The sequence below is a fragment of the Haemaphysalis longicornis genome, unplaced genomic scaffold, assembly GCF_048455015.1.
Source record: "Haemaphysalis longicornis isolate Haplotype H1 unplaced genomic scaffold, Haemaphysalis longicornis Haplotype H1 scaffold_8, whole genome shotgun sequence".
NCBI lineage: Eukaryota > Metazoa > Arthropoda > Arachnida > Ixodida > Ixodidae > Haemaphysalis > Haemaphysalis longicornis.
The window spans coordinates 169,252,974-169,325,062 of NW_027526445.1; the positions used below are offsets into that span (position 1 = coordinate 169,252,974).

General features: G+C 46.6%; 1 protein-coding gene across 1 annotated transcript; it reads right to left on the reverse strand.

The window, feature by feature from the left end:
• Positions 1-31,884: 31,884 nt before the first annotated feature.
• LOC144148572 (uncharacterized) lies at positions 31,885-55,959 on the reverse strand. The gene is made up of 4 exons (XM_077680087.1): positions 55,888-55,959; positions 53,896-54,108; positions 48,644-48,854; positions 31,885-32,080 (listed from the first exon to the last, which is right to left on the reverse strand). Exons 2-4 carry the CDS (start codon positions 53,975-53,977, stop codon positions 31,885-31,887), a joined length of 489 nt encoding a protein of 162 aa, XP_077536213.1. The 5' UTR covers positions 53,978-54,108; positions 55,888-55,959.
• Positions 55,960-72,089: the final 16,130 nt, after the last annotated feature.

The following is a 72,089-nucleotide window of genomic DNA, read 5'->3' on the forward strand; positions in this document are numbered from 1 at the left end:
GAGCTCCTGCAGTTCCACTGGAGAACACAGGACAGTTGTATAGGCCTCCAGTGCTAGTCATCGCGGGAGATGATCCGCAAGCACCAAAGCCAAATGCTGTAGCTGGTCGGACACGAACATCAGGAGCTGCTGTGGTGTCATCGGCGCGTCCATTGTGTACACCAAGAAAAGGGTGGTGTGGCAGCTGAACTCGTGAAAGACGATGGATGGTCCAGTTCAGTCGGTGGGCGCTGCTGGTTTTGTCGCTGAGATGGTATACCCAGGCAGCACAGGACTGTTCGGCCTAAAACAGGCCGGTGTACTTTGGCCGGTGATTTTCTGTCCGACCGTTTTCCGACAGCCATGTTCGGCCCGTGTCCAAATGTGGGCCTTTTGGCCGTATACGGCCGTACTCCCATGGCTGTCCAACGGCCAGTGTCCGCCGGCCAGTCGACCGGCTTACGTTCATACGGCCCCAGCCGTAGCACTCCGGCCATTCCAAAGCCACCCGTGTACGGCCGATGTACGGCCGCCGGAGGACAGCCGAGATGCGGTCGTCGGACTCCAGCCGGACTAAAGCTGCGTAAATACGGCCGTGCTACGTTCAGCCACAGTACGTTAACTGTACTGAGGCCGGTCACTGCATGTCGCGCAAGCAAATGACTCATTCGCGCAGTGCAGCAGCAGCACAAACCCAGCATTTTGGGTCCAATGCAGCCACATCAAAGTGAGCTCGCGCGCAACCACCAGCCGTCAAGCTTTCAGCCTGACTTAGTACAGCTTGAATAGATGTATTGTCCAGGTCCTGATATCCTCTGTGGGGGCGGCTTACCTGTAATAAACGGGGAAAGAGAACGGGGGGGGGGGGGGGGGGGGACGGAGGGCGCATACTTTATTGGGTTGAATTTCAGAGAGATAAATTCCGCCGCTTTTAGCCAATTTTTTTTAGGGCAATACTCGGGAACACTTTCATGCTATGACTACATAAACTATTTTTATAACAGTTGCTTGACCAATTTTGATGTATATAAAACCGGCGTGAATGCCTTTACGAAGCGTTTTGGTTCTCAACAAAACACTCAGGAGCATTTAATATAACTCCTTCACAAAAAAGTATGTCCAGTTTTTGCCAATTTTTCTTGCAAACACATTTTCTACTCGATCAACTTTTCGGATGATCTTGCGCAGGGCTGATCCTAAGAAGGAGCGATCAGGTAATTTCATTTTCAATCTATTTTAATGTTGTTTTCATGAGTTACGTCCACACCACTTAATGTGCCAAAATGTTCTAATGTTCCAAAATGTTCTAATGTCATACTACGTTCAAAAAATTCTAGACGCGTTGCGAATGACGCCCTGCTTCACGTGGCTGCAGTTGTATCCCTCTGTGTTCACGCAAGGAAAGGCGTAAAATTAGAGTTACATAATTTGTTTCAAACCAATAACATAGCAATGGTAGTATGCATACAGAAAACCTTGCATACTGCAACAAATACGGCAATAAATATTTTATTGGTCAAGGTTGAATGCGTAGGGTTCTCAACCCGTCGGAGGCAAACTTGCGCCTCCGGAAGTTTATTTATTTATTTATTTTTATTCATTTATTTATTCATTGTTTTATTTATTTTTTTATTTGATGCGTGCTTGCCTTTACTTGCATTACAGAAGGGAGATACATGACACTAAGCATTAAATATGAGACAAAATAACAAAATAATTCTACGAAGCGCGCTGAAAATCGTCAATATAAAGAGTCAATGGAATCATACGTGGAAGATAATTACACTGCAGTATTGATGTAAAATAAAATGAATCGCGCAAGGCGTCACCTTTAAAGGAAAGTTAATAATTTGCTTTAAGCTAGCGGTCCCACTTTGCGATATGTAGAATGGCGAATGGACATACTTCTCCCCTTCTACTCCAGTTTTCTAATGATAGATATTACGAAAAAAGTTCAACCTGTGGTTTCGTCTGTGATCTTCCACGTCCTGCCATTTCAGTTTACTTTTACTTTCTCTCATGGCGTGCGAATTACGTAATACGAATCGCACTGACATATTCTGTATGTTTTCGAGCGTATCAACCAGCTCTATGGTGTAGGGATCCACGAAAACGCATGCGTACTCCAAGATTGAGCGCACATGAGTGAAATACGGTTGTTCTTTTCAGTTAGGTGTAGGTTCACTGAAATTTCGTCTCAGAAAGACAAAAACATATGCAGCCGTAACTTTTATGGTGTGAACCTGCCTACTTAACCTCTAACCACTCCCTAAATAAACTCCTAGGTATTTGAATGAATGAATGAATGACTCTATTTTTCGTAAAGTTTACCAAAACAGTACGACGGACGATTTGGGAAAAAGTTGCTCGCAGGCAACTTGACCAGCCCAAAAGCCCGGTAGACTCACAGGGCAGCAGGACAGCGAGACGAGAAAAAAAAAAGAAAAAAGAGAAGAGAAGTTAAAAAAATACAAACAAATACCACCAGTACAATGTAATCAAAAGAAATTGACATCCTTGTCATCACAGAAATAAAATACAAACAAGAATCACCAGTATAATGTAGTTAAAAAGTTACACTTTTGTCACCACATAGTGCCAGGAAAAACGCGGGAAAAGTAGGATTACAAATATTCCTCGGCCGTTGTTACAGCAGCATAATTTACGGTATACGTTGTGGTGTGGGTCGTACTCCGACGATCCTCCGCACGCGCGCCTGCCGTGTAGACGGCGCCGGCGTGAGAGGTAGGCAAGACACAAAGGCAACCGACGCCAACCTCCAAGGGGGATTTATTCCCAAAACCTCCCTTAGCTGGCTCCGTCTTCTCGGATCCCGCGTTGCTCGAGTGGCCCGAGTCGTTCGACTCCGCCGCTACCGGTGGACGATGGTCGGTCCAGGCTCGAAGGGGAAGGCGCCAGGTAGCTCCGCCGCCGCCGTCTCGTCGTGTCGTCAGTGTCGTCCTCGCTGGGAGCGGCCGCCCGCCGCCGCCGAGCGCCGCAGTTGAAGTCCCCCTCTCCGCCGAAGCCACTCCGCGCGCGCCGGTGGCGCCATCTCGCGACGCGCAAGCGAACCCCTCTATTCTTGCCGTGGCCGTGCCGAGGCCACGTTCTTGCCGTCTTGTTGCGCAATCCCGCGCAAGCCGCACGGCCGTTCGAGCGCTGCCGCGTACCGAGTCGGGATCGCGGGCAGCCACAATCCCCACACTCCTCCTCCCTAAATACTCGACGCCACCCGCATTGAAACGGCGCCGCAAAGCACAACCTCAAGTTAGAAAATACGGCAACAAACGTCATCTACATGCCAGTTCACCCCCAATGTTCGCCATATGATGCCGTAACGGCGAAGCTCGGCCTGATGAGCGTGCCACGCGTTGCACTGGTCCGAGTCTCTCACGGTTGGGAAGCACATCAGGTTAGCAGGTCCAGAAGAAGCCGGCAGCCGCAGCCGAAGACTGCGGAGGTCGCTTGCTGACGCGACCTCTGCTCCCAGTGCAAGGCGTTCTCCCCAATGGCGGGTTGCCCCGCAGGGCGCTCGCCCGTGGGGGGGGGGGGCGGAGTAGCAACTGGCGACAGCTCAACACGCTGCGCTCGGTGCCACCTTCACTGGCCGGCCCCGCCGGGTGGTTCAGCTGGTCTGTCCTCACTGTCTATGGCGGTGGCGACTGGCAACTGGCGTGACTCCCGTTGCCGTCCGTGTGCCGAGGGCTCCGCTCTCACCCCTCAATGCGAGCGATTCCGATTACTGAGGAAGGGAGCAGCGGATTTCCGCCAACTCCTGTCACTGGCGAGACAGGCTACTCGAATGCAGCTCGTCTGACATAACACGGGTGGTGGCTTCGAAATACCCGTTCAAGTTTTCTTTGCCCGGGTGCTTTACTCGGCAAAGCTGCGTTAGCGTCAAGCAGGCAGGGCTCTTACTACTCACTTGCAGCGATATGAGCTTCCGGCGCCAACCGCCCAATTTGTGGCTTACAGGCGCGCACTCCCACACGCATTCTCAAACACCCTAGGTCGCAACATTACCAGCTGCACTAGACCCAGCGCCCGTCGCAATCTGAGCGGCTTACGGGCGGCCGCGCACACACGCACACACTCACTCCCACAGTAACGCTCGTACACGCACACGAACTATTCCCGATCGCAGCATACAGGCTGCCGTAACGCCAGCGCCCACCGCGTTACAAGCGGCTTACGGGCGCGGCTCTCCGGTGATAGTCGCCTGAGGTCCGTCTCTTACAAACACTGACGATCGCCTCCCATAAAAAAATGAGCCCCCTGCCGAGCCACGCGAAGCTCTTACTGCCTGAATGCAATCTCGGGCGGTACCTTCTCCACCTTTCCGACAACGAGACGCAAGCACCCACTAGCGTGGCGACGGTTTCGTCTCCCTTCGCACCACCCGTAGCAAAAGGAAAAGACTGACCTTGAACGTCGCATCGGCCAAGTCGAAGAAGCTGTAGTCACGGGTTTACGGTGCGCAGTTGCGTACTCCCAACCGCTGCATCCTTGTAGGCAGAGTCCGCCACACCATTCGGTGCTTAGGGTCAATTCATCGCTGCGGCCGGGCGTGTGCGCGGGCACGGCGCGGCGGGGGAGCCGACCCGCCGCCATGTTGACAGTAGGCCAACGTGCCTCTAGCCTCCTCCGGTCGCTCCGCTCGTTGCCGTTGCTTGCCATCTTGCCTGTATGCTCCTCAACTGCGTTTGCAGTCGAGGCCCCACGTTGGCCGCCAATTTGTGGTGTGGGTCGTACTCCGACGATCCTCCGCACGCGCGCCTGCCGTGTAGACGGCGCCGGCGTGAGAGGCAGGCAAGAGACAAAGGCAACCGACGCCAACCTCCAAGGGGGGTTTACTCCCAAAACCTCCCTTAGCTGGCTCCGTCTTCTCGGATTCCGCGTTGCTCGAGCGGCCCGAGTCCTTCGACTCCGCCGCTACCGGTGGACGATGGTCGGTCCAGGCTCGAAGGGGACGGCGCCAGGTCGCTCCGCCGCCGTCGTCTCGTCGTGTCGTCCTCGCTGGGAGCGGCCGCCCGCCGCCGCCGAGCGCCGCAGTTGAAGTCCCCCTCTCTGCCGAAGCCACTCCGCGCGTGCCGGTGGCGCCATCTCGCGACGCGCAAGCGAACCCCTCTATTCTTGCCGTGGCCGCGCCGAGGCCACGTTCTTGCCGTCTTGTTGCGCAATCCCGCGCAAGCCGCGCGGCCGTTCGAGCGCTGCCGCGTACCGAGTCGGGATCGCGGGCAGCCACAATCCCCACAAGGTATTCAACTGGAATGAAGATTTTCTTGTAAAGGTGCCGTTAACACACGGTTTAACATCCAAAAACTTTTCTGAATCAGCACACCAGGATCTTGTTAAATTCGCATAAAGTTGCAGGTATACGGAATCATGTTCATTCGCTATAGTCCGGTAAACTACACAGTATTTTTGAACAAAGCTATAGGGCCACTATAATATCAATGCAAAAACCGATTCATTCTGTTCATAGTATGAAATGTACTACGCAGAAGGTGATATGGAACACCATCATTTGCTTTTTTGCAGTCCAAGAATATACAGTCAACCACTTTAACTTATCTATTGCAAGAGCCAAATCGTGCGTGAACTCAACAATCTGCGCTGAGAAAGAAAACCCTGACAAAATCCGTGTTTGCTAGCATGCTGGCGATTATGTTTAAACAAATGAGTCATATCCCAAGAGTAGCTAAGCTCACCTTCAAACATCGGAAATAAATTAACAGCTAGGCTTCGTCAGTGACAAGGCTCTGTTGTTATCACAAATTTAAAATAATTTTTTTTCTAAATAAGCAGTCGTAAAATCCCATGCAGTAACATAGTGCAGGGCATGAAGTTGATCCTACCAATGCACGAGCGAGTCTCTTCTACGTTTATCACCAACAACATAGTGCAACATTGCTTGTCGCAGTTTTTGTGAGCAGAATAACTTTCGCTTTTGCTCGCACTTGCCTTTCTTTGGTGGGGAGTCCTTGACATGGTGGTGGTTTAGCTCCTGCGTGGTGGCCGCTTGCTCGACGCCCTTGAAGGTCAGTTATTTTGGTGAACAATCTCCATCTCGGATGGGACATCTCTACCGGGTTGATGTCTCCAGTGCTCTTATTTCTTGAGGGGGCGAATAGCCTCGAGTTGATGCGTCGACGAAGCCGGCGGCTGAGGCGTGGTAGCGGCGATGACTGGCGAGGCTTAGCTCACCCGTCGGTGTGGCACAGTCTTCTTGTGGCAATAAATGACATTTCGATGGCCTAAAAGGTTCCCTGCTAATGTCCAGTGAGTCCTTGCACCTTGCCCGTTCACCGAGAACACTCATTACTGTTTGACAAACGATGTTCGTTCATTTAAAACGTAGAAACACGGAGCGGATGAAAAACGCGTCCCTGTCGTTCGGCTCCCTAACGGCTTTTTCTCCCCCCAGGAAAAAACCGGTCGGTTTCCTTCCAAACACGTCTGTGCATGAATTCTTGGCGCCCAGGCGCTTGCCGTTGTTCGGCTGTAGGCCGTTTGCGGAAAAGATGACGTATAACCAGATACCTTACGTGGGCCGGTCTCCTCTTGAACACCGGTTGCCAAATATTCTGTGGCCATTCGCTTGCCGTAATTCGGCCGAGGACAGCTAACCGAATGAAAAACGCATATTCTGGGGCCGTACGTCGGCCGGTATCCTTCATAACACTGGTTGTCAGAAGAAAACGAATATATTACCGCCGGACGCGCGGTTCACCGTTTAAACAACGAATGCACGGCAGCCGTGCTCCGGCCGGTCTCCTTTCGAACACCAACTGCCGCAAGAATACGCATATTCTGTGGCCGGTCGCTTGCCGTGCTTCGGCCGATTACCGCTTCCCGAAGAAAAAACGGATGCCCTAAGGCCGTACTTCGGCCGTTCTCTTTCTCAACATCGGAAGCCGTAAGAGAACTGAATATCTGGCAGCCAGTTAGCTGCCATTGTGCGTCCGGACACGGGCGGACGGAAAAATACCGAAGCGCTGGTTGCCGAATGTTGGCCGTTCATTGTATGATCAGTGGCTGCCAGAACCTGGATGCTGGCCGGACATGCCAGAAAGCGGCCATAGACGGGCCGGTCTCAGGACACACTTTCTGTGCCGCCTGGGTAGGCACGTATTCTCCTGATGCACTGAATTTCGGCCTCCAATTTTGCCAGGAGTTGATGGAACGCGTCCGGTGTTTGTCTCTTCGATCAGGGTCGCGCCTATATGGGTGCGTGAAGCGCTGCTCTTCAAACGAGGGTATTTCACTGTAACTCGGTTTAAATCTGGGTCAGGTTCGTCAATTTTGTACGGTTTTTCTTCTGTAAGGTCTGTCGAGAGCGCTGCGTAACGATTTCATACTTCAATTGTGGTAAGATTCTGTTTGTGACGTGATGTAGCGAGTTGTAAAGTCTAGCGTTGTCACGTCTGCTCTGAAGCCTTCTGCTTGGCGGCGCACGGTGGAAAGTTAATCTGACGACTGTTTGTGTTGCAAAGTCCACAAGTGAACCGCGCTATCGTTGTTTCTGCCACTTCCGCAGAAGTATGTTGGCATGACACCTTCACATGTCCGGGGTGGACGCATTTCCAAGAGTACACAGCAGATGCCCAGTACTGGGGAACGTGAAGGACACATCCATACTAGTGAGTGCGAGGAGTTGGATCGGAGGGTCCACTTAGTGTTAAAGAAAAGAGCGCCCTTTTCCAAGGTAACGGGCAGGAGCCACGCGATGCGTAGGGCACTTCAGGTGTTGTAAAAAGGTGGCCTGGTCTTCTCCAGTATCCACGCCAGAAACAACGTACCGTAGAAGATCTGCGCCTGAAGAGAGGTAGGCCTGCACCGGTACAGTCACATCTTTAGATACCTCCCTTGTTTGCAGAGATGGCAGAAGGCTATCATCTTCCGTACTACGCACCTAGGAGGAAATGGAGTTCGTGGAGCGGTTTAAGGCAAAGCCCTTGAATTCACTTGCACGAAGGTAGGCATCCAATGTACACTAAATTATGCGATTATAGAGCCTGGACATGTCCAAGTTGAACTTGGGCGTGATTATCGTCTTGTATGATGAGTGGGATGACATGGACTTCGGCAACGAGTATTGATGCGAGATCGTTTCTCTCCAGTGAGACGGCGATGATTTTGCCATACTGAGATGGAGGGTCTGATAGCCCTCTGGAAGCGGTTGAGGTCCCATGTGCTGAGCTGCTAACTCGCTATCGCTTTCTGGTTTTGTCGCCGTATTCTTGCCCCGTTGCTAATCCCGTGGGCCCTGCAGTCACCGATGGGAGCGGACGTGTCCCTCATGGACACCTGCTACAATGCCAATTAACGCAGCGTTACTTTGCAGTGACCGCAGCATATTTGGTACCAAAGTGTGCGCTAAGTTACGAGGCATCAACCGATACAAGTTGTGAGCAAGTGGTGCGAGCTGTTCTCGATTTTCGGACACTTTTCTCTCGTGCAACGTGGACGTTTCTTTAAGTCTAACGTAGGATTAGCGCGAGTACGGCTCTCGGGAGTGGCGGACCCGGGAGCTAGGCCTAACCCCACGATGATTATGACCAAGATGGTGACCGCACTGGACGTGGGCATGTCAACGAAAGACGACACGATGCCAGCGCTGAGCATCGGCACCTTCGGCGGGCGTAGGTGCATAGAATTTCGGGGAGAAGAAATTACACCCGATGACGCCGAGGGCTGGACGGCCTCCGGCAGGCGTGTCAAGTAGATCACCACCGGCAACGACTATGGTGAGTCCACTGCCGGCACTCGTCAGTCTCGACCAAGAGATAGGGCCATCTTCGCAAAGCGTGTGGCTGCCTGGGTTACCAAAGCGGCACGAATGCCGTCGACTATGCAGAACGAGGATATCAAGATTGTCATGCAGCCACGCGGCCACCTCAACATAGTGAGAACGGAGGTCTCAATAATTATGTCGGTCGTCGGGACAACGGCTCGTGTAACGAAGGAGGAAGCCAAGGCAGACGACAACTGTACGAACGCGGCGCATTACATCATTGTGGTCAGCACCGCGGATGAACGGCGCGCCCTGAAACACTTTAAAATCAAAGCCGCCTGAGTTTCGGGGCAACACTTTCGAAGTCAGCGCCTACCGCACGGCACCTGACGGCACGGTCAAGGGGGTCATCCGTGCAATCGCGGTTGAGGGCACCCTCGCGCGGAGAATAACGAGAAGATTGGGAACCCGTGCAACCCCCTTGCGGTGTAAGCGTACAGAATTCAAAACACAACGATGGCGGCAGTCCTCTTCGCAGGGCAGAACGTACCCAGCTACGTCAAGTGCGGCTCTACTTGCACGATGCGGGCTCTACCGCAAACATTTTGAGGTGTGTAGACAATGCGGCAAGGTCCGGAATAGAAGTGATGTCTGCCCGAACCCCCACACTAGAGTATGCTTTGCCTGCGGCGCCGTGAACCCCAGCACCTATCATGAACGAGACTGCGAACCCCAGTGCAAACTCTGCAGGGGGCAACACCCGACTGCCATGAGGGAATGCAAGAACAGATACAAGATACCGTACTTAGTAAGGAAGCGTCAATGGAAGCGCAAGATGGAGGCCTTACAACAGCAGCAACAACCAGACCCGGAAAGCTTCCCACCGCTGCGCAGGCCGTCGGTCGACGGTCCCCGCTGGGGGTTGGCAGAACGCAATAGCAGTCGCCAGAGAGACAGAAGCAAGAGAAGCAGGAGCGCCAGCCGCCGCCGACAATCATCGCAGTCACGACAACGCGTCGCCTGGGCTGATGCAGTCAAAACGCCCATGGCCACTCTGAGGCAATAACTGACGCATACCGCCCCGACTAAACCCCACGATGAGAATGAAGTAGTGACGGCTCTGAGGGCTGAAAACGGGAAGTTGAAACAGAGGATAGCCGAACAAGACGCGACCATCACAGGCATCAACGAGGAGGTCACGACGCTACTAGCAATGCAGCAACAACTGACGCAACAACTTCTGCCGCAACAACAGCTGCCGCAACAACTGCCACAGCCCGCACTAGAGAAGAAAAAAGAGGAGATGACCGAGGACGAACCAGATCCCGAGACGAATCCCCGCGCCCCCAGAACAATGGAGCCAGCTCCCAAGAGACGGGCCATTGAGGAAGCCAAAGACCGTAAGCTGGCCGTGTGAATGGGCAAACAAACCGACCGACTCGACCGGATGGAGGCATCCGCCCAAGTCACCAACGACTGCCTTACCACACTCGAGGAAACGGTCCAGCAGATGACAACGACCATGCAGAACATCCAGACCATGATTGCGCCGATGCAAACGCAGCTACAGGCGCAACTACACAGATACTAAGCATGGAGGCCCAGATCACCACCAAATTGCACCAGTCATGGACAGGACAATCCGTACAGCAGTTACCCCACTTCCAATGAGAGACCTCTTGGTCTGGCACTGGAACTGCAACGGCTTTCCAAACAAGAGAGCGGTACTACAATAACACTTACAGCAACTCACCCGGAAGCCAGATGTCATAATGCTTCAAAAAACACACAGCGAAGCGACACTGAAACTCCCGGGCTACCACACGTACTTCGGCCCACCGAGTGCACGAGTGACGTCTAAAAGGCAATGGCAGGGGAGGTTGCATCTTCGTCCGCACGGGGATCACCTTCGTCGAGCATGCCCTGATCGGCAACAGCGCAATCGAACACTGCACATTGGAAGTAATCAAAGGCAGCAAGAGGAAATGAAGCATATTTATGGTGAACGTTTACAGCAATCCGGAGCACGGACAGCAGAAGTTTCGGACACTCCTTCACAAGGCAGGCAGGACCACGGGGAACAGCACGCTCATGGTATGCAGGGCCTTCAACCCCCCGACCCAAGAATGGGGCTACCACAGAATGGCAGTCAAGGGAATAGAGCTCATGCAAGACGCCACGGACGTGGGGTTGCACCTCATCACGGACCCAACCTTCCCCACCAGGGTCGGCACATCGGTTACATGGGACACCACTCCGGACCTCACCTTCATCAAGACCAGGGCGAACTCGCGCGACGCTTTATGGCGGAACACGGGAAATGACCTCGGCAGCGACCACTACATCTTGGAAGTAGCCGTAGCACTCTCGGGCCACGGCAGCACCGGCACACGAACGCAACGCACCACGGACTGGGACGCGTTTCGGCGGGCCCTCCCCGACGAGTAACCCGATATTAGAGACATCGAGCAATAGATGGGCACCGTCGTGACATCGGCAGCGGACACAACCAAAGATCGAGACGAACGAGGGAATACATATGATAGACAACCGGCTGGCTCACCTACTGTAGGCCGAACTTTCTATAAAAGGACTATGGTAGAAGCAGCGCACAAACAGACGTCTGCGGAAGAAAATCGCCGAGCTCTACAAACAGATAGAGGCCCATTGCAGAGTGCTCTGAATAAAACAGAGGAACGAGGTCTGCAACGAAGCCGATGCACATATGCACAAGGGCAAGACGTGGAACATGCTGCGGCATCTCCTTGATGAAACGTGTACCAAAGGTTGCCAACAGAACAACCTTGCCAACACCCTTCCCAAGGCCGTCTGTGACCTCGCGGAAGACAAAGTGAGGAAACTAATAGACTCCAAGTACCTACCGACCACCCCTACCAAGGCCCACCCGGGCTACTACAGCAAAGACAATGCGACACTAAAAAGAGACATTGAAACATGGGAAGTAGCAGTGGCCCTGCAGAACGTCAACAGCACATCCGTCGCCTGTCCCGACAGGGTGACTAACAAGGCACTTAAGAATCTCAACGACATGGTCATCCAAGCCCTCACGCACTTCTTTAACAAATGTTGGCACCGGACAGCTTCCCAAACAGTGGAAGATAGCCAAGATGATTCTCCTTCCGAAGCCTGGCAAACCACCCGACATAGAGAACCTCTGACCGAGCTCACTCACTTCGTGTCTGGGAGAGGTCCTCGAGCACGTCCTCATGACTAAGTGGCAGCGCTACTTGCAAGACCCTGAACTCTACCCGAACTCCCTAACCGGGTTACGGAACAAGCTTGGAACACAGGACGCTATGGTCCTATTGAAGCACTAAATCATCGACGACGCAACGGACACCAGGTATAACAGAACTATACTCGGCCTCGACCTCCAGAGCGGACTCGACCTCTAGAGGGCGAGTCCACCACTGCGCAGTCCCAGCCTATATCTCCCGGCTCAACATGGGTAGTCAGACATACGATTACATCATAGACTTACCCGCGGGTCGGACCAACAAAATTTGCGCGGGCGACCTGCAACGCCTAGAAAAGCAGCTCGGTAGCGTCGGCACCCCCATGGGTCGGTGATCTCCCCGCTATCCTTTAACCTCGTGGTGATCGGCGTGGTCAACCGACTTGCGGGAGTAGCGGACGTCAGACACACCATCTACGCCGACGACGTCACGCTATGGGTCACAGGAGGAAGCGACAGTCACTTAAAAACAAGGCTGCAGGAAGCAGTTAACGCCATCGAGGAGCAACTGCGCGGGTCCGCACTCGTCTGCTCCCCATACAAGTCAGAACTGCTCGTGCTCCCGCCGAATGGAGCGGGCAGGAAAAGGAGGCCTATGGAAACCACATACGAACGCCCCGGGATAACGATCCGTACGGAAGGAGCACAATCGATAAGGGAAGTTAAGAAGATACGTGAGCTCGGACTGCTTATTGAGAGCAATCGCGTCAACGGCGCGATTGACTATAAGTTTGTACCGAATGCGGCCGCAGCAATGAGCCTCATCAGAAGGGTATCTCACAGTCGAGCGGGAATGAAAGAGGAAAGCCTCACTCACCTCGTCCAATCCTTCGAAATCAGCCACATAGCGTATGTGGCCGCCTTCCACAACTGGCGACCGTGCGAGTGCACCAAAATTGATGTCACCACACGCAATACATAAATGACAGTGCTTGGGCTCCTATGAAGCACGAATACCGAGAGGCTCATGACCCTAGCCGAAGCGCAGCGAACGGAACTCGAGTGGCTCTCCGAGACGAGGACTGGGCGGCACATATTACGACACCTGGGCTTTACGCCCACGGCGGACAGGACACAGAGCGGAGTCCCGCTACCGGACAATATCAGCCGACAGCTCAGTGTCTGCCCCATAACGAGTAATATGAACCCCGAGAACAAGAAGCGACGACAAGGAGGAGCCAAAGCCCTCATAAACCTCCATGCTAGAGACCACTGCGCCATCTACGTAGACGCGGCAATGTATCAAGACCATAACGGCGCTTACACAGCGGCGGTAGTAGAGGCATCAACGGGAGTTACAAGGACTGCGGAGAGCATCCATGCCCGGAAAGCGCACCACGCGAAAGAGGTGGCATCGCCCATGCCGTCGCTGTGCCCAGCTGAACGACGGTGTTGTGCGACTCTCGAAAAGCGGTACAGAATTACGCCAAGAGGAGAGCATGGAGTGGGACCGCATGCATCTTACGCAAAGCTGAAGACAGCGGGCGCACCAGCCCTGTGGTGATCAAATGGTTCCAGGTCCACATGGGCAACACCTTATTGGGACGGGGAAACGCGAACCACCCCGAGACGGCCAACACAGTCGCGCGAGAACTTCCCAAACGCGTGACAGCATGCCAGGGCGACCCGGGGTACGGGACGCTCGACATCACCAAAGACACGATGACCAGCTTCAACGACGTAGTGAAGTAGTACAGACTGAACAGACGAACTATGCCGCCCCTCACTCGGGACCCACCCGAGCTGAGGCAGCATTATATAGACAATTGCAGACGGGATCTCTGCTCACCCCGGTGCTGGCCAAACAGATTTGGCCCAGTGTGTACGACAGTGATGTGTGTAGACTGTGCACAAAGGAACCAGGCACGGCAGCACACATCCTTTAGGACTGTTGTGTAAACCCGCGAGAGGCCACCGAGAAACCGACGATCCCACCGCAGCTGGAAGCTGCGACGAGGAGCTATGACTACGACACACAGCTCAAGGCCATCCAGCAGGTCACGCCAGCCCTTGGAAGCAGCGACCGGGCGAAGGTGCGGGGGAAGGGGGCGCTAGCCTTCTGGACCCTTGGACGGAGCGCGTGCGCTCAAGGGATGCCCGGGAGGACGCCCACGTCGCGTCACGATGACAACACCCCCTCCGCATGTGGAGGAAGCCTCACCGAACTGCAGGCGATTCAATAATGTTGTTCTCTCTCTCTCTCGCTCTCTCTCTCTCTCGCTAATACCATAAAACTGCACGGTGCCGAGCTTCCAACCGAGTCGGCTTCAGGTTTTGATTCGTTGTTGTGTCAAGAAAATATAACCTACTTGAAATGCCTCCACCTGTCTGTGTTCTCAAGGCCTCTTTCTACTGCCACAATTTCCATGAAAACACGAGCCTAGGGCACGGGTCTTCACATTATATCACTGCTTTTGTCAACAGCGGATGCTTACTATACCAGTCCACTATTTAATCAGTACTACCAGCCGTCTACTGCCAGCACTTGATGGGGTAGAACGGAAGCAAGTAGGAAACGCTACCGTCATCATCATCAGCAGCAGAGGACCTTATTAAGGTCCACAGTAGGATGGAGGCCTCTCCCCTCGACCTCCAACAACTCCTGTCATAAGCTGCTCGAGTGCACAGTTCACCCCGAATTTCTTGATTTCATCCCTCCATCGAAATAGTGGCCTTCCACTTGTTCTATACCCACGTCTTGGTATCTACTCGGTTACCTCAATCGTCCACCGGCTGTCGGTTCCTTTAACTACATGGCCAGCAAAGTATTTTGATGTTTCTTTGTTTGAGCTATGAGATCTTCACCTCTAGTTTGCTCTCTCATCCGGGTAGTTCGTTTCCTGTCCCTGAGTGTTACTCGTAACAATTTTTGTTGCACGGCTTCTTCAGTACTCGTAAGTTAGCTTTTGAGTTGTTTTGAAACATTCCAAGTTTCAGCTTCATCTGTCATAACTGGCCTTATGCACTAGTTGTAGCTCTTTATTCGATGTGACAGGTGTAGCTCTCTTTTCTCTATTTGGAGTGCCTGCAGAGTGCTTCCCAACCCATACTTATTCTGCATTGAATTTGTCTCTCATGGTTGGGGTCAGCATGAACCATCTGCCCGAGGTAGTTGTATTCTGTTATTTCTAGAATTTATTTTTCTCAGGGGAAGAGTAATTTTTTTGAAATAATTATCCCTCATTACTTCAGATGTATGTCTATCTATTTTTAGCTCCATGGCCGTGCTTTCCGATTGTTGCTCCTAAAGAATTGTTTCCAGGTGTTCTATGTTCTGACTCAGCAATACGAAGTCGTTCGCAATCCTCGAATGGCTCGCGTATTCCCCGTTTATCTTTAATCCTGTTTTCCCAGTCAACCTTTCTAAACACCCCCTCCAGACATGCGGTGAACAGTTTTGGTGAGATGGTAGCTCCCCGTCTTACTCGATTTGGGATCGGGAATCTACAGTTTTGCTTCTGGAGGGTTATTATGCCGGCGTGTTCTTTATATATAATTCCTAGAAGTCCTAAATTGCAACCATAGCCATAGAGAAATACCCCCCACCCCGCAAACCGCAGACCAAAAAGGCACGGAGTTAAAAAATCCCGCAATCAAAAGTTTATTTCTAGTGAAATTCCGAGAGTATTTTTGTACCATCTGTGTTCAAAATAAAGGGGTGTAGGGAGGTTTGGGTATCACCAAACGCCTCAGTCCTGCGCTGCGTTCCGATAACCTAAAACGCGCCGATGTACGCAGGTTCGGAAGTTCGGGGAGGAAGAATTTAAAATTCCTAGAGCAAACACTGCAGGTAGGGACATAGAAAAATTCAGGAGGCCTATATGCAACGGTTCATTTTATTTACATGACAGAGTCATAATTGCACATCAACACAAATCACGACAAGTAAAGTTTTCTCAAGCACCTCGAAGGTTAGTCACGGGATCCCGAATTCTTTTTTAAGATGGCGGACTCTAGAGAAGTTAGAGTTGAGGTCACAGTCTCCCAGCGACGTGTCAAACTGAATGTTCAATACGAGCCAAGAGAACCGGCTGATGATTTTCGGGTTCTTCCATTGGCGTATTATTCGTGCCTGCGTGAAGAGGTATGCAGTAAATGAATTTCTAAATAACATTTTATGTATTTGAACCAACAAAGCTATACCCGCGTTACGAATCAAAACACGGTTTCAGCTTGGTATGATAACCTTTGAGCCGCAGTGGACGATTCCGTAATACTTTTGAACACCTGGAGATCATTAACGTACTATAAAATTCCGACAACAGGCATTTTTTGTTTTCAGCCTGATAAGCGAAGGTGTCGCAGCGGCGAAATTAGACTCGGCCTCCATTGCATCAGTAGCAGAACATTTTACCGACTGAGCTAACATTGTGGGTTAGAGTACATTCCTTAGAGTACAGCATAGAGTACATTCCTTAGAGTACATTAGAGTACAGCAACAGTTATTAATACCTAAGTAAAGACGCATCGCTGGCTGACTCTATTTTAGTTTTGTTATGCACAAAAAACTTATCCTAATATTTTGACTGTTTCTAACGTTTGTGGACCTGTAAGTACTCATGGGCGGTAAGTTACAAGGTCGCAAGGAAAGCTCTAATTGTTATCTAGGCTATGGTTTATTCATGTGAGCTCGTGGGAATCTGTAGGTTCCTAAATTATTTATTAATTTCCCTTTGAATCAGAGTTGCTTTCTAAGCATACGCTTGAGCAGTTTTTAACAGCTATGCACGCCACCCCCAAACCTGACATTTCCCATCGAAGACGAGTGTACGAATGATGCCCACTTCTCGAAATAGACATTTCTATCATAGTGAAAGCACCGGAAAGTGCTAAAGTACGCCACGCATGCAATGATGCTGTGCACCAGAGCAGTGACGAGCAAACTAATTGAGCAATGAAATTGGGTGGTGTCTTCGACAGATGAATGCCTCGTCAGCCCAACCATTCCCATAACTTCTTGAAGCGGAAAAGGTGGTTAAACGAAAGCCGTCGGCCTAACCAAGTACACGACAACAACTTCGGAACTAGACGGGACCCGGTCAGAACACTCAGTTCAGGCGACATAGTGATCGCTCTCACGTGAAAAATACCGCACGAACGTGGACCTGCTGTTGCATCTATTGACACTACAGTCCCGATTTAGTTTCTCTATGGACTTCGTTGATCTCAGTTACCCCACAAATTATTCCCTTTGGTTTTCACCCACCATGATGGCTGCGTAGCTGATGCATCGCGGTACACATCATGGGGTTAAAACATTCCATGGAAGAGGTGGCTGTGTATGTCAGAGAAACGAAAAGGACCAATAGATGCTTCTTAAGCATAAAGGCTCACGCTCTGCCAGTAGTGAAAATGAATCTGTAGCACTCGAGTACGCTCTCTCCGCTATCCCAGCTTTTCATTCAGTGCAATAAACTCCGGCTTCAACCCTTTCCAATATTTGTAGCTCTTAGGGTCAAAGGCATCTTTGCGGCACATTCTGCTTACCTTGGCTGTTACACTTTGTTTGCCCTCCACGGCAAAAACCCGCTTTTTGTCAGTCAGGGAAATGAATCCAAAGAGCCCCTCCGAAGTGTCGTAAGTAACGTTGGATTCACATACCTAGAGGAAATAAAGAACAATAACCCCACGTTTTCATAACACGATAGGTTAGTAAAGTTCTTCATTGTGCGTGCCATCTTATGGCCCACACGTACGAGGATACGCACTACAGGCGATTTGCGCACGCCGATTTTCGTAAATCATGGACTTCGATCTCTTTTAATTAATCTTTCTAGGTATTGTGCGCCATACAAAAATATTTGGTGTGATCTACCGTAAAAAGTGACAAATTTAGAAAAGCAGGACAAACTTGCAACCCAATAAGAAAATGGTCAAAAACAACTCTAAAATCCGTGTTCTAGCCTTTGTAAGATTTACCCCACCGCGGAAGGCCAGTGGATAAAGCGTTGTACTGCTGAACACGACAACGCGGACACTATCCTGGCCACGGTGTCTGCTTCAATGCTGGAAGCGAAAAGCGAAAAACGCCCGTACGTCGTGATCTGGCCGCACGTTGAAGATCGCCAGGTAGTCAAATTTAACTCGTTGTGCTCCAGTAAGGTGCTCTTTATAGCCCAGGTGTGCCTTAGTCCTGTAAAACCCAACAATAAACCAATCAAATAAATCGACCGGGACGCTTAATATCAATATTCCCATTGAACCTGTTTCATTGAAGATGCACTGCTTGCTTCAAAGTTTTTCTTGTTTCCCCCTCAAGGGCTATGAGGCGCACCGTTCCGGAGGGCTCAGGATTAAGGTTGATAACCTGGGGATCTTAACCGTGTACCGAAATCTCGAATTAGGGTCGTTTTCCCTTTTCGCCTATATTTTAAAAGCAGCCACCACGACCGGGATGGAATCATCGTCCTTGGATTCAGAACAACAATGCCTTACCCGCTGAACCAGAACGGCGGGAGCAGGTGCAGCGTTAGTAACAGTAAGAACACCTGGGTTAAGGTGGCTATTTTTTAGCTCTTGCACACGTAGGCAAGGAAGCAAGCTTTCACTTGTGGTTGAAAACGTGCACGGGTGTCAAAATTTACCGGGAGCTATTTCGGAAATGAAAGACAATTTCTCTACTTATTGGTAACTAAGATCTAGCTGTGTATAAGGCGCAGATGTTTCGATATGTAAAACTTCGGTTAGCAAAAAAAATCAAGTTCTGAGCTATCAGGCGATAGAAAAATTGGCTTCGGTTTTTGAAATTGCGTCCCCAAATCTTTTGATAGCGGGTACGTATATTTCTACAGGTTCACCCATTTTTCAGAACCTCAGCGAAATATTATTGACGGCTGAGTCCTAACAGTAAAATATTGCACTTTGCTCATATCTATTTATTCTCCACTAAATATTCTGACCGCGCGATGTTATCAGCTCTGCGTTCAGAAAACGACACATTGCTATTGGTAAAACGGCCAGCTACTGAGTGCAGGCAACAATGGACAAATTTGGCAAGAGCGTCGGTATGTTTATTGCGAGTCCAAGAATTTCGACATTAAATAAATATGTCTAGGTGTTTTGGGCGAGGTTGGCAAAATGGCCGTAGATGAGCTTGTGTGTATCACTGTAAAAGTCTAAATGCAGGCATGCAATGTAAATATTTGGAGAGTAGAAAGCAAATATAAAGTGCTTGGTGGGTTCGCATTTTATTCTAGAATTCGTTAATGGGAATTTTCGAAACTGCCGTATGATTCAACATATGGTTCTGAAAATTGCTTACATGAAACGACATGAGTATTCGAAAAGCAATTCGTCTAGATAATGGCTAATTGTACCAGTAGCAGATACCAATAGCCGTTGTGCCAGGTTTCTGACAAAGCATGATGAAAACGAAGTTTAGGTCTCTATTTTAGCATTCGGTGCGCATATTTGGCGGCGTTTTTCACACTCCCTTTACCTGTGCATCCTGAGGAATTAGAATTCAAAACTGTGAGAGACCGGGCAAAGGGGTTAAAATAAATAGAATTAAAACTGTTCACTATAAACGCCAGTACCTGATGACCACTAAACAACATCTTGTACCCATGTGCACTCAACATAGATTGAAATACGAACAGTGAAGCGAACCGGTTTCAGTACATATTCCACATCCTGACAACGCGCTGTGTTCACCCAGTTGGAACAAGCTATAAAAGTGCCTGTTCAATCTCTCTATGGAAAACGGCGTCCTTCCGTGTGGGAGCATGTCCATTTTGCTCTGGGCCACATATGGCACCGGGTCCCACTCCCTTTAGCAAACGTCGTCATGGCGGACAGCATGTAGTGAATGCAGTGCGTTCCGTTGTATAAAATCCAACTTATCTTTGTAGTACAGCCACTGTTCCAGTGAACGCGTATTTTCAACTCCATAAGTTCAATATAATAGCTTATTGCGGCCCAAGAAATACGTGGTTCAATTAGTCGTTTTTGCATGAAAACTTGACGACCGTGCAGGACCGTTTTCACAGGCTGTTATGTGGAGCAGGGTTCTATGAACCTGCTTTATAACCCATAACCGACTGTAAAAACCCTGAGCCTATGAATAAACCACCAGTCTTTCGTGTCACGAATATCCACATGCGTATTCAGTCATGCCGATCTAGCTGTTGCTTTAAAGGTGAACATTAAGCAGTGTGCGATCCTTTTGGCGCGAGCTTTTTACGTCCTGTAACTAAAAGTATTTTTATTTTTTTTTGTAACAGCCGAGCTGGTTAAGCTTTTACTTCCGTTGTGGGGGAGCGGTGCCACAAAACTCAGTCCAACCGAATGTGCGAACTTGGCCGCGTGAAGAGAGCACGGCATCGTCCAGGCTTGCGCGTGAGATTGCGGCACGTGAGCAGGCTGCCATAAATACCAAGAAAAAATGGCTGCTGCTAAGCACAGCAAAAGCTTGGCTTAGATGGGTTATTCTTGGTTTCACTTGGTTAACCTTTGATTTTCTGTATTTGTTATAGTATTCGTCTGAAGCCTGGCTTTGTCTATAGTTGTGGTCCCGTTCCCGGCGTTTACCGAACCTAACCGCTCGCTCTTCTTCGGTCTTGATCTTGAGGTTTAACGCGCCCACGCTGCACAGGCGTTGAGGGGCACTGTAGTGTAGTTCTCCAGATAAATTTCGACCCCCTGGGGATATTTAATTAACGCGTGCCGAAATCACGAACAAAGTGGGGTTTTGTTATTGACCTCCAAAAAAGAAGTTGCCGCCGCGGCCTTCTCTTCCTGGGTCTCCGACAAGAATTGACAGCGCAGAAAAACGAAGGATGAAGGGTGAGACACGGGTGGTGCCGCTGCCGGGATGCGGATCCAGCGGCACATGCGTGGGCCATTCTCTGCAAGGCAACGAGGCTGGGGGGGTTCTAGGCTGTCTATCAGCTGAGCGGCCACTACCGCCGCAGCTTCGGCTGCTCACTTGTGCATAATTCACTCAAAAGGGGTCCGAGTGCGCACCGCTGAATGCGGACCCGGCAAGGCAGGTGATGCACTGCAAGGCGTGCGTCACAGCTGCGGTAAAACGAAGGTCAACTTGCAGCGGACTGTAAAAGTGCTGGACGAGATAAGTAAAGCTTTGTTTGAAAATACAGTGTGTACGTTTGCGTGCGGTTTGGAATGAGCGCCCGGCGTCGTTTAGCTCTGCCGTGGTGAATACTCTGCTCAGTGTTCATGGCGTTATCGCTCTCGTTCTGTTCCCCTCACTTGTTGACCTGCCTTCGTGCCTGAAGTGGAAAGCACAGGCGCCTAGTTCGCGCTACACACGCGGAGTTCACGAACCGGTTGCTGCGTGTTCCAGCGCGTGCCTCTCAGGTTCACTTTGGTATAGATGTGAATGGCTGCGGAAAAAACAATCTGGACCTGCCAGTTACGGGAGACTTTCACGGATAGTCCGGAAATCTTTGTGAGGGGCAGCAGCCTGGCTTTCGACATAAAAAGAGGGGCTCCGAGCCGTGCTGTTTCCACAGGCTTGCATCCCTAGTGCAAGGTGTGGCATTTTTTTATATTTGAATATGTGTACGAATCCAGCTTTTGGCAACAATACTATTTGGTACTGTAAGATGGCTTAGTAATTACACATGCTTGTTTGCCGATTTCAAAAAACACGCTGGCAAGTATGCCCTGTGGCAACTTAATTAACAAATTCATGAAGAAAACGGACTTCCTTGTTCACATTGTTACTGGACACACGACGGGCAATGCCCCATAGGGTCATGGCTTACCACAAGATGACGAGGACGATAAAGAAGTGGCTGTGTACTTGTACCGGCATGTACATTCTTTAAGTACATCCATCGCATCTCTTTGTAAATAGATTTCTTCCCATCAACCTTCGGTCGCAGCATCAATTCTGCCTCCACGTTACATTTTGCTGGAGTGTGCGAAACGGTAATCCCCATCTTGGCCACTGCATCGTGCCGTCTCGGCCTGGACTCAATTGCCCATGGTACGTGGGCCATGTCGGCAAGTCCCAGCCCCGCAGCGACCACAGCTCGACGATATCCCCCGACCCGTGCTCCAGGCCGTCAGACGTTCTTCAAGGCCTGTCAAGACCAGCCGTGATGAGAAGGACCGCAGATGTGTCCCCAGCCCTGTCGTCCGACGTGGCTCGAACAACATTCGATGCATTGTTACCGCTGAAGAAATCGCTGTTGCGGGGCCAGGTATCACCCAGCACGTCATTTCCATCCGTGGCGGCAAGCGATACCACACTCTATATTTCCATCGTACTGCCCATCACCGTGGCTTTGACCAGGATGGTCGCCGCAGACAGGGGGCTGATGTCACGGGAGACATGACGGGCGATGCCCCATGCAGTCATAGCTTAACACAAGATGACGAGGACCATGAAAGAGTTGGTGTGTCCTTGCGCGCCCTATCTTGTGGCCGCCATGTACATTGTCTAAGTACGTCCATCGCACACTTTTGTAAACACATCTGCTCCCATCAACAATTATTCGCCTCATCAATTCTTCCACCACGTAAAAATATTAATAGCCGAGCTGTTCTGAGGCTGGCCCTAACCACCGTCTTTGCTGCTATCGTGTCGCAATCTCTCCGGAGAAGGTTTATCCGCAGCGCCAGAACCGGTTTACAGTATAGAAAAAATCCATACCGACTGCGAAAAGTTCCTCGAGCCATCATAATTTCATGCTTAGCAGCTTATTTTTTATCCGAAAGAATTCCTCCCCAGCAATTGATTTCTGTATGTAGGTGAAGCCCACTTTGAGGAGATCGGGATCAGTGGAAGCTTGGTATTTGTCAGCTTTCTCTTCCATAGTGTGTGTTGCGCAGTGCTGTAAGGCCATCCACAGAGGGAGTAACATTACAGAAAACGGCTGAAAACCTTTATCACATGTATCCCTACCGAAATCATATGACAATCACCAGCCTATACGATTCTAACATTATGCAACAAATTTTCGCTACTGACTTGTCTTGACAAAGTGGGCTTGTGCTGACTTTATTTTTCACTGTGCTATACATTTGGTAAATTAATTCAGCCAACGTTCACCACCACGCTCTCTTAGAGGAAAAGGGCACGGATTGGACACAAAGAGCTATGGAAGCTGTTTACGCCACGCGTGTGGGCTCTAAACTGAGGCTGTGGTACATATGGGCATGCATACGTATGTACGTGGCAAAATATGTGTAAGGAGATATCGAATGCTTGCAGATATCACAATAAGCAAATTATGGCTAGAGTGTGGACTCCTAATACTACATGAATACACGCGAGGGTTTGCAGCAACGGCGGTGGATATTTCCTCAAACAAAAGTCAGTAAAACAGCTGTCATATGCGTGTGCCACCAAGTAATCAATCTAGCCGTTGACGAATTCCGCAGTTACAGAGATTTTAAAACAAAGTGCGTACTCCTACGCATGAGACGTATATTAAATCGCAACGGTAACGGCAACAGCAGTTGAATGATACTACCACGTCAGGGCTGGTAAGGATAGCTCCATCGCATTCTCGATTTACTATGGCCAATGTTAGCAGCCAAGTGAAATCCTCCTTCAGAGTGTAAACGAATGCTCCCATTTGCAGTGACACCCCAACTATGGCGAAATTGTTCTCATACTGGATGTCGTTCGTAAGGAGGCCCTTGAAGTGCTCCTGTGCAAGAGAAAAAATACGCCAAATAGTTATTTCGAATGACACACTAAACGCATGGCAAGAATATCGTTAAGCGAAATTGTACAAAAATGATATTTCAGTTTACGGAATAGTAACAGTTAGAGCATCAATGGCCAATTTAACAGTTAAGCAACTGTAACTATAGATTCACCAGTGTCGCGTGGGTAAGGAAATCGTTCAGCAAGCCAAGTGAGTGCGAAGCTGCTTCCCTCATTGCTCAATAACTACGATATAAACGTAGCCTTGGCGCACATATTCGATGGTGCTTACATTGTTCTTGCGTGCGTAATTTAGAGAGCATGTCGGAAACAATGTGCAGCGTCGACACGCCGCCACCGAGCGACTTAAGAATAGAGGCCAACCAAGGGCGTGTGGGGAGGCAGCTCTCAAGCAGAGCCTCGAGGGCCTGTCTGGAAGCAGCCCGACCCCCGAGCCTGCAGCCCAGAGCCTACAGAAGCATCGGCTGCGGTGGCGCTGGGGCCGAAGTTCCTAGAAGGACGCCAGACATCGAGAACTCCTACAATATACCTCAGGAACTGCAGTCGGAAAGTTGAGTCGCGGGGTTAAAGCTGGCCATGTAGAAATAGGAGGCAGTTTAAATAAGCACAAGATAACTCGCTTCTCGCCTTGGGAACTAAATGTTTGCGGCCATAGATGAGTATTACCACCTTGGAACTGTTACCGTAGCAATTCCAACCACGAAAATGAATTAGGGCGTAGAATTGTTATGGGCAGGCGGGGTGGAATTCGGCAAGACCTACTGAATAATGACCAGAAAGATTATTCGGTCACCTACAAGCAGACACAATACATCCGTATTGCCATTGAGTTATCGGCGTGTCGCATTCATTTAATAAAAACTCCCATCTCCCCTCGCGGGAACCCCTGCGTAGATGCGACGCATAGGCTGAGCGGCGAAGGGACCGCGTTTTATAGCGCGCATAACGTTGAGGGGACTGCGTAAGCCGGTCCTAGTCGATGACGACGTTGGCGTACTTGTAAAGTGGCGTGGACTCTAGGTGTTTGAGCCAAGCGTGGATGTTGCTTTGCCAGAGAACGGCACACCGGTTATTTGCGCACCGCGCCCGAAGGAGAGGAAACCACGGAAGAGAGAATACTGCACATGCGCCGGCCCCAGCGCGTCTGCCGCGGCTATGACGCAACACAATCCAACACAATCCACTTTAATCCAATCTAACCCAAATCTGATGCAATCCACTTCAACCCAATCAAATCCCTAATCCAATCGAATCCAATCCAATGCCCCTCGCGAGAGAATGTTCGCTATCGGAGAGGAGAGGGGGTGAGCGGCGGAGAGCGCAGCTGACGGTGCGAGGAGAATAGGGGAGGGGCAGACAACGTCGGCGACGATGACGACGACGACACCGGAGGGACAAGGCGAGTGAATGAGGTGCTCTGCCTCTAAAAATGAGTTCAGCTCAACAACCAGCGGGAGGAATTTTTTAGGATAACCTCATTCTTAGGGACAGGAAGCGATCGCCAGCGAGCATACAGGAAGCGAGCATACAAGCTGGGATGGGCAGGCAGCGCAGCTCGAATCAAGACAAAGTACACTAAGGTTAGAAATTAAATTCAGAAAACTTAGGACCCCTGGGCCAACGGGGTAACATAATGGCTACTGCTACACGGTACTACAACTTTCGGAAACAAGAAACTCAGTGAAAGAAGGAATTTGGAAGAATCGGGTGTAATATTACCCATTACGATGCGAAAAACTTCAGGGGAGGCTTTTCTCCTCCAGTGGACCCAAACTCACTGATGATGATTATGATAATGGTCATGATAAAAGTAGTCCTGACCCCTTCCTGCATTCTTCAAATTAAAAAATTTCCAAATAAAGCGTGGGTCAAAATCGTTTACCTTTGATCACACGTAAATAAACTTGTGAGGTTTGGCCGAGGACGCGACCAGAACTTACAACCTTGGCCGCTTTGAGTGCATGTACCGAAAAAAAAATCCTTTGAATTTTTTTCTGCATGCCCCCATGATGTAAATTCAGAGATGTTACCCGCCACGGAGGTGCAATGTTAACATTTACGTCAGCAAGACACGATGTGTTCCAGAAATGAGCAAGGCCACAACAAGCGTCAAACAGGGACTGCTGCTCTACTTTAGCCGATGGTCGGTGACAACCCGCAGCTATGTACAATAAAACCCCTACTGAGCTAACCGCAACGTACACGGTTTGTCGAAATTTTCTAGACCCATCCTAAGTTTAGTGGACCACAAAGAATTCGAAGAAAAAAGCTTGAACTTTAAATGTGTCAAAAATATTTTATGGCAGTAAGAAATAAAGGTATCTTATAATACGTTTCGATAATATGATAAGCGTGTACGATAATACGTTTCGTCCACGCTTAGTACGTAACCTTTTACATTGAATTTTTGTGGCCTGCGCATTTCCTGCTTGGACATGAAAATTTTGATAAATACTGCACCTTCTCTTGGTATTATAAGTGATTGCCTCTCTTGGACTGCGTATTAACCCCCAAAATTTTGGTTTGATGGTCTGTATGTATGTCTGTCTATTCCGCGAATAAGCAACTCCGCCGAAAGGTAAAAGAATTTTGAGACGAGAAGTTTATACAGGCAAAACCATTCCAAAGCATGTGGTACCATACATTGTGGTACCATACATTGTGCTTGTCAACTTTGATCAGGAGAGAGAAAATATAAGGCATATTTGAGGCAAATGAACTCGTACTAGACAGTGCCCTTTTAACTGAGAAGAGATGTGTGCTTGTAAGCAATATTTTGTCACAACATTACAAAAGGAACGTCAGAACAGTTGAAGCTTATTCTGGTTGGCATATAACTGAGGTTAAATGGCAGCGTCATAAACCAGACGAAACAGAGACGAGAGAAACACTTTGAGAGTGTTTGTCCGTCAAAGACAAAATTAGGGTGCGCCCGAGCCCAGACTTCGCCGGGACACCCAATTCCTACAGTAACGAAAGGTTCCAATAGATGGTGCGCTAGGATGGAACACAGGAAAATTGAATTTACTTGAGCAAACTTCCACCCTGTTTATCGAATGAAGAGAGAGGCGGGAGTGGAATAGCGTGAGAAGTGAGGGGTGGAGAGAAGAGAGGCACTTACTGGGCAGAAGTGGAAGAAGGCCATCTCCTTTCGACGACATTTGCAGATAGTTGAGTATATACGCTGCTAATTTTCTCTAGATTCCATGTTATTTTTTTCGTCTTCCCTTTTTTTGACTATATATGATTGACCCAGTGATAGGAAAAGGGAATCTTGCTGTCCATCCTGCTATGTGTCGCAGCAAGAAGCCCTGTAGCCTGCCCACGCAATTTGAAAGCCCTGCGGCTGTTGGTCTCTACTTGTGCTGGACATCCTATTTCACATAAACTCTACATAAGTGGTTTTCAAACGGGGGTCCGCAGAGCCCTCAACTGTATTCTCCCCCTTCTTTTCTTTTTTTTTGCAAAAACTCGTGGGCAATAGAAAAAAAAGCCGTTCCGCTCAGTGTGAAAGCTGTCGGAAGTGCTGAGCAGCGATTCGCCATAATGAGTTGTAGCTTCATTATTTCCTCACTGCTGAAACGCAATGCAATTCAAATTATCCGCTTTCGCAACGCTCGCACGCTCCCTGCCTCAAGCTGCGCCTGCGGGGGTTCTGTTCTTTTTGTTCTTGCTCTTCCTCCAGCACCTATCTTAAAAACCAACCCAACGAGCGTTCCTAACAAAATTAGCGCTGGCGCTGCCGGTTATTCACGCATATTCTGCCTCAAATGTACCTACAGTTTTCTTTGCACCAAGCAACGGGGAGGTGCATGACAAGCACCACCGGCTTAAGAGTTTGGAATGCTTTTTACTCTATAAACCGATTGCCTTTCGAGGCCTCTGGGTTACGCGGAGATGCCCGCGGCTACGACGAATGTCAAAAAGGAAACGCCATAACGCGTTTGTGAAAGAAAGCAGCGACAAGAAATAGCGGCAGGATAATAAAAACCGTTGTCATCCCAGGCCCCAAGTATTTATGAGCACCGCCCGGGACTTGGCGCGACCACCCTCTTCCCAGTTGTTCCGATCTCTGAGAACAGCCGTCAGTTGCCTAGCACTCTGCCTTCCGTGCTTCCCGCCGCTAGCAAATGAGCGCTAAGGCACTAGAGGGCCACGGCACATGATATTATGACCACCGACAGCCTTAACGGGTGTAATTCACTATATGACTAACTTCTTCGCAGATACGTAAAAAAATGGCCACCTATCGGCTTGCGTCACTGAAAATGTCGCAAGATACTAGACTTCCCCAACCACTCCGGCGTAACTACCCCTTGTTTCAGTAAGCAGCAAAAAATACCTTGGGGTCTATATCACTAACAACATCTCTTCACAAACGCACGTTGAACAAACAACTAGAAAGCAAATCGCGTGCTTTGATTTCTGCACCGGAACTTCTCGCTTGAACCCAGCTCACTAAAACTGCTCCTCTACAAGGCACTTGTTCGTTCGAAATTAGAGTAATCCTCATCTGTGCGGGACCTGCAAACTGCCTGATTAATATAAAAATAGGAAGCTGTACAGAACCGAGCTTCAGGATTTATTCTATCTAACTATGCCCGAACAGCTAGCATATCTCTGATGAAAAAGCTTTCTTCCAATGATGAAAAATCTTCCGTTTTTAACTACTCGATGTCGCATTTCACGATTGTGCCTCTTCCACAAAATTTTTTACCACAGCAAAACTCTAAAACAGTCTCTCTTAGTCCTCCTGTATACATTTCTGCCCCCCCCCTCCTGACCATCTTTTAAAATTAGTGTGCCAAGCAGCAACACCAACCTTTATTTTGGCTCATTCCTCTTTTATTTTGGCTCATTCCTCATTCCTCTCGCGTTACTGTTGTCTGTTGCTCCTTCGATGGCAAACGCAATCGAGGTTTCTTTATTTTTCTTTCGTGTTTCGACAAGGTCCACTTGACATCTTTTCGGTTTTTCTCCCACTGCCGTTTGCGACTATTTTTGCCCAGCGCTATTATCCGATTACGAAAAAATAAATCGCATTTCCCTGTAGCTCGCCTCTTTTCAAGAGTATTTTAAACCCATCGTTTTTTTGTTATTATAAAATCTATCCAGCATGCATTTAACCTAAACGAGTGCTTGTTGTAAAGGTTACCACCCTTATATTTTTCTTTAAATGTGCCCTAGGCGTCTTCTGCGCACAGTAATATTGACATGTACGACATTCGGATGGTTTTGCATGTTTCTGTATTCAGTTTTCAAGAAATTTTTGCCACGTCTTTCGGTAATGTGCTTCACTTCACTGAAGGACATATGTACGGACGCATGGACCGACAGACAGACAGACATATCACGGTATCTTCGCTTATATACCCAAGAATGACTACCGTTTTTAAAACGTGTGCCGGCCCAAATTACAGCCTTCAATACGTGCAGGTGAGGTTATAAAAAGGACGCAGAATATGAAAGGTGCGGTTACGCTAACTCAGCAAGTCCCATTTATCTAACAAGATTATAGGTGAAAAATTCCACTACTTACAATAGGCGGATATAGGTTACTTAGTTGCTGACGCGTTCCTGTTGGCTCCACTGTACAGGAGCCACGAGCCGGCAACTCATTGGTCGACGTGATGGCGAACACCGTGTAGAAGGAGGAGTCGCTGCAAAAAGGTGTGGAAACACCAATTCGGTCAAACAACACAAAATTTGTCAGCGAGGCCAATCTCTTCAAGGAAGCCCAACAATAATTTAACACCTGTAATAGCAACCTTGCACTTATCCCGTTGACCAATGAAGTTTTGCGTAGGTAGCCTCTTTCATGCAGCAGCACAATACTAAAACAGTGTCCTTTCAATTATCCGGTGGTTGTTCCGGCCAAGGTGATATCACATACGTCAAAAGCGCCACTCAAACCTCTACCCCAAGAATTCAAAAGCCGAAACTAAAACTACCCGTTCTCACCTATTTTGGTGTTATAAAAGGGAAGCATTATGTACAAGCTCTTTTTTTTTTGCATTAACACAACAAGGTTTGAGAATGACTCGTACGAGTTTCCGCAACTTCTCCATCTGGTAAAAGCAGTTACACAAATGCTGTCTTATTCTATGTTCCAGATATATCTACGGGAAAAACACGACAGACAAGGAAGGATACACACTATGATGCATCTCTTTTGGTGTAACCTTATGCATGCCGCTGCCAAAGAAGCAACCATTATGACTCCATGACACGGTATAGTGCTGAACGCAGTTGGCACTATGTGGGGGGGGGGGGGGGGGAGGGGGGGGGGGCGTGTGAACAAATGTTGCGGTGTGGCCTTGTGAAGACAGAGCAAGACCGGCGCACCACGTCCAGTTTTCACTTCGCGAGTGAGAGTAAAAGAGATTCTTCAGCGTTCTCCCAGATCTCCAAATTCAAGTTACACTATCGTGTTAGAAAAAACACGTCGACAGTAGCTTTTCTTGTTGCTTTACCTGTAGCAATGGCTTCATTTGATTCATGCAATATTGACTCGCATGAACCGTGGCGTCACGAATAGTAGTCGAATAATTTTTTGCTTATATATACTTCGCCCTCAGGACCACTGCTATAGGAGAAGTGTTGTGCGCAGCCGTGGGTGACCCCATGCAAGATTTTGTAGCAGCGTAACGAAAAAGACCTCAGTAAAACTTTATTCCGTATTCCCAGCGATGCGCTCCTCACAAAAAAAAAAAAAAAAACGCACGCATCAGCCCTTCGGCGCTCATTAGAAGACATGCGGTCCAAGTATGTCGCGAATACCAGCAGTATGGCGAAGCAATTTTGTCCACTGCACTATGCGTTCACAGAAGCGCACGTTGAGACATGACAAAAGGCGTGGAGTAATTTGAAAACTCACTTTACAACTTTTTTGAAAATGTGCATGAATGTATAAATCGGTACCCCATCTTGGAATGCGTACAAGCCCATTCCGATGAAAAGTTTTCTGTCTTCTCCACTCCTCTGTAATTTTTTCACCTCCTGAAAAAAGATTGTGACTTTATTAGCAAAAATGTGTTTTTTACAGGCTATTTTAAAAACTATTGCATGGCTTGGGCGGCCTTCAATATATATTATAGCATAATTTAAAAACTGTATTTGGGAGTCTAATTGCTAGATCTGACAGGTTCGATCACACATATTTATCGTAGTTGTGCTACAACAAACTCTTTTCTCATTTCAACAGAGATTGCGATCTAGAAATTTAAGAGAAAGGAACAATAGTGGCTAATAGACGTGAAATGCACTCGGAGCCCTTACTGGCCGATGTGTAGACTTTCTTTTTTCTGACTGTTCACCGCAACCGTCGTGCACTCATGATGGAGAAAATCCTAATCACTGAGAGGGGCTTTTTAACAGGCATCTTTTGGACAAGCCGGGCTCAGCTGATTTCCTATATGCTGGCCCTCTTCTCTGGGTATATTTGGTTCGCCGTTAAAAATAAGAGATCAGAACACGCCGGAAATGCTGCGGACAGACCGTATATATATATATTGTACCGCAAAAGGCTTAGACGAGCCTCCAATGAGCAAAAATGTCTGCGCAACCAAAACAACTTCTCTTAAACCTATTTCCCTCCCAATTTTCCCCTTCTGGCTACCTCTTGGCTACTGTTCTTTCCTTCTAGGCATGACTGTCTCATGGTTTCTGGGTTTTTTTACTATCTTTTGCTGCTGTAATAACTAGAACATGTATGTTAATGCACTGAAAAGATTACCCATCTCTTATTTATGGTGTGTTCCTTTATTTTTTCTATACCTCCATTTTGTTGTGCATAATTTTCATACCAAATAATCAAGAAAAACATAATTCTAACGCTGCAATCTCGAAGGGGCGACCAAATAAAATTTCTTGTCGATCTTTGAAAGCGGAAGCTCAGGTTTGACTCCTCGAAACATCTTACCCTGTTTCCTTCCTGCCTACAGGGCAATATCAGCCTTGTGAACTTGCCCCCGTATTCGCTCGTACAAACACTTGCAAATGTTCGTTTTTCTCGCAAAAAATGTCTTCTTATCACTGTGTTTGCGTTGCGAAATCTGCATAGGTTAATTGATCAGCTCTTTTCAACGTAGTAACTTTTCGTCTTGCCATTTTTTCTTGATGTTTCCAAAAGACTGTATGGCGATTTTTGCCTGATATGCTATGTAATCATCTTTCTACTTCTTCTTTGTCCTTAATATGCTTGAAGTATTGCATAAACAAATAAAAAACAATATCAAGCCTTTTCTCTGCCAACCCATATTCAGTGTTCTAATCAATGCCGTACGGTTTAATGAATGCCATATTCCTCACCGACAAGAAACGTTTTGCTCTTTCCACCAAGCCTTCAAGGTAGCGGCCCTCGGCGACAATGTCGAGAACGCCGTAGTTTGCAATGTTGTGGCCGTTCCGTGCATGATTTTCGATATCACCGTACTGGATCCGCGCCAGGTTCACCTGCACGTAGCTGCAGCAACGAACAATTGAATAAGACGTTATGCAATGGTTAGAAACGGAGAATCTTTACATTTGAAGATTTCGGCCACTCGGCAGAACTTTTGCTGTTCATGGGGTACCGAACCCAGCGAGTATCAACTAACAATGTTCAATACCTGCCCACAAGAAGACAAATAGACTTAACCTTTTTCTGATATCCGCGGAAATGGAGATATTTTCTGGTTATTCACTTACTCCAATACTGATGAGCACCGAATAGTAGAAATATAGACAAGGTCAGAAACATGAATATATTTTCTCACGTCGTAACAAGATCAGGAAGGGTAAACTATCCTTCAACGTAACTTTCATGCATGCGGGAAATGAAACGAAATGAATACCATGTGTGATCACGTTTAACGTGCCCAATTTTGACTCAATCTTTTTATTTGTTTTTAGTCTTGTTTGTGGCGAAACTCTTCCGAGGGTCTCTTTTACAGCGAAACTACTAGGAATCATTGTCTTGAACGTGTTGTGACTACTGGGTTCGTCACCAAGATCGTCCCGATGAATAATTGCATACAAACTCCAGAAAATTGGCAAATGACAAACACACTCGCCCCCGAAGTGGAAAAAATCATTTCACGTGGAAAGGAGTTTGCGGCGCGCACGTGGCAAATGTGGGCTGAGCCTGGATTGAGCACAGCCCTTTTTCATTTTCCTCACTAATGGCACATTTTTTGTGAAATCAGACAATGGTAATGGCAGGTGTCATCCCAAATGGCCAGATAAGCTACTCTGCGTTACCAGCAAACCACCAAAATATGGCCCAACCCGCACATATCAGTCAGGGGGATGGCCAGTGACGGTGATGAATGATGATAAAATGAGCACCGATGAGCTGCACAACACCACGGCTTGATCGGTTACGTTTCACAATTTTGATAGCGCAATAGTCGGCTGCTAATCGCTGCTTAATATGCTTGTCTGTGAGGTCTGGTCTTACAAGTAAACATTAAAATTGTTACACAAACTTAGGAAGCTGCTGTTTTACGGTGTTTGGTGCGCCACCCTGTGGGTGTTTCCTGGTGAGGGCGAGAAGAACAGCCACCCATAGAGTATCATAGAGTAATAACTAGAGGGGAAATTGGCGCTAGTAATGCGAACACCGAGGCGCCGCTCACTCTTCAATAACAATTACCGGTAGTTCTGGAACCGGATTGCCTAGGATCGAAACAAGCCAATGGCTGCCCAAATTGTGTTTTTTTTAAACACTCTTGTTCCCTGATTCTTTGTTTGCAATATATATGGCAAACAAGAAAGCGGGTGACAAAAACTAGTCTTGTTCGTTTAAATAAAAAGCAGACGCTGAGTCGACGAGGTTGGCAGAGCAGGTTTTCCATGGGACTCAAACTTTTCTAAAAAAACTATTTTGAAAAGTCTCCGCGCTTGTAGTTTTTAATATAACAAAAGGTTTGTGCTCGCTGGAGTTATTTTACCCTGAATTGTGGACATTCATCAAGCTGCATTCCCATCAGCCACCGGTTTTGCTGGTCTTCGCCGTAGAAGCTGGCGTTCACACGAAAGGAGTGCCTGTTCCGAGCAACCTTCCTAAGCTTCGAAAATGCATTGATCTGACCAATGAGCAGCGCCGCAACTCGTGATTTGGAAGCAACTACGCCGCATACAGCGCAGTCAATTGTGTTTTCGTGTTTACTGTACTGGCAAAAAATTGAAACGTAACCGATTCGCAACCCTGGTCATATGACCTTTCCACTCAGGGCGACGTCATTTCACGTGCAGCATTCAGTTAAAGGAGAAAAGCATTTTCAACGCTTCTTCCAAAATAGGCAAATACGTTCATGCAAGTCCAAAACGGAAATGAAACTGGCTGCACGATTCAATCCATAATAACTTCCGGAAGCCATCGAGTGCCAATTCGTATCCACAACTACCCATCACGCCAATTACCAAGGACGATCGCAGCACCAGATTCCTCTATATTTGTTTCTGTATGAAACTGTATGCAGCCGCCACCACAGGTGTTTGCCACCGATTGTATTGGACTACGTATCGGGCGGCTTATTCGTATTCCTGGCCTCACTTGAAAAGTTGTGGGTACGTTTTAATTCTACATGTCAGCAGTACGCAGCTTAACCGTGCACTCGAGGGCGCCCTCACAAGAAAGGAGTAAGCGCATTCAAGGTTCAAAATTCTGCACACATGCCGTAGATGAACTGTAGCGTGCGTTGCTCTCGTCGAAATGACGGCCTGTAGGACCATGTATGACCAATTTTTTTTTTTGTATCGATGATTTCACCATATTTTGCCGAAGTGGTGAATCCAGAAATATTGGTTTTGCGGGAGGGGAGTATACACCACCTGGTAAAAATAAAACTAAAAATAACAAGCGCCTATTACCAGACAATGACTCAGTCGTTTTTCTGTTTTAACAAAGCCAGTACATTAGATAGGTCGTTCTGTGTAATATCTACACAGAAAAAAAAAATGACTGGTGACTACGATACTCACTAACGGGATATTTGGGTGCGGCTGTTTAGCTGTGGCTGTGCAATATATGTTGAGGCAAAGAATTTGAGAGGGACATATTTGTATGGTTACAGAAAACTTGTATTTGCATTGGCGGATGGAGCACACGCATTAGTTGCCTCACTCATTGTTCAGCACTCACTCTCGGTTCTGGCGTCAGCGGTGCTGGGCTTCCGCTCTGGCAGGTCGTTTAGCTGCAGCGGCTGACGAATCGCGCGACCCGTTGCCTCACTCGCACTTCAGCACTCAATCCTGATAGCTGCAATGCACTGAGGCCGCATTCACTCCCGGGTTCTCTCGACAGCAGCTATGGTGAGCCCCTGCTTCGGGGGCGCGAAGTGAGTCTCGGGAAGGGACCACGAACTGCGTCTTAAGCGAACGCCCATCATAGTCACGTGCACGCTCCCTTCACGTTTTCGCCAAGCCTCGCGCAGTGGAGCGCCTCGTGCGGGCAGAGCTTCCCGCCGCCTCTCTCCCCGCACACTTTAGAAGAAAGATTTCGCGGCGCTACGGCGAGGCAACCTTCCTTTCCGATTTCCCGACATCCTCCTGCTTAGCTTTCTTTCACTCTTCGGTTTTAAATGCAGAGCATTTCAGTAACTCACGATGTCACCCGCGTTGACGTCCGTAGTCCGCATCGCTCCCCCAAACTATATAAAAAAAATAATACTTACCGGCGCCAGGTTCCGATCCCACGGCTCTGCAGGCGGAATGCAAGGTACATTGTGCTCTACCCACTGCGCCACAAAGCCGACACAGAATAGAAGCTTACGAACGCGCCTTATATCCTTGACTCATTCAACCGTCGGCCACAGGTGCGCCCTCTCCCCCGTGTCCTCCTCGCCTTCTCTCCGCTCGCAACACCCTCTCTCGCCGCGTTCGGTTCGGGCGCACAACAGGTGGGGACGTACGCAACACCCTCTCTCGCCGCGTTGGGTTCGCGCTTAAACCACATATGTCATTCGCGTGCGCTCTGGTCGCTAACATCTGTTCGTGACGTCAACATCACGCGTTCGTGTGGTGGCGCGATTTCGGCGATATAACACTCTCTCGCGAGGGGCATTGGATTGGATTCAATTGGCTTGGCTTGGCTTGGCTTGGCTTGGATTGGATTGGTTTGGATTTGGATTGGATTGGATTAAAGTGGATTGTATTTGATTGTGTTGCGTCACAGCCGCGCCACGTTGCGTCATAGCCGCGGCAGGGGGTTCACGGCATGTTTCACGTTTCACCATCGACTTCATCGACAATGTCTACGCTGGAAGACAACAATTATAACAACAACAACCAATATGTAATCCATACGACTTGCAGGCGCGCCCCCCGCGGAAACGCTCTGCAGTTGGTCGTGCCCCTCTCGAGGGGGATGTTTGTATGCTACTTTGTAGACTGTACCACGCTTTAAGTCCAAGAAGCTCCATACAAAGAACATGCGACGCTGACAAGGTACGCTAGTAGAGAAATTAAAGGTCAAGTCATTGGAAAAATGTAGGAACTAAGGAATAAAAATCAACCGAAACTTTCATATCAGCACGTAAATCCAAGGTGCAGGAATACCTTTTTGCGCTGGGTGAATTAACCCAGCGGTCAGCAGTACGACCACACATCTGCGATTGCTTTTTGATGTGATTGCTGCGATTGCTTTTCTGACACTGAAGCGCCCCCCCCTTGCTTACGCCGATGCTTGGCCGGACCACCAAATTAGCTTTCCGCTTAGCCCGTTCCTAACCTAGGTTGCTGCTGTAGAGGGGAACCATTGACGTTTGCTGCTTTTGACGGCAGTTACTTTGAAGTTAGCTGATTGTAGCTATGTATGACTTGGCAGCGGCGACGACCGGCGTTCAACACGACTGAACGTATTTGTTCTGTTTCTTTAACTGCAAGTTGGTGTCTTGGCAAGTGCCAATTTTTCTGTCGTAGTCATCGCTGCTCCCACGTGCATTTTTCTTGTATCACGTTTGTCTGCATAGCCTGTCTTTGTTCTTTACTTTGAGCATGGGTAAGGATGTCGAGAAGATTAAAGAGGAGATGAGGGCTGAAATTTTAAAGTTGAAGGAAGACCTCAAGCACGAGATGAAGTCGTATCGGGAAGGCATAGAACGTGAGCTGAGGAACCAAATTCGGGATCTAAAATTAGAGCAACAAAACCTTGCAAAGAGCATCGAGGTCACTCACGGAGACGTAAAGAAACTCAAAGAAGCGCTGAAAACTGAAGTAGAGGCAAATATAAAGCTTGCAAGCGACAATGTGGCATTTGAGGTAAAGTGCCAGGGACTAGAAAAGAATAATGTTGAGCTTGAAGTCAGACTTACGCGCTCAGAACAGTATTCACGTAATATGAACCTCGAAATTCGTGGTGTTCTTCAGCATCCGTATGAGAACGTTGTTGACGTCATTGGTAAGATTGGCTCAGCCATTCAAGAAACTATTTCCGATGCCGATATCAAGTCTTGCCACCGTGTACCGACGCGAGATGCACAAAAAAGCTACATTGTTATTCAGTTCAAAACCCGCGCGAAGCGAGCTGCCACGCTAGAAAAAGGAAAGAAAGCTTGACTGTGCAACACTGATATCGGACTTGACATGAACATCTTTGCCCTGCACTCAAGCAGCTTCTGGGCAAAGCAATCAGAAGGAAGCGCGAATGTCACTGGAAGTACGTGTGGTGTTTCAACAGAAAAAGTTTGCTAGAAGGTCGGATGACGAGCCCAGCATTCAAACTGAACACGATGGCGACCTTGCAAAAATTTGCCAAAAAAACTACAGTGCTAATCTCTGCGTTCTCGGTTCTCCAACATGCTTTATGCTGAGTTCGTGTCGCCAAATAACGTTAGCCTTCCTAATAAATCGAATCTTTCTTTTCTTCATTTGAATGCACGCTCTGCGGCCAGAAAAGGTGATTTGAGTTCCTGTTTCTTGAGCGAATATTCTTTCAATATTAGTTTTATATTCGTGTCTGAAACATCGTTTCACGAAGAATATAGCTTAATGGTATTGACAGTTATAGTCGTTTTGTTATGAATTGATTAAATAAACGGGGTAATGGGGTTGCAATGTATGCTAGGAACGATAAAAAATGCGAGCGCATTTGTAACTATAGTATGACCACTGATGACTATGAAATTCTAACGTTTAGACACGACAATCAAATACTCTCGGTTTTGTATTGGCCACCAAATGGAAGCATAGATAAATTTCTAGATTGCCTAGAAGATTTATTTGACTATGCCAATATCAATAACTTGCAATTAACATGCGTTGGTAATTTCAACATTAACGTACAAGAGAACGACATGGCACACAAACTTAATATCCGGCTCTAATCATCTGGCTTTAATAATTTAATTACACCTACCCGAATTACAGTCACAACGTCATCCGCACTTGATCTACTGATTACTGCAGTAGAAACGCCTGCCTACTGCGCAGGTACTATTGCATATGATGTTAGTGATCACTACCTGGTTCTTGTGATTTCTGAAAGCATAGTCAATCGTTAAAATGCCCAGAGTAAGCCTTTCACGTTTCAATATATCTCTGACAAAGCATTGGAAACATTTAAGGAGGACGTCCGAACGTATGACTGGAGTGAAGTGCTTGCTAGTAATAATGTCGATACAGCTTACTATAAATTTATGGACGTTTTTACGCATATTTACTCTAGTTATGTTCGTACGAATACAAGCTGTTGATCTAAAAAGATAAGAAATCCGTGGGTCACGCCGGAACACCCTAAGTTGACAAGAAATAAGAATCTATCTTACGTTAATTGCTTGAAAACTCGATCGGAACCAAAATAAAAGAATTTATAACTTTAAGAGAAAAAGTTAATGCTGCATTGAGACAGGCAAAAAATCTATACTGTCAGCGACTGTTCTCCGACATATGAAAAAAACGACCTGACGGCATATGGAAAACAAAAAAAAACGAACTGGGAAAATATTAAACTTCCATGTCCCCTCATGTAATTACTGTGAACAACACAGATAAGTGGTAGAGCCCTTGCTGACTACTTTAACAAATATATTGTAAACGTTTCCATGCCCCATATTGTTGTCTCGTCGACTTCAAGCGTATTTAACTATGGCATAATGGATAGCATTTTCCTTCACCCTACGGACGAAGCTGAAGTTCAGACTACCATCATGAGCCTCAGCAACAGTTAAGTCCTAGACTTGGATAATTTGCAAGTGAAACCAATAAGCTTTGTCATTGAATATATTACACTACTACTAATCCACATATATATCTGCCTTTAGACTATCATATATTTCCGTCTACAATGAAAAAAACTAAGGTATCTGCATTTTACAAAGGAGGGGCAAAAAGCCTAGCTACTAATTATAGACCAATATCAATAGTACCGCTGTTTTCGAAGGGGTTAAAAAATTTATATTTAGGCGCATATCAAATTTTTTGGAAAGACCTAATGCTTCGACTGATGCCCAGTTCGTTTTCAGAGAGGCGCGATCGGCTGAAATATCATTGCTTGCAATTAAATAAACTATAGTTCAGAACATCAAAAATGGCGACTTTACTCTTGGCCTTTTCGTGGACTTCAGTAAGGCGTTTGACTCCTTAAATCATCAGATCCTTCACAAAAAACTCTCATCATTGGGACTTCGAGGAACATCACTTTGCCTAATTAACTCGTACTTGAGTAACAGGAGCCAGCTTGTAAGCCTTAGCAACATGAAATCTTCTCCACTACCGATTCCTCGCAGCGTCCCCCAGGGAAGGGTTTTGGGGCCCCTTCTATTCAACTTATATATTAATGACATTGTGTTTATCGACGAAGGTGTGAAATTCTTTATTATACATGCAGACGACAGTACTGTTCTTGTTTCAAGCAAAGATGTCAATATTCTAAGAGTAAGGTGTAACTCTCTCCTTGATAGGTTGCCGATGTGGGCAGAGGCAAACTGCCTCAGAATTAGTGTAATAAAACAAAAGCTGTATGTTTTCGAACTACAAATAAGGCATTCAAACTAAGAAATAGCCTAATTCTGAATAACAACATTATTGAAGTGGGTAATGAACACAAAATTATTGGTGTCTGGTTTTCGTGTCACCTGAGTTGGGAGTCGCATGTGAGATATGTTGCCCATAAACTCTCTTCGATAGCAAGAGCTGTATCTCGCTGTCGGATGGTCATGCCAGTGAATCTTAAACTGCAAATATATTATGCTTTGTTCACCTCCAAATTAACTATTCCAACTTAGTTTGGGGAACGACAACCAAGAGAAACATTATTAAAATATTAATTTTGCAAAAAAGAATGTTACGACACATAGCAAATGTTGACAGGTTATTCTTCACTAGAATTTTATCTTTACAATATAATATTATTTGATTTGAACACAACTATGAATTTCGCATACTGCAATCAATGTATTTTTGCGGAAGTGAACGTCAAACTTTCTTACGCACTTTAGCCTGTCTTACGCCCCGCGACACTTCAGTTATGACCAGAAATAGCAAATTATGGTTTCTACCCTACTTTCGAACGCAATATAAGTTACAGTCGCTAAAACACAATTTACCCATGACACTTAATAAATTGAAAGATACAGCCATTAATTTAAAAAAAAATTACGGGAGTATTTTATCAACATGAGTGTACGTAATTACTTTACAGAAATGAAGGCAGATGGTGACAACGTAGGCAAGATAGAAATTCTATGAGTGCGAATAATGTATACAAGTAACATTTCTCGTGTTTTGATTGGTATCTTTTGTTATCGTGTATATGAAAGTGACTGAAATTGTGTTATGAATCCGGTACAGTTTGATTTGCGAAGTATTCTACGTTCATCTGTATACTGCATGTCCTGCGAAATCGTACACAAAACTTTTTTCTGCAATTTCTATTTTTGTCTGCGCAACTTTTGCAATTTCTATACGATAATTGTATAACTTGTACAACTTGTATTATTCGTATCATTTGTACAACTTGCATTACGTTTGTTTTTGCTCAGCTGAAAGAGCTACTTTTTGCGGTTTTGTTGTCTGTTATTTTCTTGTACATTGTTGTTGTTATGTACAACGGCTACTGGGCCTAGTCAAGGTGCCGGTCGCAGCTTAAAGCCCAGGAGACCGTCCAGCGGTTGTTCTGGAAAATAAATGAAACGAAGTGAAATAATGGCAAGTGGGTAAATATTTGCACATTTAAAAGCTGCAACAGGTCGCTCTAGTGTTGACAACCAAAGATTTTTCGGTTCTGCATTAGGACCCAATCGCTACAGCACTGGGAGTCCCATAAGCACTTAATAGTCGAATAAGCTTCAAACACCAGACGCTTGTTTGCTCGGGATGTTTCTGAATCAGGATGTTCTGCTTGCTTTGATTGTTAGTACACGGTGCTCCATACGCAGCAGCATGCAGGTAACCTAGAAAACTCAGGGAGGGGTTAACTTCAACCACGGAAAAGCTTATTTCATTAGCATGTTTCTTGCATGAAGATCTTGTGATCGCACTGGCTGTTAGTGAACTTAACCATTGCGCAATGACACAGGAAAGAATACCTTCCGCAAATTGCTAATTACACCCAAGGCACGCCGGCCTACAAGCTGGTTGTTTAAAAAAGCGAAACAAAATCTGAGTACAACAGTGGACAGCTGAAACCACGGCAAAATATGGCACCTAAGGCCCTGATTTGGGCGGGAACAACGCACGGCAAGGTGCATTTGTGGCCGGTTTGTAGTGTGTGCAAACCTGGCGTATACTTAGTTATGGCTCACCTTGAGCGCACTCTCTAGGGCACTGTTAAGCTGTGAGGGGCTGACACGTCCAGCGAAAAGTTACTCATGATTTTTTAATTAAGATTAGGTGCACGAATAAGCCGCATGATACGCAGACAAACGCCACCTGCGAAATGAAGCTAGGGTGGCGGATGCTGTTCCCGCAGTCGTTCCCGCAATAGCCGGCACCGTGGCACACCGAGCGGCGGAAAACAGCCGCGCTGTCATAGGGCTGCAAAAATTTTCCTTAATACTTGTTGGCCAAATTTGGCACTATGACCGGATGCTGAATGCTCGTCAGAAATCGCTGCTTTGTTTTCGCGTGGGCAGCCTATGCACACTTTATTTGGAAATCTTAATTAAAACATCCGCAGGATATCTGAAAACTAGCACTCGTCCCCCTCCTTCTGTCCCCGACTTGTCACGCTTTTTACCCCTTATTTCTGCAAAGTCGTTGAAGTCGAAGACGTTTTCACCAACGAGCCCAAGTTTCTGAGCTGAAAATCAGAGTTGGAAGTCCGTTGGACGTTCCCAGAATAACATATTCCTGAGCACCGGAACAAGCCACGGATGATCGTAGTACTTCCCCCAACTTTCTTTGAATGTCCATTACACCACGCCCCACGAATATTTCGTGGACGCCGTTGGTTCAATAAGACATACGAAGACGAATTTTTCAATAGCCTGCGTACAACTATTCCTACATGGCAACAACAAGCTGAAGAATTCGCCGTCCCACCAGTTCAGCGTATGTAGCAAGTTTTATTGCGAAGCCGTTTACCTCCAACCAGACAAGGAAATTGTAGTGTCCACGTCAGTTGGAAACTCCCAGGCTGGAAACTCGCAACTGGCCACACCCAGGTTACACAAAGCACTGGCGCCACCAGGGATCGAATCTGAGTCCGAATGGAGAAGCGGATCGAGAGGCCGTCCTCTTGCCAACTAACTACGTCCACAGGTGGACACGGGGAGACAGACGGTGGTTTGTATTCAGTGTCTTGGAAGATGAGGGCGTGTTTGGATGCAACACATGGCACATGAGTGAGCGGGAAGCAGTGAGAGAGATGACGCCTCAGCAGCGCGTACCGAACTCCTCATCACCTTTCCAAAGACGCTCTTCTCCGCTTTCTTTCCCACGGCGCTGCTATGTTCTGTGGGGCGCCCCAGAAAATTTCAGGTAACAAGTCACAGGCTGTGTGGTTTCACTCTTTGTAGAGCCATGTGTGGGAATTCAAGCCACGCCGCATGGGTAATAGTTCTGCCTGTCTTTTGCCGCTTCGCAGTGCAACCACCCTCAGCATGGATTGGGGCCAATTTTTTAAATTGCTTTGGTGAGCCTATTCGACGCTTGTTAATAGCGGATGGACATTTTTCTTTAGACGTAATGTGTTCAAAATCACCGAACCGTAAAATTCGCCATTAAAGGAGCCACAAAGAAAAAAAACAAATTTGCTTCATTCAAAAGATTGCTTCATTAGAATCATACTGAACTTAAACTTGGTTCAAAGAAGCTGTATAATTATGGAAAAAGGCAAAGGCGATGCGACCCACTCGCTCATTTCCCGCAACAGAACATATGATATCATACCAGCCCCCTTCTGCGATCGGCGAAGGCCGGCAATGGCCAACGCAAATTAGGCAGACGCTATAACGTTCCCGAACGGGCTATTTGCGCTTAAATTTAGGCCACATTCTTTTTAAAGCAGCAAGAATGGTGGGACCAACAGTAGAAGTTAGGAAAGACCACATTAACATAAAAGTATGCATGCGTACTGCTGTTGGTATTGCGCGAGGTATGCCTTGGTTTTGCTGCACCGGACTGTGGCTTTGGGGTAGTTTTAGACGACACTGGCCGATCGACGCAAGCTACGTTGTCTTACATGACCATATTTATTGAGCGAGCAGTATGTTTTATGAAACGAATATTTTTTCCCCGAACAAAAACAAGCCAGGTTCAAATACGGTCAAAAACAAACCAGAGGCAGAAAACGGCATGCCACGGTATGGTGGCGCCATCTACGTTCACTGATGGTAAACAAGGCTTTACAATCGGCTGCAGAGCAGTGTTGTACGTAACGGTGTTACAAGGAACGGTGTTCCTAGAACTAGTTCCTTTTTGGAGGAACGGAGGAACGGCACCGTTCCATTAAGGGTCGGTGGAACTGTAACGGTAACTCGGTACGTTTTTTAAGGAACGGCAGGAACGGCGTTCCTGCCGTTATATCGCTAGGATTTGGCTGTTTTTGATGCCAAGGCTCGAGTACAAAAATATACAAAGCGCTACTGCGTTTCTCTTTCTTTAAGATGGTCAGTTTGCCCGCCCTTCAGCCGTACGTACTTCCACGAAGGTCAAAGGCAGAAGAATAACCAGGCAGCAGGCCGCAGCTTGTGTTTGCTTTCATGCTGGTTTCTTACGCGGCGTTCGACGGGTGAATAGCGTAGCCGCGAGAATGCTTTTCAACCTTCATCGTTTGTCTGGGGAAGCCACAATGCGCGTCTGGCCGATAGAATTGTTCCCTGCCGGGGAAAGAATAGAGAGTTTTAGCAGTCCGTCCGTTCTGTCGTATGCGTTGTTACGGGGTTGACCGGGATCCGGCTGGGTGCGTGGGCATTCGTCGCGGTGGCGGGATTAGTTCCGCGGGCCTGTCTTCGCCTTCGCCATGTCCGCGCCTCCGCACCCTTCCTACTCGCCCTTCCGCGCGCTCAGGAGCAGACCGGTCCCGGTTAGCCCAGTAACAACGTAGCCAACGAAACGGACGGACTGCTAAACGGGATCCGGACATTTCGGTGTCGGGCATTTCGGTCCTGGACGTTTCGGTGTGGACACTTCTGTGCACGGACATTTTGGTGCACGACGTCTTGGCCTAGACATTTTGAATGAGGGGATGTCCCAGGCATTGTTTGAACATTTAAGCTTTAATATTGTAATTTGGTGACTTGATATGATTTTACGTTCGAGACTTGTGCTTGCGCCACCGTCCATGGAAACAAACGCTAAACCATGGCAGAGCATTGCCATGTGAAAGCCAATTTTTGTAGTAAATGGTAAAAATTAACGTTGTTAATTTGGATCCGTTCAACCATTTTTTTTGTTATTTTACCATTTATGAACAACCCTAATACTTTAGGTGTTACCAAAGCGCTTTCCTTTCACTTCACCCAACAGTGCAAGACGCTGCTGCTTTTAGTCTATTCCACCCCCACCCCCCCACCCCCCACTAAACTTACGCGAAAAAACAACAGAAAAACGAGGTCGATTAAGGGCGTGTGCATTTCGTTTTAATTATTCTCTCAATCAACCTCGCCTTCGTTGCATTTGGTGTAAGTTCTACTTAAAACTAACAAACCAACGATCGCACTTACGGTGGCGTTATTTGGGGGAGGAGAAAGCTGAGCCTCGCCGGCAATGATCCCCCTAAGTAGAGAGAGAGGGGTGTCACTTGTGCTTCACCATTGCGTCGACTGGACTTTGAAAACTTGAAGACGACTGTTGCCGCTCTCGTCACAACAGCCTATTCATTTTTTTGGTCCTTATAATAGGAGGAAGCGATGTATACCTGGGGTGTCCATGATATGCGCGACTTGATGAGTTAATTCCCAAGGGGGCGACTGAAGGCGCAGAAAGAACGATTCCTGGAGTGGGGGCGCCGTCGGTATGACCGCGATGCGCGGAAGGGTGTAGCCAGTAAACGATAGTGGCCATTGTGTTCTCAGCGGCTTTTTGGGTGGCTTTTTGTGTCACATTATAGAGGTTAAGTGCGCCCATGGTGAATGTAAAGCTTCTTTTCTGTTTTAAACGCGAAGTGTGCTATGTCATTGTTCTCAATGTATCACCAAATTCCTGAAAAAGCCTCCACTAAGAGGCTAGCGGTATGTTCTAAATAAAAAATAAAAAATCACTGCGGTGACGCTTCGGAGACCGTGAATTCCACCATGCCAGTAGGATTTTTAGGCGAAACCGAAAATAATATGGCTGAAAAAGAAATCTGGTCGAGATTCAAGTGTAAAGTCGGGGGTAGGTGCTGCTAGGACAAAAAATTAAAATGTGGTAAATATAGACTTGTAAATATTAAACGAAGGTTGGTTTTCCCGAACAAAATGGCTGGATTTTGTATGCACAACCGGTACGCGCTTAATCAGCATTTAGGACATTAGAACCTGCGGCTGTTTTCCAAAAGGCCCGTTTTTCCTCCCCGACAATATCCTAGACCAGTGTTCGCGAATTCATTTTAGCAACGCAGTCCAGCCTACGTAATACTCTTCATAAGGTTTTCTTCATTATGGGGGACTAGCTAATGTTTCTTACTTTTTGGATATTGAGAGTGTGCATGTAATTTCTGTAATTTGAGGGTGAGTAATTTAAAAAAAATACAAAAGAGGCGGTAGATTATCGTAAACACCGGTTAATTGTGTTAGCTAAAAAAGAGCGAACTTAAATTAACAACCTGTCATAAATGAAAAAAAAACGTGTGCTAAAGAATTCAATCGGCTGCATAACAGGTGTCCCCAATAAGAGGTATTAAGCAAAAATATATAAATGTAGAATTTCTAAAAATACCTGGCAAAGATCGAACATGGCATCAATCAAAAAAATAAATTCACTGCTCCAGATTGTTGTCCATAACCCACATTAACCAGAAATAAAAATAGAACAGCTGTCGCAAAGAGGCAAGCACCGGATAATTTGGTCGCTGAAATGTCCGTACACCGAAATGTCCGTACACCGAAATGTCCGCGTACCTAAACGCCCGTACACCGATATGTCCGTACAACGATGTGTCCGTACACCGAAATTTCCGCACTGAAATATCCTGCACCGAAATGTCCTCGAGCCGTCTGGAGGTTGTCCGGTGCTCCCTGAAAAAATTCGCCTAGGAGCGTTTCTTTTGATTATATTTACCTCCAGATAATCTGCTGCCGGTGGTGTTATTATTCGTATAATATACGTAGTTCGATGTGAGTTTTAATAGTCTCACTTAATTTCGACCCAGGATTATCCCACACTATGTTTACATTTAAAAACCTAATTGTAACGTTAATGTAACGACACATTCCAATTTGCGAAGTGGAACTGGAACGCGTTCCTTCCGCAATAAAGGAACTTGTAACGGGAACTCGTTTCAAAATTGGCAAGGAACGAGGAACGAGCTTTCGTTCCTATTTTGGAGGAATGTGTACAACACTGCTGCAGAGCGGTCGGTGCCTGTGATGTCATTGCAGACCGCGAAAACACACGATTTAGCGGGAAGAACAAATTTTTAACGTAAATTGTTTAATTTCTCAGTGAATAAAACATCATTTGCATCCGGACAAGCGCTGGGTACACTATAAAACACAAACTTTTTCGAATAAAACAGACTTGTATTTTCTCTTCAGGGCTCCTTGAGGTTCTCTTCTGTGGTCTGTTCGCTGCTATTCAACGCAGAAATTTGGTCTAGTTGGTGATACGACTTCGACATGGTAAAATGCCCGCAAGACGGGGACAGAAGGAAAGACAGTGATACGGTAGAAGCGCTAAACATCAACTGAGGGTTTATTGACAGGAAGGGCTACATACACACAAATGCGCAGAAACAAAAAAAAAAGATACGAAGGCGCAGCATTCGCAGAAAATGTGATTGACGCTGTTGATAGACTTTTTCTTTTGTGTGCAAAGCCAGAGATAGAGTGCGTACGCATTCGTCATTTTCCTTGATAATGTAGAACGCCTTGTTGATCGTTGAAAATGCTGCGCCGGACCGACCAGACGCTGCATTAATGACAGATTGAGAGAGCATCGCACAGCCACAAATTGATTGGCGGAAGAGGATATTTGGCAGATCACTGCTGGTGGTTCTCTTGCACGCCTGACGTTCAGGGAACACGTGTATAGCGCAGCTTTAGGACGCAACTACAAAGATGTATTTTCGAGGAGTTCTTTATTATTAAGGAAAATGACAAATGCGCAAGCACTTCGTCTCTGGCTTTGCACACAAAAGAAAAAGCTTATCTACAGCGTCAATCACATACTCTGTGAAAGCTGCACCTTACGTATCTTATTTATAGTTTCCGCGCATTGGTGTGTATGTAGTCTTTCTTGTCAATAAAACCTCAGTTGATATTTAGCGCCCGTCCCGTATCACTATCTTTTCTTCTGTCCCCGTCTAGTGCGCTTTTTACCATGTCGAAGAACTTCGCAGATAAAATAGAACCACCAATCAAAAACGGCTGTGAGCCCAGTAACAGATTGAAAATGACAATTCAATTTTTTAGTATGTCGAAATGATTCATTAGTATGAGTGGCGCGTGGGCAATGTCAGTCAGTGCGGTGAATGTTATTACCATACAACCCAACCCCCCTTTCCTTCAAACAAAAACCACATGCTCAAAAGCGCGTAATGCGTAAATCAAGGCCCTACCCTGACCGTGGTGATTTAATCTCTAGGTGATTGGCTCAATTTCACTAAAAATCCACGTTTCTGCAAAAACGATACAGGTTTCGAGAATGCAGCCCATAATTTCGGGATTTCGTTGGGCCACAAATCTACTTTACGACCCCTTGGTGTATGAGAACTTTAAGAACTTGTCTCTAAAAAAATGAAATAAAACGGCTATTACACTAAACGCGTTTGCCAAGATTTGTGAAAAGTAGTTTTTTCAGATGACAGGAATATTAAATCAAATTCCTACGCAACCTAGAAACCTGAACGAATTCGAGATCTCGTGAACGATGAGTCTCATTCCACAAGTTTGTCATGGGAATTTGATCAGAGAATAATTTCTAGGCCTGGTAATGCAATGAACCTCAAAGAAGGCTGCCTCGCAACCGGGTACGTAACCCCTAAAGACTTCGACAAAAACCGGGAGATTTCAACACAAAAGAAAAGTAAAAGCCTGTAAAAGTAAAAACCTGTGTCTGTCGCGGTATGGAGCCTGCGCCTATCCGAATGCTTCATTCTCACATCGTCGAAGCTCAGTCGAAACTCAGATGACGACCATAATCGGTTACGACGAAGCTTCACTTCCAATCATCCTCGTTGTTAGGCGGAGGAGTGCACAATTCCTTCTTCGTTTCGGAGTTTTCCTGTTTTTTCTTTTCCTCCCATTCTTTTATGTATCGAAAGTTCGTATCTAGCATATCTATACGGAGATTCACCAAAAACAACTTTAGTTAGCTCTCTCCCCGCCGTTGCTTGTCCCTCGTCTTGTCTGTGGTTGTATCCATCGTGAAAACCGTGCCCCAACACGCCCTAACTATTTTCCCCTAAACATGGTCTCAATAAAAGTGGCGTTGTCTCAAAATGTAAATGAGAAGGCCAACTCACGTGATGTCGAAAGCCATTCCACCCTTAGTCGAATTATAGATTTGCATTCGTTCTTTGTATAAGTCCCAGCTCCAGTCATCACTCACTCCGTGTACCACGCCTCTTTGGTCTATGTAGAGCTTGTAGTAGAACAGATAGTGGCAAAGCCCATCCTCTGGGTAAGAGAACGCCTGGGTGGCGTAGGCTCCAATGGTGCAGACCAGCTCTTTGACTGCAAGCAAATACAAAAATTGATCGGCTTTTGTGACCATGTCCCACAAGATCGCATTATTAATAACATAATGAAAATGCGCAAGTTTCTTTTTTCTCACTTTGTCCCAATGTATGTTTAAATGGGAATATATTTAGGAGCTATCCCGGGTGGACATCATTCTTGAACGGAATCAAGAACGGAAGAATTGTCCGCAGTGGCTATGGGGTGAAATATTCTCATCTAGCAGTATTACCCAAAAAGGTGCAGCATGTATAGCATACGATCCTCTGTGCTCTTTAAATACTGCAATACCACACCTATTACATCGGACATCACTTGAACTCCTGGGCACGCCGGAACGTTTGGCAATGAAAGGGCCCGCTCGTTAGCCCACGCAATAAGAACCCGTACGCAAGACTTCTCATAATAAAGGTCTTCCCCAACAACGGCCCGGGTAGTGCGGATCTACTTCGACTAAACAAAGACAGCACCCTTCTTCACACGCCACTCTAAGCAGGCGACAGCAGTCACTAGTTTCGTTTTCTAGAACTAGTTAGCACTCTTAGAGTGATAGAGTAGAGGCCCCTGTCTACAATCAGTTGACACATTTCCCGAATGGCCGTCACGTGCTCTGGGACTGCCCTAACATCGCAAACACCCTTCCTCACGCTCTCTGCTAAGCTGCACCTGCACAGACCGCTCAAACTGGCTCTCAGGTCTCGGGCGATTACCCTGTTGTACCGGTTCAGCCCCTTGCTCTCATGCGGCGGGCTACACTGTAGGAGCCGAAACCTCTGCTATAATCCCCGACCCTTACCCGCCGCGGTGGCTCAGTGGCTAAAGCGTTGCGCTGTGGAGCACGAGGTCCCGGGTTCAATCCCGTGCCGCGGCGGCCGTTTATCTGATGGAAACAGAAAGAAAAACCACCCGTGTGTTCGAGATTTTCGCGAACGTTAAAGATCCCCCAGGTGGTCAAAATTATTCACGAGCCCTCCATTACGGCCCGCCTCATCGCCTGTGTTGCGTCGGCGCGTTAAACCTTACAATCACACAAATCAACTATGGTTTCCGATAACATCTTCTATGAGATAAAGTTTATTCTGTCCTCTTCTCCCTCCAGACAAACCCTGTACCTTTAAAAAAGCCACACTAACCATGTTTTATTTTCGGGCTACTAAAATTTGTTCAACCGGCCGAGATACGCCCATTTCAACTGATATTTGTTTTTTTCAACTCACTTAGATATTGCACAAAAGGACCTGAGAAAACTCCTTCACCTTAAGGCAAATGTTTTTTCGTAACCCTGTAAAAATGACGCCATATAGCAAAGCAGCCTATGAATGACGTAGATCTTTTCACAAGGCGATAACATCTAGCGTAGCGTTCTCGGTGCTTTGAAGTGCCAGAGATCTCCGAGGTAGCCTTCCCTCAATCCTGTGTGAGCATTTTGAATGTGTGCTGGAATCCCACGCAAAGACAGTGCGGTTTTTCGGCTTGTGCTTCTTTTAGTTCAGATGGCCGTACATTTGGGCACGTCTAAGCTGCAGAGTAAGAAGAGGCAGACGAAAAGCTATGACTCCACCCGAAGCCCCGCTTTGCCACTATCAGGAGAGCACTGCACTACGGGAATGCATCCACTGGACAAGTTTGCCGGTGACACTATAGGCGACAGCTTACAGCGGCGATAGAGCGGTATTGTCAAAACTAAAGAGGCCGGTAGCAGCATTATCGAAACCATAAAATGATAATCATTAGTGATATATGCCTCCCTTGCGATTTCGCATCACTGAAAATCAGAAAAAAGCGAGGACTGCGCCGTAGACAACGACAGATGCTGCCGAGATATACCGTATTTACTCGCATAATGATCGCACTCGCGTAATAGTCCAACCACTCCATAATGCCGTCCAAATTCGACTTTTTTTAATTTTTTTATTTCGTAAGTGTGCAATATTTCATATGTGTGCAAAGTCTTGTTGATGACGGTAGTGCGTACCTCTGTTTTCTTCCCTTTCGAAGTAGACATGGATACGTCATTGTGCAGACCCGGCAGATAAGCGATATCACCAATAATGTGTTCAATATTGAGCAGGAAGAAACACTACACTATATACACATAATATACAGGGTGTTTCACCTAACTTTAGCCAGAGTTTAAAAATATTTTGATGCACTGGAAGATGATGCAACTAAATGCATGTTGCTACCTTTTCTATGTAGTTTCTCACGCTATTTTTTGTATGTTGCCTAGTTAGGTAATTAGTCAATTTTAATTAGCCAACTTTCTAACCAACGAAGCTAGGCAAAAAATCCCAATTAGGAAGTTGCAGAGCGGTATTCAAAACCTCAGAATAAACGCTTTCTGTCATTGTATCCAGTAGGCGTTAGTGTTTTTCTGCGTATTGAAGATGCCAGCCAAATACAAAAAAAATACCATGTGACGTGACGGCGCGCTCGTCTTGATAACAGCGCTTCCAAACGTTGCGCGCACAAACTACCATCGGCGCTCCGCCGTTTAAAAAGTGACAGCGAAGATGACGAGCCTGTTGATTCTGGCAGAACAAGCGATAACCGCGGCGTCTGCTAATCGCTATTGGTGGTCTGTCGCGAGAGAAGCACATCGCTGGCGCAAATGGCACAGCCAACGCCTACGTTGCTGCCCTGTCGCCTTTTAAGCGGAGGCTTGCCTGTGGTAGTTCGTGAGCGCAACGTTTGGAATCACTGTTATAAAGACGCGCGAGGCGGCACGTCACGTGGTATTTTTTTGTATTTCGCGGGCATATTCAATACGCTGAAAAACAATAATACCTAATGAATATAATGACAGAAAGTGTTTATTCTGAGGTTTTGAATACCGCTCTACAACTTTCTAATTGGGATTTTTTGCCTAGCTTCGTTGGTTCGAAAGTTAGCTAATTAAAATTGGCTAATTACCTAATTAAGTCACATACAAAAATAGCGTGAGAAACTACATAGAAAAGGTAGCAAGATGCATTTGGTTGCGTGGTCTTATAATGCATGGAAATATTTTTAAACTCTGGCTAAAGTTAGGTGAAACACCCTGTACTAACAATACAAAGAAAAAAACGCGATCAGGTTGCTGAGTCGACCTCCATGTCTGTTTTGATGCACCGCACTGTAACAGGTCCAGCCACGTATTGGTCGAAGTGTTGTCACCTCGCAACAAACTCGTACCGGCGCGCTCGGTAATTCAATAAAACACGGCCTTTTGCGTCAATTTGCAAAGTGGAATGTCGGCAGTGTGCAGAGTTTTTATTATGGTTTTATTAATTATTTTTAATATGTTCATGAGAACGTATTTTTAATACGTTCATAAAAATTTTTCCCACATGTTGCTTGCGTTTTATGTGTTCAAAAATGTTTTGAAAAATTTTACCCCGCGTAATGAACGCAACCCTAAATTGACCTCGGACTTTCTGAAAAAAAAAGTGTGATCATTACGCGAGTAAATACGGCAGGTGTTTCGGCGGTGTACGACTGTGAAAAAGTCGACGTCAACGAAAACTTTGATTGTAAGGAGCGAAGTGGTTCTCGTGCCTGACTGTACCCGGCGTTTCTTTCGGAGTATCTCAGTCTTCCAAAAATAAGCTGTTAGTTCGAGCGCATCTTTCGAGGTTAGCAAATCACACAGTAACAGTAAGTGACCCTTTGTAACACCTGATAGCGCAAGGACGGTCATATAACCAGCTTCCACATCTCCCCGCATCATCACAACAGAACAAAGGGAAGCTATGTACGTGTGCTTTTGATCATAGTCATCATAAACAACAGCCTACTAATGTCCACTGCCGGCCGAAGGCTTCTCCCGCTGACTTCAAACAACTTCTGTCCTGCACTGGTAGACTCTATTGTGTGCCCCCGAATTTCCCTATTTCATCACTCAAAGGTGTTATTGGCCTTCTATTTCTTCTAGACCCCTTGCTTGGTGTACTCTCCTTCACCACAATTGTGCACCGGTTGTCGGTTAGTCTCACTACGTGGGCAGCCCAAGTCCATTTCTTTTTCTTGACTAGAACAGGGCATCTCTTAAAATTTGTTCCCTGATCCCGTAAGCTCGTTTCCCTTCCTAAGTGTGACTCCTATGATTATTCCATCCATGGCCCATTGAGCCCAACTATGTTTGCCTTCCAGTTATTTCATAAGGCGGACAGTTTCAGCTACGTATTCCCTAGTTGCATATTTTTCTTTTGAGTGATACAGATAGCTTACATATCATTATTTGGGACGGTTTGCCGAGTGGTCCCCAGCCCATACCTATTCTGCGCCGGATTTCTCTCTCGCGGTTGGGGTGAGCACGAACCATAGAGCCGAGGTAATTTTTTGCAAGCATTATAGCATTTCGTTTCATTAGCTGAATAAGGCGTTTTGGCAAGCTTATTTCTTGTTACAGTAAATTTATTTCTATATATTTTGGTAGTGCTTTCTCATTGTAGTCCCTGAAGCATTTATTACAGGTTTTATGCCGTCTCGCGCTCGACGCTTTCCTCCCTCCACTTGTTTCTATACCGTTTGCCCCTAAAGAAAACTTAAAAACATCTTTGCAACAATGACTGCCACCAATGGCGCCAATTCTGACTTCAAATGTGTCAGCCAATGCAGAAATGAAAACGTTCTAAATGAGAGCTTGTAGCCATTCCTATGGCCTGGGTATACGCTGTAGTTAGGGCAAGCAGGAAAGAACGGGCAAACATCGGATAGTTTTTGCCTGTGTATCCGTACAACTCCTGCTACCCTAAGCATAGTTCATGCCTTACAATTTAAGATACTCTCGCCATTTAAATGGATACAGCAGCAGGCAGTGGTTGTAATATCACCGCCGATATGTAAGCGCTTTGCAATCGAGATTGCGGCAGGAATAGAGATGACGTGATAATGCGGAATTCAGCTGGTCCTCTCCAGAAAAACGTCCTTGCTATCGCATGAACTGTACGGCTATTCTGGAGTCCAGTGCTTGTAAAACTGTGCTACTGTCATTTATTTATATAGCGGACTGCGACAATATTACCACACCCGTTAGTGATTGGAAATATAGCCTTACTAGGTGTTCTTGTGGTTGTGGTGGTCGTTCCGGTGTACGTTGAGGTAGTTGTGGTGGTCGTTCTGGTCGTCGTTGTAGTCATTGTCGTAGTCGTAGTCGTGGGTGCGGTCGTGGTCGGGGTCCTGGATCCGCTCCAGTCAATTGTTAAGGATGGAGCTACAGCAGGAGAACTCGGGCCGAACGATGACCTAGATGTTGTCGGCTGAACAACGCCTGCGGAATGAAAATCCACGATCATCTTTTGTAGCCTGCAGAATGAAGCCCTATCCTAACTGCACTGCTACTCTGCACTCCGAATTCATTCTTTTCCTGGCATTTTCATGTCCCTAGTCTTTAGGGCTATCTGTTTACTCTTCTTCCTTGTCCCGTTTCTCGTTAGAGATGTTCTTACTCTGACGGTCCGCCAGTGCGCGCTCCTTGCAGTATATTCCCGCTAAAGTCTACTTATCTCTGCACGTGAGCTAAAATGTTCTACGTGGGGCGTATTTCTAACCCCACTATGGTGATTTCACAGAATATTTTTGAAGAACTGTTTGCAGGTGTTCGCAAGACTCAGTGCGCTAGGCAGTCTAGACAGCAAATATCAATTTTCCGAAATATCAACCCTCACTGGGACCAAGCACACACTCTTAAAACCCTTCTATGCGCCCGTTCCCTCACAAACTCGTCGTCACGGAACCAGCTGACATTGTCCCAACCTGTGCAGTCTAGGTAGATGTGTCTTCAGATATCTCGTCTATTCAACTGTAATTTTTAACCCATAAAAAGTTTTCATGTAGAAAGAACATCCCTAAACCCCCCACACACACACCACTGCTCGCTTTCCGCTATTTTTGCGTCTGTGCAAAGGAGAACCGTCACACCTCTTGGACACGATCTTCCAATATCAAGGGAGCGCCTCAGAACACGCACGCCTTTCGGAGTCTATTCCTCACGCCGAGAAGTGTCGATGTTGCAACCGCGCATTCACTGCGGCGCATCAGTCGCAACAAAAGCACCCTCGCAATGACTCCAACCACCTTCATCAACGTTCCTCGGGCCATCTTCTTTGGCTATATGAATGCCATGTACTACCACTATAATAAATAGCAACCTTCAGTCGAATCACGACAGGCCATACCGTGTAGCCCGGCGTACGTGTTGCGTGGAATATATTACGCAGCCGCTGGCGCTTTTGATGGAGCTTATCCACCACGGGAATCATAATGCTCACGTTCAGTGCCCGAAGCCATACTACGGCCCACTTGTTTTGTCAAGGCTTGTGTCATCGAGATGGCGTTTTTCAACCCGAGGGTCAATTGTTGGAAGGAACAGTAGCCACCATAAAAAGTAATGTAACTCGCGCACCCAAATAACAGCGAAGTGTAAGAAAACCTTAGCGGAGCAGATTACCTTCGCGCGGCCCGTATCGTCACCATTGTGACACACACGGTCTGTACAGTCAGGGACTCAGAATTTACTAGCGGGCCATTCAATCATGTTTTACTCTCTCTCTCTCTCCATTAAGACCTGACGGAACCCCATTGGTGAAAGTATGTTCTCTGCCCCCGGCCGCCGCTTGAAGAACCACCCCATGAGAGTACAGACCACTATTCGGCCATTCAGGTTCCGCGCTGGCTACATAGCATATAACTCGCTAGCTTCTATAGGATCACCGTAGCGTTGGCTCCTGGTTTTCGTACTTTTCTGCCATCTGTGATGAGTAGGTAGGTGTTTGTACCCACTCATTTCCCTATCTTGTATGTCAAGGCCTTAAGGCGACGTGCTAGGCTCGTGGGCACTAACACAGAGATGGCGGGCCGCTGACATCGTGCGGAGAGACTGCATGTTTTTATTCTACTGTTCGAAGGCTCTTGAAGTAGCTTGTGGTGAACTTCGACAAGCAATGACCCGCCTTCACCGTGATTCTGCGTAACAGCACCAGGAAAGTGACCGAACAAGGCGTCGCGTTAGGCGTTGCGACGGATATGGGAGCCGATATGAAAAACTTACTTTTGGAGCCATCGCCGTGAGCGCCCGGATCTGATGGTCCTTTATCGTCGCCTTTACTGTCCGAGTTGTGATCTGCGTGCAAGCAGTACCGTAAAGCAGGCTCATTCTGACCGGCCAGAATGCAACGGCGAAACGTACATGCAATTCCACATCCCGGCGAAGAGGAAAATTTTGAAAATAACGAAGTCCTTCAACTACTGTAAACATGGAAAACCCGCGAAGGTGTATCGGTGGGAAACTATATTGACTTATCGTCACAAACTCGAGCGTACAACGCCTAAAAGTACTGTGCAATGTTTTCATTTTACTGTACAGCGCATAATTCTTGTTACATTCCGATTCATTCGGTTCGGTTCTATTCGCCCCGAGAATATGTTGGAACTCTCTCGAACGAAGCGGTGGTAACCCGACCATTCGTCGGCTCACCGGCAAGAAAATACCAAAATAAAAGCTCCGCCGCTCAGCTTTCACCGAAGCTTCGAGTTCTTTCGAGGGGGCGCGCGTGGTCTTGCCAGTGCTGAAGCGCTCCGATGATTCCAGAAGGGAGAAAGAGAGAAGCTGTTCGGTCAATGGCGGCGGGCGCGTTGTGTGTTGTGCCCTCTTTCTCCGCGCCGGCACAGTTTTAAAAAGAGAAGCCGTGCCTAAGCAAATGAGCTACGTTCGGACGTCGTGATGTGACAACGAATTCTGCCAGTTTGTGCACCGATGATGATGATGATGATGATGATTAGTGGCTCTCTCTTTGAATCGGGGCGTTAGTTGTCAGCAACCGACTTGCCTGTTTTTTTTTTCGCTTACTTGCCCTACTACCAGTTAACCTAACAGATTTGCTTCATCCCCCCAATTTCCCCCTGTTCCCTGTTTTAAACTCATCGCTCCCACCCCCTCTGTTTTCTCCCCTCGCTGTTCTAAATTCTCCTCCGTATGAATAGTACTGCCTGCGTGCCCATCCCTTCACTACTTTTCCTCCACCACCACTCCATTCGCCTCTTCGTCACCTCTATGGCCCTGATGTTGAAGTTCCCACTGGCCCCAAATCCCAAAGCCTTCGCCAGCGTCGTTTTTCCCTCACCACGCGCTGGTCGTACCTCTGCAGCCCCTGACAATATGGTCTATAGTTTCCCAATCACTGCTGAAGCATGCACATGTTTCATCCTGCTGCCTGTAGCTACCCGTGTATGCCCGGGTTCTCAGGCACCCAGCCCGTGCTTTGAAAAGCAAAGTACTGACTCTGGTATTGCCATAGAATACCGTCTTCCTAATTTCCTGTTTCTCTGCCCAATAATTCTGCAGGGTTTTTTTTCCCTTCCATTCTCTGTGCCCACTTTGTTGTCTCTGCTGCCTCTACCTGCTTTTTAACTGTTGTGTGAACCCCACTTTCTCCTACCGACTTTCCGTACCGCTTGGTCAGCTGTCTGGTCCTCCGTCTCCACCGCGTGTCCACGCTCCTCATATACCACACCATCGGCGACCAGCGCCCTGGAGGACTCAAACGTACTCCCGGCCCTCGAATCACCGTGATCGCCTCGGACAGAATGGCCTACAACGAAGCCACGCTTCCCAGGCAGCCGAATCGCCTCCGACAGCGGTGCATCGTCTGGCCCGGTCGGTGAATATTCTGGGACTCTCTCTCTCATATGCATCGAACTGTTCGTTTTATTTTGAGCTAACTACTCTAGTTCGTAATATCTATTTGTTAACGGTCCTGATTGCATCAATTTGTCTAATTTTGAACTGTTTCTTGCATTTGTATTCGATCTAAGTTGTCTCTCATTAACGTTACATTACCTCGTGCTTGTGCAGTGTTTTGCCTAAGTATAAGTCTTTGTGCTGCTTTCGTTCAGGGCTCTGACTCATTCTTGGCGCTCTGGTCAGCGAAAGCCGCACATCAGATGGCCACCCCCTTCGTCACTAATGTCCTGTAGATTCGGTGGGGTTCTTTGCTCGCTTGAGTCGACTCCCCATATCTTCTAACAGCTTACCAAGTTAAGGAAACGGTGACACTTATGTATGGCGAATTACTATTTCGATCGAATAGAGGCACATATGCGTAACTTTTTTTAAATATATTTAAATATTCCCACATGTTTATCGGGATAGTTTTCATAAAACAACCCTAAGAGCCATTTTGTCCGTCTTCCACAGTAGACAGGCATGTATTGCAGAATACGTGAATTCTCTCACGTTTGAAACTTTCCTCTTAACTGATCCAGACAACTCACTGAAAGTCTTAGTACTAGAAAGTCGTCTTCGCAGTCAATTTTAGTGTAACCTTTCCCAAAATACCTGTATTAAATTCACAGCTATATAGCATTTTACCCAGTATGGAGCCAGCATGTGCGATTCTTTTTCGACGCGATTACGCAGACGCCCACAGTTTTGGATAGAACCAAGCGCAAGACAGCTTCACTCTGAGAGCTCTGTGCCATTCCCCTCTCTGAAAGTGGATAACCGTGGCAGCTGTTTGCAGGTTACTGCTTGACCACAAACCCACGCTTAAACCACGCCATCACCCCAAGGAAAATATTCAGCCGTATTGTGGCAAAAACAGTTTTTCTCTTTCCACCTCGTGCTATTCGGGGTCTCGACGGCATGGAGCTTAAATTGGCCATGCAGACACAGCAGAAGTTTGTTTCCTTCGAAAGATTTCATGGTTTATAGTGCCCCCGCTGTATGATAGAAAGGAAAATATGATTTACCCATCGAGAAATGAATCAATTTAAGTTAAAATATTGATTCTCCCGCCAAATCGTACGTTTTCGCGACGTCTGCGATGACATTCCGGAGGCTTGTTTACCGTTCATCAACCTAGATGGCACCACTATACCGCGAAGGGGCGTTTTCTGCCTTTGCTTAGTTTTCGACCACATTTGTACGTGGCTTGTTTTTGTTAAGGTAGAAAAAAATCGGTTTGTGAAACATGGTGTTCGCTCGACAAATATGGTCACGTAACATACCGTCGCTTACGCCAATCATCCAGTGTCATCTGAGACTACCGCAAAGCGCCGCAGCGCTGTGCAGCTAAAACAAGCATAGTACGTGCAGTACCAACAGCAGTACGCATCGGTACTTCTATGTTTACATGTACTTTCGGAACTCCCACTGTTTACCTCACCATTCGTACTGTTATAAAAAAGTGTGCAGTTAATTTAAGCGAAAATAGCTCGTTCGGCAAGCTTGTAAGCCCTGCCTAATTGGTGTTTGCTTTTGGCGGTCTCAGCCAATGGCAGAGCTGTCGCGTATGACAACATGGGTTCTCTTCTGGGAAATGAGGTAGTGAGTCACCTGACCATACCCTTTTTCCCCTTTAATTATGTAGCCTATTTGAACTAAGTTTTCGCTAAAAGTGGTGTCAGTATGATTCTAACGAAGCAGTCTTTCCCTACACCCCTTTAAGCTTGACGCCTACGGCTCTATCGTCATCGGTGGTCTCCTTCCGCCGCCATCGGGTACATTGCCAGCAATTTTTTCTTAATTTTAGGCTTCAGTTGTCAGCACACAACAAGGGAAAGGCAGCTTCTAAACACGAGTGAATTACTGGAAAGACTTTGTTCTCACGGGAAATATACGCATCTAATATCAAAACACAGGGCACTGGATGGGAACCGGTGGTCGGAGAGAGAGTGTAGGCCAAAATAAGGTGGAAGAGAGCAGCCTTTTAATGGGTATGCATGCAGCAAATCCAGAGGCGCTAGCCTATAGCAGCACTGCTGTAGAAAGGGAGTAAGGGGGATAGAAAGACTTTGGTCGCAACATTTGGCAGAATTAAGGAGGCGACACGGGGCTTCTGTTGCTGGAGGCGTGTTGGCTTGGCGGGGGGAGTAGTAGTCGTTCAGAGACCGTTTTGCTGTTATCTGTTTTAGATCTAGACAGTCTGGTACTGAGCATCGGAAATATTACGGTACTTCTTCCCTTTAACGTGCCGTTTTATTATGACGCCCATCGTACACTAAATGCTAGATACATAAGTGTGCATTACATTGTTACACTACCAGATTAATATGCAGAACGGTGGGTCCACCTCGGGCTCCGAGTGATACAATTGCAATCATACCCTCGTTTAGAATGCACTAATACAAATGGCCTACGGGAAAGTCGACATGGTGCGAACAAACATGCACAAAAAAGGTGCCGAGATTCATAGAATGACCTACAAATGCGTAGCACTGTTGCACTTTTTGTCTTTGTTGTGTAATATTTCTAGCCAGATTTGGCAATGAGTAGCCAACTATGTTGGGTTACTTTACTGTTTTACAGTTTTCCCTTTTTATTTTCGCCTGTGATGTAGTCTTTTCCGAAATTTTGTAGGCCACGCGAAATATTTCTGGGCCACCAATAATTCAAAGCTTAATAATAACGTTTTACTCTGACCATGAAAAAATCATGACAGTAACAAAGGAAAGCGTTTTCTCCAGCTTTCCAAATAAAACGCCTCGGTCTTGATCTTCCGCGGAAGTACTTTCACCACGGCCTAGAAAATTTTAACAAAGGCAGTTTATTTACAAATACAACAATTAGCGGTGTTTATTCCGCAAGTACGCACTTTTTTCCAAATCCGGGAAGTTACACGATTCATCTGTTTTCCCAATTTTGTTTCTGTGCATCCCTTCTTTCTTATAACATATTCGTACTGCGTGCGCCTTCATACTACCCGATATTTTTCCCGCCTTCGTCACATACGAACATGTCATGCTCGGAGCATGAGATATTCGTCCTAATTGCCTACACTTTTCGAAGAAGGCAGTTCAAACTCTACCGTTCAGCTTGCACTTATTTTAAGCCCACGAAAGGAAACAAGGCTCAGGCTTGTGATGACATGGAAACGAGGGTGAGAACGAGTAAACTATACGGCGGTGGGAAGTTCTGGACTGTAAATAAACCGCAAAAACTAAGCATTTTACGATCGCAATATATTCTGTTGCACTGCTTCGCCTATACTGCGCATTGGCATACTCCGCGTGCTCAACCGCAGTAGTGCCCCCCCCCCCCTCCCCCGATTAACCAGCTTGCTCCACCGATTGAGCAATAAATCTCATTAAAATTAACTGATATAAACGCCTTTATAATCGGAGCCCCAAAGTATAGAATGCTATACCAGTGGCAACCACGAAGTTGGCCACAGCTTTAAGACTTGCGTCTCGGAGGAGAGGTGGAGACTCGTGTAGAAATGCTGGCCTAGGCCGTGACATTTTTTCTTGTAAAGGAGCCATGAAACAAAAAAAGAATTTTTCACAGTATGAAAGACATATCCTCTGGTAATTCACTCAGCTCCATAACAGCAACGAGCGGCCTTGTTTTAGCGAAACAAAGCAATTATTATAACGAAACTTTCAAATTTCGTGCTACAGGTACGTATTCGAGGTAAGAATGATGTAATAGGGGCAAACACAAAAACACAGCTGCCAGTGTGATACCGGCACGTTAGCATTCAATTGATACAAAGCAAACGGGAATAGAGACCCCGCTACAATAGTACAGCGATGTTTCTCTGCGGTTGCATTAGTCGGCTGCCGCAAATCGCACGAACCACATTAAGTGATGTCGTAGCAAGGTTGCCGAAAAGTAGCTGGGGGTCGCAACTGCTTTGCATGTTTTCTTTTCTAGCTTTATAGTTAGGAGCGTCTGATGGAATTCTGGACACAGCAATCTTATTAATGACCCAAACTCGTTTAGTAGGTCTTTAGGGCCCCTTTCAAGCAGCTTAGGAATTTCAATGGGCGTGTCCACACACCAGACTGCTGTAGCATCCCGCCGGAGTAGCGAAAATAAGTAAAAATTCAGTGCCTCCTCACCCTCGTCGGCGGCGCTGCTGAGGAAGAAGCCAAGCAAGCCGATCAAGCCTATGACGACAAGGCAGATAACAACTCCTACGGCAACACGGCGGCGTTCGTTTGGTTCCCTGGAAATCATGCGGTTTAGAATGGTATCCGAAGATGTACACCTTCTTTTCAACGCTATTAGTGAGACACAAATAATAAAATCATAACTTTTGCGATCTGAATGGCATAAAGCACACTTATTCGAGAAACGAGGTGTCTTCATATGAAGCATTTGAAGATAGGATTAGAAGTCCCATGAACCTACATTCTTCTAGTACCTTTATTAAATTTGCTGTTACAAATATGCACAGTCGACACTCGCGACCATTTTGTAATTGCAAACGAAGGTTATGTCGAAAAGCTTAAGAAATACACACCCATCAGCGTATACGCCCTGTGCCTACAACTTGCTTACTACGGTAATAATAACGCCATTACATTTCTAACAGCTGATAGGAAAGGCTGCATTTAGGAAATTCTAATCAACAATACATACATTCCGCCCATGTAATCAATCAAGTAATGAAACTTGCCTAGAAGAAGGTTTTGGACCCCAAAATGCCATTCCTTCTGTAGACACGGTCGCACCATCCCCTTCCTCTTGCTTCCTCACACTTGGCGCACGTACATTCCACGTCGACGGTGCGAGAGTGTATGGACGTGAAAAGTGCGCTGTACCCCGAGGGGCAAGACCCAGATATTTCCTCACCTGTTACTCCTAGCTCGCCCCCCCCCCCCCCCCCCTCGGTTTTTTTTTTCTCGTGCGCACACTGATTTCTTCAGTGGACCTTCTTGCGAAGGGGCTCATGTACAGTCGTCATATACACAGCTTCGTTTTAAAATAGGGCCTTTCTTATCTCCGCATAATTAACACCGTTGCTTGGCCAAGACCATTTCTTTTTTTGTTTCCCTCAGCGTTCTCATAATAACCTTTCAGTAGCCGCTGGCTGTAATCATAGGGACTTTATTTGCGCGTAATAAAGGTAGAGGGAATACTTACCCTTCGCCTGTGAGGGTGGAAAACATGGGAAATGTTTGGGTACTCATAACTTCCAAAGCGGGCTTGTATTAACCCCGGCACAACAACTGTCCTTGGAAAGCAAAAGCAAAGAGACACCCATTATATTCCCTGTAGCTTCTTTTTTTACGGTTCAACTTCACGCAGTGCTCGTTACTTGGAACCGAAACAATTATCTTCTGCGAAAGCAATGGATCATAAATACAGCAATCCTATTTATTACAATTCACATCGCTATTATTTGTCCTCTGTACAATATACCAGTCCATTTCAAACGCAAATTCACTGCCGGGGCGCCTATGCGTTGTTATGAGTTGTCAATGCGAAAGCATTTACAACCAATTGAACGCCCCAACACCGAACGGATACGCCTGCAATGCGGGCGCCGCCATTGAACAGGAGCGGCCGCATCGCAGGCAGTGCGGAGTGCCCCATCTGCCCTGTGACAGCTGCGCCGGTGGATGGGATGTGTGCTGAAACCAAACTGGTCTACCCAGTGTGAGGAGGAGTACAGCCGATCTCCCTAAGTTACCACGTGGCTGTGCGTGTGCCCAGCCATTTTCTACCAGCGCAGGTTTATTTTCATTGGATTTTTTTTTTCAGGCGCGCTCGATGCAACACGTCACAGCCAATGAAAATTCAGGGGCCTGCTTCATCTTGCGAGACCGACAACGCCATCATTTTCCGTCAATGGGCCTTTTCATGCCTTCGGAATAAACCAAGGTGACTGCCTTGACAACTAGCTACGCCTGAAGGGATTTAGCTCTGTCTGCATTCACTGTCGTTTGCAAACACGTCGAAAAGGGGAATTTCACCCGGCAGGCACAGGAACGATGGAAAAATGCGCCCGGTAATCAGAGTTCTGGCCCTGCGGCCAACGTGCCTCAGCCAGCGTAAAGCACCCCTGAAGCAACGAGCGTAGCAAAAACCCAGAAGGTTAGCAAAGAGCTACAAACCGCCACACAGCTTGTGGTGGAAAACTAAAAAAACACAACCTGGAGAAATTCAGAGAATTCTCTTCTAATGCATTGCATTCTTATTCCGCTCGCCTAGATTGTGAGGTTTTTACACTCAAGTAAGGCTATGACTAGGAAAAAGCGTGCTATTTCTTTAATTTTTCATTTCTTTTTTTTTGCTGGGCATGTACACTTTTCTCATCATAGCGACTAAGCGCCTGCACTTCGGTAATACTGTTTCTGCAGAGTTGGTCCGTTCGCGCTATTTTTTTTCGTATTTACAACTTTCTTTTTTGGACTTTTTTCGTTTATCCTCCGGTTTTAGGGGCAAAGCACCTTAGGGGCTCACGCCATCGGCGTCTCATGTCGTTGTCGCCTTATGTCATATTCACGTGTAGTCACGGTAATAAAACACCGGGCCACTCGCTTTCCAACGCCTCGCCCTAGAACGTTTAAGCTTGACGGGCAAAAACGTGCACAAAAAGAACACACCGGGACACTCGTTTTCCATTCCCACTTGCTTGCTGGTTTCTATTTCTCTCCATACTCGCTTTAACTTAAAAAATTTCAGTTGTCTGCTTCGAATTTCACTTCTCCTCTATCTCCGTAATTGGGATGTCGCCTATACCAGCGCGTGCCATGTGGCAAAAGAAAGGCTTACAATTTTTCAATACAGTTATACACTGCGTGCTTTGCTTCTCCCCATGTTTCACGTTAGTGTAGATGGTCCGTTTTTTTGGGGGGAAGATGCATAATATGCATATTTCCGATTTTGTCCAGATAAGTTTGTTATACTGTTTTCAGTTTTTCTTATTTCTTGGTGTTTTAAATTTCTGTCCGACCAATTATGACCCGTTACGCTTTTATAATGATCAGCGGTAGAATTTCAACCAAATCTGCGTTTTGGCCGAAATGTGTGGCTTTACACAGTTTTTCGCCTTTTGCGCCATTCTTATTTCGTATTTCGAAGGCTGTTTTGAACACATCTTTTTGTCTAATCAGTAGTTTAGGGGAGATTTATAGGATGCATAATCTTCATTCTTCGAGATCATTTTTGTAAAATTTTATCCCTTTACGTTTGTTTTCGGGTTTTGGAAATCCCCTCAACTAAATATCCCCGTTTACGCTTCTATAACGTATCAACGTTGTGAACCGGTAAATCTGCATTTTTCTGGAAATGCAGGACGTTACCCGTTTCACAATTTTTCATTTTTTTTCCTATTTTGAGCCTTCTTTTGCGACATTTGTTGTTTATTCTTTGGATTTGGGGGGAGACGTATGAGATAAGCATTTTTGTTATTGTCAAAACAAATATGTTAAATTTTATTGTTTCTAATTTCTTATTTTTTTAATTCTTACGAATTATGTCCACCATTTATCTCCTCTTACGCTATTATTTTTCTTCGCGTGAGCAGAGCTAAGAATCACTCACGTGGCTGTTCAGTGTATCCAACGCCTGTGGGAGGAACGGCAAGAATTTCGTGAGGAAGTGCACCACTTTGGTAACTCCACTGCTGCGTGAATTATTCCAAGTATTTTTACTGTGTTTGAACCCAGAAACTGATTGTAGGATACTGTACGAATTTTTCAACAACGAGTTCTGAATTTTTTTTCAAGTGCTTAAAAAATGGGCTGCACAAAAAACCCAGCAATTCCAAAAAACCAATGAATAACCACACCTTGCAAACAAGCTTTTTTTGAAAGTTGGCTGAACGGCTTGCATGCTTTCGTAAACATTCCTTCAGCGATAAGCAGCGGAACCATGAAATGTTCGATGAAAAAAAAACAATACAGGCTACATTTTCCCTCCAAAGTGATAAACGCCTCAACCCGAATGTGCATCTTAAACTTTACGCTTACAAAGGTTAGCCAACAGCGAGGCGTTAGTCCACAGGCTGTTTTACCGTGGTGCAAAAGAAATGTGCTCCACAAGTGCCCATGTCACACTCTGTTGGAAAGGTTGCAAGCTTATAGTCTTGCACAAGCAATAACGCATTATGGCAGAATTATCGCATCGGGGTGTCATAACAGAGGGAGAGAGAGTAGAGAGCAAAACTAGAGAGTAGAGAGAGCTGTCTTTACAGCGCAAGCGACACCGTTACGGGTGGCGCCAAGTCGAAGTGACGCTCGCTCCTTGCCTTTCCTCAAGGCGGGAACACACGAAGGCTGACCACGGACTTCGCGAGAGAGCAGGACGACATGCTCACGCATTAACCAAGATCTACGGATGAGATTTACGGATCTACGGATGATCTACGGAATATCTACAGATGACCCAGTTCGCGTGAGAATTTAACAAGTTGCAAAAAACGTGTTATGGCTAAACCAGCACGATTGCACTTTTGTGCTCTAGTACCTCGGTAGCTAAACAGTGCGACCCCATTGAGGCCGCAAATATCTGACGAGCTAGTCAGGCTGAGTTATAAAGTGGGATAAGACGAAAAAACGGCGGCAGCCGACCGGCTTACTGGGCGAGGCCGGGATCATTGACACTTCGGACGTTTGGGACATTTGGGATTCGTCACCTGAAAAAAATTGGAATTATCTTACACTGAAGGTATGGACCAAGCTGCCTCCGCTGCATTTAGGTCAGAGCTTTCTGAAATCGGGCAAGAAAGACTTGGGTAGCGGAATAATTTGCCGATCACACAATGTGGCGAACTGATCATAATGTGACTATTCTACATTCACGTACTTACCCATGATGCAGCGGAATCGGGCGGGAAGCAAGAATCAGCTAGATGTAAATATCAAACCGGCAGGCTTGTACCCTCTGTCACCTGATCGGCTTGCACAGTCAACGCTGAGTGTTCAGCCTGAAATTTAAAAGTTATCGTTCATCGGCTGAAGATGTTTTAGCTCTATGACAGTGGTGATCAGAAAACAAATTTCCACATCTACGTCACTGACAAATCAGTGCACGTGTTTTTTATGCCGTCCTTGGAAATGCCGGCATGTGTGTCTCCCTCACTCTGTCTCGTTGTTGAACAACTATTTTTTTTTTAATTTTGCAGCCTTTCTGTAGTCCTGTGAAGTGGTTTATTTCAGAATACATAATTTTGTTTCAAGGGGACGGATATGATTTTAGCAAAGTTATGTTGTATACCTTGTAGTTTCAGTTACGTACTCACGGCTCAATCATTCCAACAATGCCTGAATTGTTATTGTAGTTTTTTTGTGGTACGTGAATGAGCCTGGAAACTCAATGATACACTGGACATGACAAATGCACTTTGTGTAAAATAAAATACTTTTTTATTGTCAACCAGCTGCATTGATTGGTGCCCAAGCCTGTGGATGCAAGCTTAATCAAACAGAGCATGGAATTGCATGAACACTGTTCTATTTTAGTATTCGAGAGATTACATTGTATAATCTATAAGACATTTCTCTTTTTTGCCTTTTGTACGGGACGCTCTGTGTTATCTAAAGTACGCCACGATAAAGTAGTAATACCGCAAGATTGTTAGCATCCCGAGCTTAATCGTTTTTCTTTTACAGAAAGGTGTAAAAGCAATACGGTGGGTCCGTTATATTACGGACCTTACTTTTTGTCATTCACTGAACGAACTAATAACAACACGGTGCAGCCCTTATATAACTTACGTTACATTTTGTAATTTAAAGAGAGTTGTAATCGCAGTACGGTTTGCTCCGTTAATTAGTGGACGTGATGTGCCAAAAAGTACGGACTGTGAGTGTTGTCATAGTCTTTCGGTACTACGGAATGTCCTTTCTTAATATTCTCACCAGTTTCTAAATCATCGAAATGTGTCCGGAAACATGCCACATTTTACCAGTAGCTTTCTCCGTAAACTCGGCCATATTTGTACAGTGTATAAGCGCAATAAAGTTTCCTTGACAAAGTTGCGTATGTAAAATAGAATACCCCCTGCCAGGCACATGGTGTCATGTGTTTTACATCAGCGCGGTAGGAGTGAAGTCAGATTTTTTTTGTTTTCTATGTAAGGCAAGTTTAATTGCCTGCGCGAAACATAACGGGGGCGCGTTAGAATCGTGCACGCAGTGATGTTCCGTACTCAGCTGAAACATTCCAATGTCTACATTCAGAAATTCCCTATTTTTAGCACTTTTTAACCGCATTTTTGCCCTGCAAAATTGTCTGCGAATTCCATCGGAAGCTCATATGTCTCTACTTGTTTTCCTGTTCGATTTTGGGCGTTTGCCAGCGCCACCTGCACTGTCGGCTCTACGTAGCCTTCTGGGCACAGCCGTCATACAGAGAATCACAGTTGCCACGTGAACGAAATTCTACTACATCATCCGCGAAGCAGAATTTCGCTATGCATTTCAGGTTTTGTTCCAAACAGCGTGCTCTCTTTGCATGCTAAACATCCAAGTTAAAACAAGCCGTATGAAAAAGAACAAGACATGTTGGTAAATCGATGTAAATTTAGCTCAGCAGGATACTGCTGGCGCCATCTCTGGCAGACAGGAGGCGGACAGAGGCGCAACCGAATTACGTTTCTGTATACTTCAAAGGAATATATGTAAACAGGCTTGAGTCCTTCCGCCGCAGCTGCTTCCTGCTTTACTAGATTGTTGTCATTTGGTATTCTTCCTTCAAAACTCCCGCCTGTGTTATGAAATGGCCTGGAAGCAGTCTTGGATGCTTTTAGCTTGCGGAAACACGACTGCGTATATTTTAATATGAAAGCGAGAAAGTGTTAAGGAATTCTTTAAAAAAACGAAAACTTGATGCAAGGCCCAGTGTACACACGCTAATTTTCCTTTCATCTCCACGACTCCTAAAATTCCCGGAATCAAATAAAGATTCCCCTTTATCCCTGTTGACAAAAATTGCAGCCTGAAAGACCCCAAAAAAGGGAAAATTTCCCTCACCGAACATCACTGCATGCTAGCACGGAACCCCGGGAGCAAAAATAGGCAGCCGACTGTTAGAGATTTTTGAACATTTTCTATGAGTCAGGCTGGGAAAATGCGCTTTCCGGCGAAATTACTCCATTAGTGTGCTGTTTCTATCAACTTTGTCTACGGAATTTTGCGAAAGTGTGGCAAAGAGCAGAAAATTTTGGTGCTGCACAACTAATCGATATGCCGCGATAGATAGCTTACTGGCAGAACTGGAACTGCATTGGAGGCCAAAGTACAATCACGATGAGGTCGCTTGTGCTACAAACGCGCACCTGGGTGTCTAAGCACGCAAGACTTAACTTCAGCAAGAGTAGTGCTTCACACCATCGCTAACAGGGGCCCGCCTTATTTGTGGTAAAAAAAAACAGAAGCAGAGGAATTAATGACACAGAGCTGTAAGCACTTCGCCATTTATTACCTGCAATCAGTTCCCCTCCTGCCGCAACATGAAATGAGCAAGATGGAGTAAAACAGACAAGTGCGAGACAATAGGCTGACAAAAAATAGTGCTCGAAGCGGTCCTCATGCGACGCGAGGAAACGGTGTGCATTAGCCACAGGCCAGTGCCTCTTGATACCGTAACTTGCCTCAACTCCAATTTCAAATACCTTCTGGCGCGTACGTTACTGGGGATGACATAAAATAACCACGGTATTCCAAGTTGTCGCATTACCTCAGAAATGGGCTCTTCACCTATGATCATTCATTGGTTCAGTGCTGGGGTAAACGCGCCGCAGAATAACTGGGCTATGAGCCATGCCGTAGTGCAGCGCTCCGGATTGATTTTGACCCGGGGGCTATCTTTAACGTGCGTCGAAACATCGACACACGGCCGTTTTCGCTTTTGTCTCCATCAAAAAGCAGCCACTGCGGCCGCGATCAAGCCCTCGTGCTTGGGCTGGGCAGCCCAACGATATAGCCTCTTCACCATTTCTCGTTTCGCACCAACGCGTGGCTTGCCTTGACCACCATCACACTCAACACATAAAAACCCTTCCGGTATACGCTGTGGGAATACACAAAACAATAACTGGTGCTCCGCTCACCTTAGACGGCGTGGGCCCTCAGGAACTGGCGAAAAAAAGACGCGGTTTCTAGCACTGCGAAATTCTCATCGGAAGAAGAAGATGATGATGATCACCTCCATGTGTATGAACCGTGCCCACGAAAATGGGGAGTCATCAGGGTCGAATTTTTCACGGTTTTCCCGTTGTAGCTAATAAGCACAGATTATTTTGCCGTGCAAAAGCTTCATTTCAACATTTCACCGGCCCTTTTTTCTATATACGGTCCTCTTGCTACAATGAAGTTATCCTTTCTGTTACAGAATAGGAGAAAATGCGTAAAAAAAAACGCACACTGTAAAAACCCGAATCACCCAATAATTTGATCAATACAATAATGCCATTCAAGTTACCTGTAGCAAAAAAGAAGACACCGATTGTAATTAGCATAAATAAATACCAATAAGGACAAGAAGGAGCTTGAATACAAGTGAAAAACTGTTTTTGCAGAACACAAATATATACCTAATATATATAAAAGCCTGTTCCCACACCGACCTATAGAGGACTCGGTGATTTCGGAGGGGCGGCTTTCTCTCCATCCTCCCGTTAGTGGCAAAAGGCTACCACCGATTATTTTTAGCTTCCAATTCCTCAGCGCGAACCGTAGAATTTGCCCGAAAATGGCGCGGCCGTTCCCGTGTGAGGCCTAGATTTCAAGAAATTTCACACTGGATTGAACCGGCTTTATTTTTTTAACAGCAGAGCCGTTCAAGATCTTGGTTCCACCGTCACTGAATAGAAAAAATATCAATGAAACAGTGAGCGCACGGGAACGTTCGTATTGTAAGAGCACTCGGCGGCACGTATCCACGTGGGGGATTGAAAAGGAAACGGCCGTAAGGAGGGATAATGCACCCACTACACAAAACAGTCACTACCAAACTGAAGCGATTGAATGAATAAAGACCACATAATCTCAAGCGGTAGAGCAAACAGCGCCGCTGGCAAAACTATGGTCCCTGTTCCTAGAAGTTACTCACTGCGCGTTCTAAGGGGCAACCAACCAGCTGCGCTCATAGAACTCTGAGCCCTGCAGCGGTGGCGGCGGCGGCGGCAGGCCTCTCTCCGACTCAGTGCCGCACACTGAGGGTTGGGGTGACTAAAGAAGATCCGCTCAGCTGAAGAACAGGCGCGGTATCAAGAGTCGCGGCGCGCTGCCACGAGAAAATGCAATCGCCCAGAACAATAATAACTACTGCAGGCCATCATGGCGAGGGATCGCTTGACGAAGACTTTGCCCGCCATAGGCGATAAAGTATATCAATATTGAAGAGGGCTCTGTAGAAATAAAAACTTATATACTTCATTACTTTCGGTTTGATCTTGTCTTCTCCGGACGAGTGTCATATATATACGAAAGGACAAATGGTTCTCAATGACCAAAATTGTGCTCGTGGAGCTTAGCCTAGTGAGATAACTACTCTTCTGCTGTGATATCAGGCTTGTACGGTTGTGAAAGCTGGATTTGGCTTATTTCTTTACTTTCGCTCAGGCAACAAATTCCCTTTGTTTTTCTCTGGTCATATAGCCAATCTCCCCTCTCCACACCTCCGCGAGCATTTTATATACCAAAGCAAACTCCGCTAACCCCAAATATCAGGTCCCTTAATCCACCCTCTCGTTTCCTCCTTTCTTTATTTCATGACCTTCGATCCTGACTGGGGATCTGGAGGGGCATTTTCTATGCCTTACACCATTGGACCGGCTGGCTGACGCAGTGCTGCGAAGAAAATAAACGCCCGCTAATATAGACAGCAGCCACACGCTATATTTAAGCGGACTATCGATAAGGCAGAAGAGGAGTATAAGTCGCGCCGCTTTCTTTACTCTCGGACCCACGGAAAAAGAGAACCCTGTTTCAATTTTTGCCCAGTTGGAATGTGACTCCTACCGAGCAAAACATTGATTCAATTATCAGCCCCCGGGATGAAACTCAGGATTCTATTAACCAGATTGTACAGGGCTACATGCACGTTTCTCTTCGGCTTTACCACCAGTCCTTACGGGACTCTGTCAAGACAACTTTGAGAAGGTGACCCTGCAGGAGATCGGTGAGAGACTGAGTCGTGTCGGTGATGCGGATCCTGGACCTGATGGTATTACAGCTCATATGCTAAAACTCTTGTTCAACGAGTCCCCCGAGTCACTGTTGCAAATGCTTATCTCCTCCCCGCAGTATTCATGGGTTCTATCTTAGTGGCAGCTGGCAAAGATCGTTCCCCTCCTTAAAAAACAAGGTCTTTGATACGCTTTAGATAATATTAGACAGCATAGCCCTCACATCGGATTTCGTGAAACTAGTAGAAAGAATTTTGCTAGATCGAATAAAATACTTATTGTAACGCGAGAACGTCTTCAACCCTAAATAGATAGGATTCAGTCCTGTCCGCTCAATATGGTCAGTCCACATATATTAGGAGAGCCGCATTCAGCTGGCTCGGCAACG

Coding starts and splice junctions, on each gene's coding strand:
- LOC144148572 (XM_077680087.1), bottom strand. CDS start 53,977: ATGACTACAACGACGACCAGAACGACCACCACAACTACCTCAACGTAC. Junction 48,855..53,895: donor CACAACCACAAGAACACCTA/GTAAGGCTATAT, acceptor ATTTGCTTGCAG/TCAAAGAGCTGGTCTGCACC. Junction 32,081..48,643: donor GGAATGGCTTTCGACATCAC/GTGAGTTGGCCT, acceptor TCGTTGCTGCAG/CTACGTGCAGGTGAACCTGG.